Here is a 72,089-nt window from a genome sequence, read left to right as displayed (position 1 = left end):
TAGAGGCCACGGATCTTCCGTGATCATCTCTTGAAGTTCCGGGTACCAAGTCCTTCTTGGCCAATCCGGAACCACTAGTATCGTTCTTACGCCTCTTTGCCGTATAATTCTCAATACTTTTGGTATGAGAGGCAGAGGAGGAAACACATACACCGACTGGTACACCCAAGGCGTTACCAGCGCGTCCACAGCTATTGCCTGCGGATCTCTTGACCTGGCGCAATACCTGTCCAGTTTTTTGTTGAGGCGAGACGCCATCATGTCCACCATTGGTCTTTCCCAACGGGTTACCAGCATGTGGAAGACTTCCGGATGAAGTCCCCACTCTCCCGGGTGAAGATCGTGTCTGCTGAGGAAGTCTGCTTCCCAGTTGTCCACTCCCGGGATGAACACTGCTGACAGTGCTATCACATGATTCTCTGCCCAGCGAAGAATCCTTGCAGCTTCTGCCATTGCACTCCTGCTTCTTGTGCCGCCCTGTCTGTTCACATGGGCGACTGCCGTGATGTTGTCCGACTGGATCAACACCGGTTTTCCCTGAAGCAGAGGTTCTGCCTGGCTTAGAGCATTGTATATTGCTCTTAGTTCCAGAATGTTTATGTGAAGAGACGTTTCCAGGCTCGTCCATACTCCCTGGAAGTTTCTTCCTTGTGTGACTGCTCCCCAGCCTCTCAGGCTGGCGTCCGTGGTCACCAGGATCCAATCCTGTATGCCGAATCTGCGGCCCTCCAATAGATGAGGACTCTGCAACCACCACAGAAGAGACACCCTTGTCCTTGGAGACAGGGTTATCCGTAGGTGCATCTGAAGATGCGACCCTGACCATTTGTTCAACAGATCCCTTTGGAAAATTCTTGCGTGGAATCTGCCGAATGGAATTGCTTCGTAAGAAGCCACCATTTTTCCCAGGACTCTTGTGCATTGATGTACAGACACCTTTCCTGGTTTTAGGAGGTTCCTGACAAGGTCGGATAACTCCTTGGCTTTTTCCTCCGGGAGAAAAACCTTTTTCTGAACCGTGTCCAGAATCATCCCTAGGAACAGCAGACGAGTTGTCGGCATTAACTGGGATTTTGGAATATTCAGAATCCACCCGTGCTGTTTTAGCACTTCTTGAGACAGTGCTAATCCCATCTCTAGCTGTTCTCTGGACCTCGCCCTTATTAGGAGATCGTCCAAGTATGGGATAATTAATATGCCTTTTCTTCGAAGAAGAATCATCATCTCGGCCATTACCTTTGTAAAGATCCGAGGTGCCGTGGACAATCCGAACGGCAGCGTCTGAAACTGATAGTGACAGTTTTGTACAACGAACCTGAGGTACCCCTGGTGTGAGGGGTAAATTGGAACGTGGAGATACGCATCCTTGATGTCCAAGGATACCATAAAGTCCCCCTCTTCCAGGTTCGCTATCACTGCTCTGAGTGACTCCATCTTGAACTTGAACTTCTTTATGTACAGGTTCAAGGACTTCAGATTTAGAATAGGCCTTACCGAGCCATCCGGCTTCGGTACCACAAAAAGAGTGGAATAATACCCCTTCCCTTGTTGTAGAAGAGGTACCTTGACTATCACCTGCTGAGAGTACAGCTTGTGAATGGCTTCCAAAACCGTCTCCCTTTCGGAGGGGGACGTTGGTAAAGCAGACTTCAGGAAACGGCGAGGTGGATCTGTCTCTAATTCCAACCTGTACCCTTGAGATATTATCTGCAGGATCCAGGGATCTACCTGCGAGTGAGCCCACTGCGCGCTGTAATTTTTGAGACGACCGCCCACCGTCCCCGAGTCCGCTTGAGAAGCCCCAGCGTCATGCTGAGGCTTTTGTAGAAGCCGGGGAGGGCTTCTGTTCCTGGGAAGGAGCTGCGTGTTGCTGTCTCTTCCCTCGACCTCTGCCTCGTGGCAGATATGAATAGCCCTTTGCTCTCTTATTTTTAAAGGAACGAAAGGGCTGCGGTTGAAAAGTCGGTGCCTTTTTCTGTTGGGGAGTGACTTGAGGTAGAAAGGTGGATTTCCCGGCTGTAGCCGTGGCCACCAAATCTGATAGACCGACTCCAAATAACTCCTCCCCTTTATACGGCAAAACTTCCATATGCCGTTTTGAATCCGCATCGCCTGTCCACTGTCGCGTCCATAAAGCTCTTCTGGCCGAAATGGACATAGCACTTACCCGTGATGCCAGTGTGCAGATATCCCTCTGTGCATCACGCATATAAAGAAATGCATCCTTTATTTGTTCTAACGACAGTAAAATATTGTCCCTGTCCAGGGTATCAATATTTTCAATCAGGGACTCTGACCAAACTACCCCAGCACTGCCCATCCAGGCAGTCGCTACAGCTGGTCGTAGTATAACACCTGCATGTGTGTATATACTTTTTTGGATATTTTCCATCCTCCTATCTGATGGATCTTTAAGTGCGGCCGTCTCAGGAGAGGGTAACGCCACTTGTTTAGATAAGCGTGTTAGCGCCTTGTCCACCCTAGGAGGTGTTTCCCAGCGCTCCCTAACCTCTGGCGGGAAAGGGTATAATGCCAATAATTTCTTTGAAATTATCAGCTTTTTATCAGGGGCAACCCACGCTTCATTACACACGTCATTTAATTCTTCTGATTCAGGAAAAACTATAGGTAGTTTTTTCATACCCCACATAATACCCTGTTTAGTGGTACCTGTAGTATCAGCTAAATGTAACGCCTCCTTCATTGCCAAAATCATATAACGTGTGGCCCTACTGGAAAATACGGTTGAATCGTCACCGTCACCACTGGAGTCAGTGCCTGCGTCTGGGTCTGTGTCGACCGACTGAGGCAAAGGGCGTTTCACAGCCCCTGACGGTGTTTGAGTCGCCTGGACAGGCACTAATTGATTGTCCGGCCGCCTCATGTCGTCAAACGACTGCTTTAGCGTGTTGACACTATCCCGTAGTTTCATAAATAAAGGCATCCATTCTGGTGTCGACTCCCTAGGGGGTGACATCCTCATATTTGGCAATTGCTCCGCCTCCACACCAATATCGTCCTCATACATGTCGACACACACGTACCGACACACAGCAGACACACAGGGAATGCTCCTAACGAAGACAGGACCCACTAGCCCTTTGGGGAGACAGAGGGAGAGTTTGCCAGCACACACCAAAAGCGCTATATATATATCAGGGATAGCCTTATAATAAGTGCTCCCTTATAGCTGCTTTGTTATATCAAAATATCGCCATAAATTTGCCCCCCCCTCTCTGTTTTACCCTGTTTCTGTAGTGCAGTGCAGGGGAGAGACTTGGGAGCCGTCCTGACCAGCGGAGCTGTGAGAGGAAATGGCGCCGTGTGCTGAGGAGATAGGCCCCGCCCCTTTTCTGGCGGGCTCGTCTCCCGCTATTTAGAAAAATCAGGCAGGGGTTAAATATCTCCATATAGCCTCTAGGGGCTATATGTGAGGTATTTTTAGCCTTTATAGGTATTCATTTGCCTCCCAGGGCGCCCCCCTCCCAGCGCCCTGCACCCTCAGTGACTGCCGTGTGAAGTGTGCTGAGAGGAAAATGGCGCACAGCTGCAGTGCTGTGCGCTACCTTTAGAAGACTGCAGGAGTCTTCAGCCGCCGATTCTGGACCTCTTCTGACTTCAGCATCTGCAAGGGGGCCGGCGGCGCGGCTCCGGTGACCATCCAGGCTGTACCTGTGATCGTCCCTCTGGAGCTTGATGTCCAGTAGCCAAGAAGCCAATCCATCCTGCACGCAGGTGAGTTGACTCCTTCTCCCCTCAGTCCCTCGCTGCAGTGATCCTGTTGCCAGCAGGAATCACTGTAAAATAAAAAACCTAGCTAAACTTTTTCTAAGCAGCTCTTTAGGAGAGCCACCTAGATTGCACCCTTCTCGGCCGGGCACAAAAATCTAACTGGAGTCTGGAGGAGGGTCATAGGGGGAGGAGCCAGTGCACACCACCTGATCTGAAAAAGCTTTACTTTTTGTGCCCTGTCTCCTGCGGAGCCGCTATTCCCCATGGTCCTTTCAGGAACCCCAGCATCCACTAGGACGATAGAGAAATGGGCTATACATGGCAATGTTCCTCACAGGGGTGACCCCTGTTGTGTCAGTTTTCCCATTTGGAACAGCTATTACCCTAACAGGATTAACTCTAACAACATCACTCTGTGTGGGTTCTACAGCCTGTGGTGAAATGGCTTCAGCATAGTGTATGGTGCCGTACTTACCTGTAGACACGACCTCACCTATCCCTCCGCTAGGGGCCTTTGTTACTAATCTCGTGGGTGGAGCTGTGCCTACTGTGGTCTCTGCTATGGTGGCTGCTAGAGAGAGCGCTGAAATTGTTGCCGATTCGTCTTCTTGATCACACTCCTGAGGAAAGTTCAAAACAGGGTACAACTTGCACGGGTTAATACTTGCGTTGGTTAATTGGTTAACATTATCTTTAACATTTATACAGTTGCTAAGTGTTTGTGTGTTACACCTTAGTGCGTCATTCTCCGCAACCAATTTCTCTCCTGATATGTATGGTGGCGGTGGGGCCGTGGCTATCAGTTTTCTGATTGAGCCAGATCCCGCCGCCTGAGCCAATCCTCTCTGTATGTCACCTTCCTGCTGCCACAACTGCAAATAATCGTAATGTTTGATTCGTCTCTTTGTTGATTTAATGAGACATATCCTTCTCCTTAAATTCGTTAACACTTCTGTACTGAAGCTACCTACTCTTGGGAATTTCTCCCCGTCATGTACTGTCATTCTCTCCCATTCATCACATAAAGCTTCTGTGTGACTTCCGTATTTCTCACACATTACATACCTTGCCGACCCAATTGGTCGGTTCACTGAATCAACCCGAACCGAGGTTGATCGCCCCCTACCTGAACAAGTGGCCCCCATAGTTCGAAGGTGTTGCTTTATTTAACCAACCCTTACGCAAACCAAATGTCCAAAATAGGCTGACGGTGGCGGTTTACCGAGTACCCCACTCACTCGCCCACGCCGACCAATACGACCTGATCACACCGATATGGTGCTGGCGTACTCGACCTAGGGCCCCTGCGACCTGAACCTCTATTTACTGGAACCTGTGAGGGTGCTCCGAAGAACACTTACTCTTTCCAGTAACTATTGGTTGCTGGATAGTTCCTGAGTGAGCAGCGAACTTCCCTTACAATAAAAAAAAATTACACAAATCACGTTAGAATGTACAAATAGCGTTTATGACCTTCGTACACAAATAGTACCGGTCAGGTTTACTAATGCACACAATTACGTGCGGTACAATCGTTTAGTACACAAGCAACTAATCTTATGTACTGAGCGACCAGTGGAATCGAAAATTTCGGCTGCGAATTCCTTCAGCCAGAGCTTATATGGCCTATATGGGTGTTGCACCAACCCTTTCTTGGTGTTGTGCCTGTGGACTGTATAGCGGACTTCCTTGTCTGCTGTACCTGAACCTGTTGGTCTGCTATGACCTCCTGGTCTGTTACAGTATGACCTCCTGGTCTGCTACACTCTAATGCTCAAATTGTATATTTAACCAGGGATGCCTCCCTAGCCACCATGTACGTCACTTACACGCATGTACCTCACGAGTACTCGACTTTTCTTGTGGTTCAACCTTAAAAATTGTAAAAACAAACACTCACTCACCGCATATACACTTTTGTTTCTATTTCTATTTCTGCGCAGAAATTTCTCTTTAGACCAGATGTGTTACATATTAGGAGAAGGATCTATTAATTTAAATTTGGAATTAAAAAAATTTTTTTTTGCGCGATTTATCGCCTGGCGTTATTTACCGTGTGGCGCTACTTATCGCGTTGAGAGGAGAGAAAAAAAACTTGTGATTTGAGTTATGTGGGCGTACCCGTACGCTCCGTTGCGTAATATACGCTGCGTGCGTCGGCCCTTGGATTGCGTACGCAAGTCTCAGTCTTTTGTTAGAGACACGTGTACGCAAAGCAAAGATCCACCGTAACACAATTTATACGTTTATCAACTATAGAACTGGCAAACAGGAGAGTGACATACGAAAATACACCAATGAAAAGGAAATGCAGATATATATGTGTGCGTGCGTGTGTACGCAAGACAGAAAAATAAACAGTTTTAAAAAGACACTATTGTTTTGTTCTTACCTCCGGTTCCCGGATTCCTTCAGCACCCTTTACTAAGAGAAGCAGACGCTTATCCAAACAGCACTACGAGGAATATGATCTCCCGCCCTTTGCTGCTGGATAATGTCTACTGAAATTACCTAGTGCAGATATGTGAAGGACAGGGCGAGCCGCCAATTGATAAAGCTAAATATTTATCTTATATAATACCCTTTATGAGGTCCAAGAACACTGTACGCTATTTATGTATGAAGCACCGTAAGGGTACGCTAGTTGCGTAACAATCGCTTTGCCGTGATCGAGACGCTCAAGCGTCACGTTCACTCACGGCCAAGAGATCACAGGCAGGCACGTTATTGGCTGTTAACTAAAGTAATGATTCGCTATAGCGTAGCGAACGCTCGGGACCACGAGGAGATCACCAGCGGAGCTGACGCTCACTATATTAAACCTTTGTATCTAAACCATAAACAGTGTATTGTGCAGTAAAACCTTAGTGTAATGTTAGAGAGTAAATGCAACACAGTATAACCTTATTACCTTAAAAGCTGTTTGAGCGTCACCGACGCTCTGAGAATACTTAATACTATAAGAAACACACAGATGCCTGGGCTTAGGGTCCAACGCCTAATATATATATATTTTAGATGATATACTTGCAAAAGAATTAATACAAATCATACACTACAATATAACATAGACTAACTAACCAGGTAACTACACAGTAAATACAATACTATTAAGTTTTTAAGAGAAAAATGAGAGAAAGAGAAGAGAGAGAGAGATATGGCCCATAATAACAAGAGAGAAACAGTATGATTACGGAGAAAAACTTACGCACAAAGGAAACGATCGCATGCGCCTCTGGACATCCAGCTCCCGATTTTCAGCAATGATAACCGTTGAAGAGTAAGAGCTGGATGTGATCGGCCTTTCTATTTATGCCCCACACACAATGCAATTCAATGGTCCCTACAATCTCATTGTTCATTGGACACAGGAATTCGGCTTCGCATTATAACAAAAGGTCATAGGTTGATTCATACAGGTGGGCTGTGACTATTTCCAACAGCTCAGGTGGGAGGGAAACTGGGTTTCCCGCCGCATGGGTAATAAAGTGCAAATAAAGTAAATGTTCATAAACTTCTTATGTCCATAACTATTCGCACGAGCGATTGATCTGCTTCAAACCAACACCGGAATATTTCTAATTAAATATTCTTCCGATGGATACTAAACACCACTGTATTACTCCTGTCTGACCCTTCGTATCAAACAAAGAGGGATTTCTCTGTTCATGAACATTCTATATTAACCAAACTTGCAGAATCTATCAAAGGGACCATGATCTACAAAATACATATAGTGAAAATATGTAATGATTGAGTCGCACGCTACGATCACATAAACTCTACCGTAAATACGCATACCATGCGCCTGCGGGTGCCCGCGACTGTGAGTATGCGCACGTACGGGAGAGCGTACGCATGCGCAGCACGGACCTGTGTGAGGTGCAAATATGGTAGTGTGCATAGAGATATTTTTCTGACTTTGACAATTCTAACTGAAGTCTGGAGGAGGGTCATGGTGGGAGGAGCCAGTGCACACCAGGTAGTCCTAAATCTTTCTTAGCTGTGCCCAGTCTCCTGCGGAGCCGCTATTCCCCATGGTCCTTACGGAGTCCCCAGCATCCACTAGGACGTCAGAGAAACGCTGGGGCGGTTGTTCCTGAAAATCGAGCTTGTAACCGCAAGTGATTAGATCCCGGACCCAAGCGTCTGGGCAGGACTGTATCCAGATCTCCTTGAAATCCCACAGACGAGCTCCCACCCTGTGATCTCCCAGGTGGGAGGGAAGCCCGTCATGCGGTGGTAGAGGACTTAACCTCTGACTGGGCTGAGGCACCTCTACCCCTGCCGCCGCCTCTACCTCTATGGCCACGGAAGGCAGAAGCTCCACCCCTGGCCTGGCCTCGAAACCTGGAAGGGGCACGAAAGGATCGAAAAGAGGGACCCCCTATATGGCCTGCGAGTGGCTGGAGCAGCAGAAGGAAGATAAGTCGACTTACCTCCGGTGGCCTGAGAGATCCAGGCATCCAGATCCTTACCAAACAGAAACTCACCCGTAAAGGGCAACGCTTCTGCCGCCCTTTTGGATTCCGTATCCGCCTGCCACTGCCGGAGCCAGAGAGCTCTGCGGGCCGCAATTGCTAAAGCGGAAATTCTAGCTCCGAGAATACCTATGTCCTTGGACGCTTCGCAAAGATAAAGGGCTGATTCACGGATATGTTCCGCCAACTCTATCAATTGATCCGCCGGCAATTCGTCACGAATTCCAGAGGACAAATGCTCCGCCCAAGCTTCGATCGCCTTGTTGACCCAACAACCTACCTGCGCCGGGCGATGTAATACCCCTGCCGCAGAGTAAATATTCTTTAAGGTAGATTCCAACTTCCTATTTCCTTAAGCGAAGTTGCACCCGGAACCGGTAGGACCGTCTTTTTGGACAGATGAGATACCGAAGGATCCACAATCGGAGAGGTCTCATAACGTGTCCTGTAATCTGTGGGAAAAGGATAGGAAGACAACAGTTTTCTTGATACCTGAAATTTTGCGTCTGGATGTTTCCAGGCTGCCGTTATGAGCGCATCCAGCTCCTTCGAAACTGGAAAGGTCACCGGTTAGCATTGGTTGGTGCCAAACCTTGAAGGGCGTAAGGCGTCCTGCCCCGTCTCCTCCACCTGTAATACTGAGCGAATAGCAGTAGTAAGAGCCTCTATACCCTGAGCTACTGGTTCAGAGTCCCCGTATACCTGATCCTCATCAGTATCCTGTATATCAACATCCTGTATATCCTGTACATCTAACCCCGCCTCATCTAATTGAGGCATATCATCGTCAAAGTCCTGCAACACAGAGGCTAGCAATCTCTTTTTAGAAGCCTGTTGAGGGGGGCTAAAGGACGGGGCTTGGGAAGGGATCACAGCCCTAGAAAGCCCTTCCACTGACTTTGCCAATGAGACAGCCCATGCAGGTTCTGGCTCCGGTACCAGGACAAGCTGTCGGAACCGGGCCGCCTCCCTATCTTCCCGAGAGGCTTTAAGTTCCCCAGTCAGCAGGGACATCACCTCTGTGAGTTGTGTCGTCCATGTCGGGGCGCTCTGGGGTTCTGAGGAGGGCTGAGCCGATGGCTGTGACTCCTCACATAAAATCTGACCCTGCTTTTGTGTTGCCTTGGAGCCTTTACTGGCCATGGCAGCACCAAACACTGTGACCCTCCCCCACAGGAAAACAGCACTAGGCAGAAAGGGAGGGAGGGGGGAGAGTAGGGAAAAATGCAGCCACAGCAGCCTGATCTATCCTGCACGATACTGTGCAGTGACAGGCTATAATTAAGATATAGGTGCCCCCCTTCCCCACTGTAACTGTCTCACTGTGCTCCGTGGCGCTCCTCCGTCCCGCGCTGCATCAAAGGGAATGGCCGCCAGCGCGCGCTACTTCCGGCGGTGAAGAGCGGGACTAAGCTCCACCCCCTCCGCAAAGGCGCAAGATTCAAAGTTGCTTTGCGCCTTTTGCCGGATCCCCGTAGCGGCTCTGTGAGCCGCGCTGGCGGGGATCCGAGCAGAGCTGCCAGTCTGTGAGTGTAAGTAAGAAAAGAAAAAAAATAATTCTTCAGCTAAAACCCAAGTGAACCAGCTCCCTCGGGCACTAACTAAGACTGGCTTGGAGGGGAGATAGTAGGGGAGGAGCTAGCCACAGTATTAGAATTTTAAAGTGCCAGCTCCCAATTACTGCCACCTATTTCCCCATTGTAACTACGCTCCAGTGGCCCCTAGTGGATGAAGGAGAAAATCTCTAAAAAGAGGATTTTGATACTTACCGATAAATCCATTTCTCTGAAACCACTCAGGGACACTGGAACAGCTTATACAACAGTGTGAAGCTTGCAACCGGAGGTGTGGCACAATCTAAAATTAAACACTCTCTGCACAGCCGGCTCCTCCCCCTTCACGCCCCTCATCCCTCAGTTTGGAAAATTTGACCGAGAGAATAGGACATGAGACTACAAAACAATGGCGAGGAGCCTACCGTACAACAAATCAAACAGCATCCAAGAACTCTGTTAACAGAAAACCAACGCTGTTTGCATGAACTGTTCAACAAGAAACTAAACACAGCAGGTTGACAGCACCGAGGCGGGCGTCCAGTGTCCCCGAGTGGATTCAGAGAAATGGATTTATCGGTAAGTACCAAAATCCTCTTTTCTCTTTCATCCACTAGGGGACACTGGAACAGCTTATACAGTAGGGGACGTCCCAAAGTTACTCCCAAGGGTGGGAGTGCTGTCAATGGCCTGCAAAACAAAACGTCCAAACTTGGACTCCCTGGCCACAAACGTAAGGAACTTGTAGAAACTCGTGAACGTGTGTGCTGATGACCACGTTGCCGCCAGCACTTACCCCCACATTGGTCCAGAAGTCTGTCGGGGTCCGCGGAACTGCAAAGGTGAGTAGTAGATGCACCTCTGGCTTGCGCCCATGAGGCACCTTAGGAAGAAACTCTGCGCTCGTATAGCGTTCTGCCCTATCTTCATGGAAAATTAGAAAAGGACTCTTACACGATAAGGCTCCCAACTCAGAGACCCATCTGGCCGAAGCTAAGGCAAGTAACAGCGTGACCTTCCAGTAGAGATATTTCAATTGTGCTCTCTCCAAAGGATGTTGATGTTAAATATGCCAACACCAAGTTCCAGTCCCATGGCGCTGTGGGAGGGCGAAAAGGAGGTTGTATCCTCAGAACTCCCTGTAAGAAAGTCTGAACCTCCTGTAAAGATGCTAAGCGCTGTTGAAAGAGGATGGAGAGAGCCGAAATCTGAACCTTCAAGGAACCTCAACGTAGGTCTCCATCTAAACCGGCCAGGAGAAAACGTAAAAGCTTAGACAGATGGAATTCTATGGAATCAAACTCCCGTTCCTGACACCATTACACGTATCTCTTCCATATTCTGTAGTAGCCGTGACCTGCTTCCTAGCTGCTATCATTGTAGGAATAGCCGCCTTTACTATCCCTCTACTTCCCAAGATCCTGGTCTCAATAGCCACGCCGTTAAACGCAACCTGGTCAGGTCTGGGTGGAGGAATGCCCCCTGTGACAGCAGGTCTTCTCTCTGAGGTAGTCTCCAGTAGCCCCCTCAAGTCCGAGTACCAACTCCTGCGGGGCCAGTCTGGTGCAATGAGAATTGCCCACACTCTTTGCCTTCTTTAGTACCCTGGGTATTAGAGGAATTGGTGGAAAAATGTAAACTCTTCAGTAAAACCAAGGAAGTGCTAATGCGTCCACTCCTTCTGCTGCTGGATCTCTCGTTCTGGCCACATACCTGGGCAGTTGATGGTTGTTTTGAGAGGCCATTAGGTCTACTTGAGGTAGGCCTCATCTCATCACCACCATCTCGAAGACTTGTGGGTGTAGACACCACTCTGGATGCATGTCACGGCGACTGAGAATCTGCTTCCCAGTTTTCCACTCCTGGAATGAACACCGCCGAAAGGACGATGTTGCGCCTTTCTGCCCACAACAAGATCTTTGTGGCTTCCTTTAAAGCCATCCAGCTCTTTGTTCCTCCTTGACGGTTTATGTATGCCGTCGTTTTGACATTGTCAGACTGTATCTTCAAGTATTGCCCAGTCACTAGGTCCTCGGCTAAGAGAAGAGCATTGTAAACTGCTCTCAGTTTGAGAATGTTCATGGGTAGACTGCTCTCCTGTGACGTCCATCTGCCCTGAAACTGAGGCTCCTCCAGGACGGCACCCCAACCTTTGAGACTGGCATCCGTTGTGAGGATCCTCCAATCCCAAATGCTGAATATCTTGCCTGCTGCAAGACTCCTGTGCAATGACCACCAAATTAGCGAGGGTTGGACTTGTGCCGACAGTCGGATTCTGCGATGTAGAAGCCAGTGCGAACCTGCTCCTTGAGCAATGAGGTTCACCTGGAATGTTCGGGAGTGAAGTCTGCAGTACTGTAGAGCCTCGAAAGACGCCATCATCTTCCCGAGAAACTGTACGCATAGATGTAGGGAAACAGTCTTAATACCTGACCCACCAGCCTCTGTATGTCCTGGATCTTGCTCTCCGGCAGAAACACCCTCAATTGTACTGTGTCCAATATTAGACCTAGGAATTGAATCCTTTGTGTTAGATGAGAAATTGATGAGATGTGTGAGCATCTTTGATCAGTTGTTCCTGAGAGGGGGCCTTGATCAGCAGATCGTCTGGATCAGGCATGTCCAAACTGCGGCCCTCCAGCTGTTGTGAAACTACATATCCCAGCATGCCCTGACACAGTTTTGCTGTCAGAGAATCCTAAAGCTGTGTCAGGGCATGCTGGGATGTGTAGTTTCTCAACAGCTGGAGGGCCGCAGTTTGGACATGCCTGGTCTAGATAATGTAGGAACGTGACCCCTAACGTTCTCAATCTTGCGACCATGATCGCCATGACATTTGAAAAAACTCTCGAGGCTGATGATAGACCGAACGGCAAGGCCCTGAACTAGTAGTGATCCTTCTCCAGTGCGAATCGTAAGTATGCCTGGTGAGGGGTCCAAATCGGGATATGAAGGTATGCATCCTTTATCTCCATGGACACCATGAACTCTCCTTGTTCTAAGCCTGTAATGACCGACTGAATTGATTCCATCTTGAATCTGTAGACCGTTAGAAACTGGTTTAAAACCTTAATATTGAGTATGGGTCTGACTGTTCCATCTGGCTTTGGTACGATAAAAAGATTCGAATAGAACCCCGTTCCTCTTTGAGGAACCGGGACTGGAATAAGTACCTCTGTGCGTAGCAATTTCTGAATTGACGTCAGTAATTCTTTCGCTTTCTGAGGACACCGAGACAATCCTGTTGTAAAAAAACTGACTGAGGGCACTGTTTAAAATCTATCCGGTAACCCTGAGAGATAAATGTTTATCCAAACGGCTGGTGAGGTGTTGGCCCAGGTGTCCCGAAAGTCTTTCAGCTGTGTGCCCACCAAGGGGGACCCCAGGTGAGCTGGGAGACCGTCATGCCACGGTCTTTTCAACTGGCTTATCCTATTTTCTGGCTGTCGCCTGCGAACGACCTCTGCCTCTGTTTCCACGTGTTTGTGCGCCAAAACCTCTTCCTTAGGCCCGAAAGGAATTGCCATCTAAAAGAATGAAACACTGGACCCGAATAACATCTCCTAATCTGTGGAGCGGTTCTCGCATAGGAAGTAGGAAGAAAAGTGGATTTCTCCTTCATCCACTAGGGGACACTGGAGCACAGTTACAATAGGGAAATAGTAGGCAGTAACTGGGAGCTGGCACTTTAAAACTCAAACACTGTGGCTAGCTCCCTCCCCTACTATGTCCCCCCTCCAAGCCAGTCTTTATTTTGTGCCCAAGGGAGCTGGTCACTCTTGGGTTTTCTCTTTGAAATTTTTTTTTTCCTTTCTTCTTTCTTCACAGACTGGCAGCTCTGCCTCTGCCAGTCTGCACCGCGGGAGCTGCCGGCGGGGTCCCATCGCAGCTGCGTGCGGCTTGGGATGGTCCCTGGCTGAAGGAGACACTGAGCTCTCCAGAGCTGGCCGGACACCGCTGCGTGCATCGCGTGTCGGGCCGCTCCATCAGCAGAAGATCCCGGCAGTGGTAAGTATGGTGGCCGGACACCGTTGCGTGCGGCGCGTGTCGGGGCCACTCCCTCAAGCTGCAGCGGTGAGTAGAGAGAACTTGTACTTTAGTGTGGCAGAGCTAGAGCTCTAGTAATTAGGCTCATTGTCTGCTGAGAGGCTGCAATTATATTGAAGGTACACAGCCACGGCTTCTCCCCGCTCCAACCTCCGGCGGCTCATCTCCCCGCTCTGGTCTCCAGCCCCGGCTCACTTTCCCCTCGCTCAGCGCGGCTCACAGAGCCGGCACAGGGATACTGCTAGAGACGCCTTGCAAGTTTGAATCTGGCGCCATTACGGGGGGCGGAGCTTAATCCCGCTCTGCACCGCCGAGCGGTGGAGCAGGGAAGATTCAGAGGCTTCATTCCAGTCAGTGAGCAGTTTCAGTGGAAACTGGGGGCACTAAGGGATCGGTGAGGCACCTGCAACTTTACTCTTAGTGCCGACTCTGCACAATAACATGCAGGAGTCATAGGGCTGCTGTGGATGCACTTCTCCCTGCTCCCCCCCCTCCTATTGCTGTTTGTTTAGGAGTGTGATAGGTGCTGCTATGGCTTGAAAGGGCTCCAAGGCAGCACAGAAAATTTTCCAATGTCAGAAATATTCTGCAAAATTTACCCAGGGACAGTCTGAAAATTCCATTTTATGTGAGGATTGTGGATCAGAGCCTTCTGCTCTGCCCTCATTAGAGCCCTAGAGCACCCCTGTTTGGACAACTCAGCTCACAGAGGTTATGTCACTGTTGACTAGGGAACTGAAGGCTTCTCGGGAAGAAAGAGAGGCGGCCCGGTTCCGACAGCTTGTCCCGATACCGGAGCCTGAACCAGCATGGACTCGTTCCCTGGCGAAATCAGTTGAAGGGCTCTCTAGGGTGGTACTCCCTTCCCAGGACCCGTCCTTTAGTCCCCCCGCCACAGGCATCAAAAAAAGATTGCTTGCCTCTGTGTTACAGGAATCTGACGATGATCTGCCTCTATTAGATGAGGCGGTGGTAGATACACAGGATACGGATGACGATCAGGTATACGAGGACTCTGAACCTGTAGCTCAGGGTATAGAGGCTCTTATTACTGCTATTCGCTCAGTATTACAGGTGGAGGAGACGGAGCAGGACACCTTACGCCAGGGGTGGGGAACCTTTTTTCTACCGAGGGCCATTTGGATATTTATAAAATCCTTGGGGGGCCATACAAAAATTCTCAACTTAAAAAATGACCCTGCCCCCCAGTAGGTCTGCCCCCTAGAGGTACTGTGTGTGCGCGCGCCGGAGGCGCGCACTCGCCAAAAAAATGGGTGCGGCCAGTTAAAATGGGACGTGATACACATATGCCCCCAATAGTGCGGTGCCAGGTCCACAATTGCCCCCACAGTGCCAGGTATACAGATGCCCCCACAGTGCCAGGTATACAGATGCCCTCCCCCCTCCCCTCCGTGCTGCTTACCGTGCTCCTTTCGGCGGGACACGGAGGAGAGCGCGGCTGTCGGGTGGGAGCGGCGGCGTGTAGTACTTCAAACCAGCCACCGGTTCGAAAGCCAATCAGAGCTCGCGGACCGGCAGCCGCGGCTCCTGATTGGCTGCCGGTCCGCGAGCTCTGATTGGCTCACGGACCGGAGGCTGGTTTGAAGTACTACACGCCGCCGCTCCCACCCGACAGCCGCACTCTCCTCCCTATTCTGACAGCTGAGACACGCAGCCGCCGGACTGAGCGGCAGCGTGTCTCACTGACACAAGCTGGTGGGCCGGACCAACCAATGCCTGCCTGTGACCTTTCCAGTTTCGGAGGAGCTAGATGCGCTCATAACGGCAGCCTGGAAACATCCAGATGCAAAATTTCAGGTATCAAGGAAAATTGTGTCTTCCTATCCTTTTCCCGCAGATAGCAGGAAGCGTTATGATACCTCTCCGATTGGGGATCCTTCGGTGTCTCCTCTGTCCAAGACCCCGGTTCTGCCGGTTCCTGGAGCGACTTCGCTGAAGGAAGCGTCGGATAGGAAATTTGAATACACCTTGAAGACTATTTACTCGGCGGCGGGGATATTACATCGCCTGGCGCAGGTAGGTTGTTGTGTCAACAAGGCGATGGAAGCTTGGGCAGAACAATTGTCCTCTGGACTTCGTGATGATTTGCCGGCGGATCAACTGATACAGATGGTGGAACACATCCGCAAATCATCCCTTTATCTCTGCGAGGCTTCCAAGGACATCTGTATTCTCAGAGCTAGGATTTCCGCTTTAGCAATTACGGCCTGCAGAGTTCTCTGGCTGCGGCAGTGGTAGGCGGATACAGGGTCCAAAAGGGCAGCAGAAGCGTTGCCCTTTACGGGAGAGGTCCTGTTCGGTAAGGATCGGGATGCCTGGATTTTTCAGGCCACTGGAGGTAAGTCGACTTATCTTCCATCTGCTGCTCCAGTCTCTCACAGGCATTATAGGGTTCCCTCCTTTTGTGCCCCTTCCAGGTTTCGAGGCCAGGCCAGGGGAGGAGCTTCAGTCTCCCATGGCCATAGAGGTAGAGGTTCCACAGCCTCAACCCAGTCAGAGGTTAAGTCCTCCACCGCATGACGGGCTTCCCTCCCACCTGGGAGACCACAGGGTGGGAGCACGTCTGTGGGATTTCAGGGAAGCTTGGGGACAATCCTGTCCAGATGCTTGGGTCAGGAATCTCATCATTTGCGGTTACAAGCTCGATTTTCACCAGAAGCTTCTATCCGCAAATGTACGGATCCCTGTTCCCTCTCATCATCGTAAACAGGGCTATTACTCAAGCCCGTTTCTCGTACCGAAGGCGGACGGCTCGGTCAGGCCAATCCTGAACTTGAATACCCTCAAAACCGGATTGAGATCCTTCAAGTTCAAGATGGAGTCCCTTCAGTCTGTTATTGCGGGGTTGGAGCAAAATGAGTTTCTGGCGTCCTTAGACATCAAGGATGCACACTTACATGTTCCCATTTGGCCTCCTCCTCAGGCTTTTCTCCGGTTCGGGATACAGGGTGCTCATTTCCAGTTCCAGGCCCTTCCGTTTGGTCTCTCTTCTGCTCCAAGAGTGTTCACAAAGGTCATGGCGGTCATGATGGCCCTACTTCGGAAGCAGGGTGTGACGATTGTCCCCTATCTGGACGATCTGCTAATAAATGCGCACTCTGCAGACCTGTTACTTCAGAATATCCGGATAACACAGGACCTTCTGATTCGGCACGGGTGGATCCTGAACTTCCCGAAGTCTCACTTATGCCTCTCACAACGGTTGCTGTTTTTGGGGATGATTCTCAACACGGTCGGTCAGAAAGTTTTTCTTCCTCGGGACAAGATCCTCTCTTCAGACGCTGTGAGGTCGGTACTTCGACACCGTTGAGTATTAGTGTATCTGTGCATTCGCCTTCCGGGGAAGATGGTAGCGACGTTCGAAGCTCTTCCATACGGTCGCTTCCACTCTAGACCGTTCCAGCTGTGTCTTCTACATCAGTGGTCAGGATCTCATCTATTCCTTCATCAGTGGGTGATGCTGTCTCCAAAAGCACATCGTCGCTTCTCTGGTGGCTCCAGTCGACATCTGTTGGAAGGAAGACGGTTCGGATTGGACCCTCACCACGGACGCAAGTCTGCGAGGTTGGGGGGCAGTGACCTTCGAACATCGGTTTCAGGGGTGCTGGTCGATTCACGAATCCGCTCTCCCCATAAACATTCTCGAACTACGGGCAGTGTGCAACGCCCTACTTCACGCACATCACCTGCTGCGCGGTCGAGAAGTCAGAGTTCAGTCCGACAACGTCACGACGGTAGCGTACATCAATCAGGGCGGCACTCGCAGCCGTGTGGCGATGAGGTAGGTCACCAACATCCTCCTCTGGGCGGAGGAGTATGCTCTGTCCTTGTCGGCAAAATTCATTCCAGGAGTGGACAATTGGGAAAATGATTATCTCAGCCGACAGGACATGCACCCGGGAGAGTGGTCACTCCACCCCCAGGTGTTTTGTCAGCTGGTCCGCCGGTGGGGAAAACCACAGATCGACCTCATGGTGTCCCGCCTGAACCATCAACTGCCTATGTCTTACTCTCGGACGAGGGACTCGGCGGCGGCGGGCGTGGGTGCCCTCACGGCTCCTTGGAATTTCCGGTTCATTTACCTCTTTCCTCCTATCCCGTTGTTGCCTCAGGTTCTGCAACGCATCAGTAGAGAAGACGCGCCGGTCCTCCTGGTGGCTCCAGATTGGCCGCGCAGGGATTGATACTCCGCCCCTACACCTGTTATCAGTAGCGGAGCCTTGGCCCCTGCCACTACGGGACGATCTGCTAAAACAGGGTCCTTTTCGTTATCCAGACTTACGCAGGCTATGTTTGACGGCGTGGCTGTTGAGAAGACCATCTTGCAAAGGAAAGGGATTCCTCGTACGGTTATACCTACTATGCTCCAGGCTAGAAAGTCTGTCACATCGTCTACCGCATTTGGAAGGCTTATGTAGCCTGGTGTGAACGTCGGGAGTTTTCTCCTTCAGTTTTTCGCTTGGCCCGCCTTCTCCGTTTTTTGCAGGAGGGTTTCTTGACAGAACTACGACTGGGTTCACTAAAGGTGCAGGTCTCTGCTCTTTCGGTTTTCTTCCAGAAGAAATTAGCCTTGCTGCCGGAAGTTCAGACTTTCTTTGAGGAGGTTCTACGAATACAGCCTCCCTTTCACCCGCCAACAGCACCATGGGACCTCAATCTGGTCCTCTCTTTTCTGCAGTCTTCGTTGTTTGAGCTTCTGGAGTCGGTGGAGATAAAATCTCTCACCTGGAAGGTGGTCCTTCTTCTGGCTCTGGCCAGACGGGTGTCGGAACTTGGGGCTCTCGTCGACCTCCTTACCTGGTGTTTCATGCGGATAGGGCAGAGCATGTCTTTTCTACCCAAGGTGGTGTCCGATTTTCAGCCACTTGTGGTTCCGGCCCTCTCGGTGGACTCTCCGTATCTGAGATCGTTGGACGTTGTCAGGGCGCTCAAGATCTATGTGGATAGGACTTCGGCTATTCGGAAGTCGGACTCCTTATTTGTTCTATACGATGCTGCCAGCCGTGGTTAGCCGGCTTCTAAGTAGACTTTGTCCCGATGGATTCGGCTGACCATCAGACAGGCTTATTTGGCAGCTTCTCGGGAACCTCCGTCTTCAATTTCGGCACACTCTACGCGCTCTGTGGGGCCCTCTTGGGTGGCTGCCCGCGGGGTCTCCATGACTTCTTTATGCCGTGCGGCTACTTGGTCGGGCCGACATAAGTTTGTCAAATTTGACACGTTTGCGGCCTCTGCATCGCAGTTTGGCCAAGCGGTTTTACAGGACTCTCAGCACTCTCCCTGCCGTCTTGGGAACTCTGGGACGTCCCCATTGTAACTGCGCTCCAGTGTCCCCTAGTGGATGAAGGAGAAATCAGGATTTTGGTACTTACCGATAAATCCCTTTCTCCGATTCCACAGGGGACACTGAATGCCCACCCAGCGCTGTTTCCTCCTTTTTCGCTTAACGGTTTGCAGGTCACTTTGTGACTACTTGTTTGGTTCAGGTTAACCTTTTTTTCTGATAGGTCTCCAGGTTTGCTTCGTGTTATCCTGGTTTACATGGCTTTGTTAACCTCCTCTACTTTAACGTTTGTCTATTCCAGCTCTCCTCGGGCACAGTTTTACATAGACTGGCTTGGAGGGGTGAAATAGTAGGGGAGGAGCTAGCCACAGTGTTAAGAGTTTTAAAGTGCCAGCTCCCAGTTAAGGCCTACTATTTCCCCATTGTAACTGAGCTCCAGTGTCCCCTGTGGAATCGGAGAAAGGGATTTAATTGGGAAGTACCAAAATCCTGATTTCCCTGCCGTTGCTTGCGAAATCCACTTGTAACTCAGGACGGAATAACATCTCTCCAACCAAGGGAATGGTTTCTACAGCCTTCTTAGAGTCTGAGACTCCTTGCCATTCTCTGAGCCATAAAATCTTTCTAGCCAATATGGCCGATGCAGAGATGCGTAACGCTATCTTGCTAGTATCCCTTGAGATCAGGCACATAATATGAAGCCGATTCACGAATATGCTCCGCCAGTTAAGTAATTTCTTCCAGGCTATTTTCCTCTTCAATAGCTTGTACGATGCGCCCAGCCCATGCTACTATGGCTTTGTTCACCCAAGCACTGATAATCGTAAGTCTGTGCGCTACACCTGCTGCAACAAAGATTGATTTTAAAGCTGCGTCAACCTTACGATCTGACACATCTTTTAAAGTCGTCACATGTGGTATTGGTAAGATCGTCTTTTTAGACAACCTACCTAAGGAAGCATCCACCACTGGTGGAGCCTCCCACTTCGCCATGACACCTTTTGGCAAAGGGTAATTTACTTGAAGCCTCTTTGGAAATTGAAATCGTTTATCAGGCTGCTTCCATGCTTCCTCCATCTGGAGAGATTTAGGAATGGGAAACACTGCTGAAAGCAGCTTTTGGGATTCAAATAACTCAAAATCCTCTGGCTCCTTAACTTCTTCCTCTCTAAAGTTAGGACCTCCTTTACCGCTTCAATAAGGGAATATAGACCCGTGACTGCCGTATCTCTCTTCCAGAGAACCAGCATCCAGGATAGCTTCAATAAACTCACCTTCCTCTGACCCTTCTGGTAAGATAGGGAGGGCTCTCTTAACTGCCTTGTGCACATTGGTTACTGCTTGTGCAGGTGACGTTATTCTGTGCAAACATGTGTCTTAGAGGCTTTGCTTTAGACATGTTGACTAAACCCCGTCTCATACCAGTACGCAGTACTTTCACCCTTTAAACTAGGAAGAGAAAGACCGAGACGGATGATGGAAGCAACGGTCAACTGGAATCACCTGGCTGGATTATTGTTATACAAAAAGAAAGAAAAAATAAGAATTTACTTACCGATAATTCTATTTCTCGTAGTCCGTAGTGGATGCTGGGGACTCCGTCAGGACCATGGGGATTAGCGGCTCCACAGGAGACAGGGCACAAAAGTAAAAGCTTTAGGACTAGGTGGTGTGCACTGGCTCCTCCCCCTATGACCCTCCTCCAAGCCTCAGTTAGGATACTGTGCCCGGACGAGCGTACACAATAAGGAAAGATTTTGAATCCCGGGTAAGACTCATACCAGCCACACCAATCACACTGTACAACTTGTGATCTGAACCCAGTTAACAGCATGATAACAGAGGAGCCTCTGAAAAGATGGCTCACAACAATAATAACCCGATTTTTGTAACAATAACTATGTACAAGTATTGCAGACAATCCGCACTTGGGATGGGCGCCCAGCATCCACTACGGACTACGAGAAATAGAATTATCGGTAAGTAAATTCTTATTTTCTCTGACGTCCTAAGTGGATGCTGGGGACTCCGTCAGGACCATGGGGATTATACCAAAGCTCCCAAACGGGCGGGAGAGTGCGGATGACTCTGCAGCACCGAATGAGAGAACTCCAGGTCCTCCTCAGCCAGGGTATCAAATTTGTAGAATTTTGCAAACGTGTTTGCCCCTGACCAAGTAGCAGCTCGGCAAAGTTGTAAAGCCGAGACCCCTCGGGCAGCCGCCCAAGATGAGCCCACCTTCCTTGTGGAATGGGCATTTACAGATTTTGGCTGTGGCAGGCCTGCCACAGAATGTGCAAGCTGAATTGTACTACAAATCCAACGAGCAATCGTCTGCTTAGAAGCAGGAGCACCCAGCTTGTTGGGTGCATACAGGATAAACAGCGAGTCAGTTTTCCTGACTCCAGCCGTCCTGGAAATATATATTTTTAGGGCCCTGACAACGTCTAGCAACTTGGAGTCCTCCAAGTCCCTAGTAGCCGCAGGCACCACAATAGGTTGGGTTCAGGTGAAACGCTGACACCACCTTAGGGAGAAACTGGGGACGAGTCCGCAGTTCTGCCCTGTCCGAATGGAAAATCAGATATGGGCTTTTGTGAGACAAAGCCGCCAATTCTGACACTCGCCTGGCCGAGGCCAGGGCCAACAGCATGGTCACTTTCCATGTGAGATATTTCAATCCACAGATTTGAGCGGTTCAAACCAATGTGATTTGAGGAATCCCAGAACTATGTTGAGATCCCACGGTGCCACTGGAGGCACAAAAGGGGGTTGTATATGCAGTACTCCCTTGACGAATGTCTGGACTTCAGGAACTGAAGCCAATTCTTTCTGGAAGAAAATCGACAGGGCCGAAATTTGAACCTTAATGGACCCCAATTTGAGGCCCATAGACACTCCTGTTTGCAGGAAATGCAGGAATCGACCGAGTTGAAATTCCTCCGTGGGGGCCTTCCTGGCCTCACACCACGCAACATATTCTCGCCAAATGCGGTGATAATGTTGTGCGGTCACCTCCTTCCTGGCTTTGACCAGGGTAGGTATGACCTCTTCCGGAATGCCTTTTTCCCTTAGGATCCGGCGTTCAACCGCCATGCCGTCAAACGCAGCCGCGGTAAGTCTTGGAACAGACAGGGTCCTTGCTGAAGCAAGTCCCTTCTTAACGGCAGAGGCCATGGGTCCTCTGTGAGCATCTCTTGAAGTTCCGGGTACCAAGTCCTCCTTGGCCAATCCGGAGCCACGAGTATAGTTCTTACTCCTCTCCGTCTTATAATTCTCAGTACCTTGGGTATGAGAGGAAGAGGAGGGAACACATACACTGACTGGTACACCCACGGTGTTACCAGAGCGTCCACAGCTATTGCCTGAGGGTCCCTTGACCTGGCGCAATACCTGTCCAGTTTTTTGTTGAGGCGGGACGCCATCATGTCCACCTTTGGTTTTTCCCAATGGTTCACAATCATGTGGAAGACTTCCGTGTGAAGTCCCCACTCTCCCGGGAGGAGGTCGTGCCTGCTGAGGAAGTCTGCTTCCCAGTTGTCCACTCCCGGAATGAACACTGCCGACAGTGCTATCACATGATTTTCCGCCCAGCGAAGAATCCTTGCAGCTTCTCCCATTGCCCTCCTGCTTCTTGTGCCGCCCTGTCTGTTTACGTGGGCGACTGCCGTGATGTTGTCCGACTGGATCAGCACCGGCTGACCTTGAAGCAGAGGTCTTGCTAGGCATAGAGCATTGTAAATTGCCCTTAGCTCCAGTATATTTATGTGGAGAGAAGTCTCTAGACTTGACCACGTTCCCTGGAAATTTCTTCCCTGTGTGACTGCTCCCCAGCCTCTCAGGCTGGCATCCGTGGTCACCAGGATCCAATCCTGAATGCCGAATCTGCGGCCCTCTAGTAGATGAGCACTCTGCAGCCACCACAGAAGAGACACCCTTGTCCTCGGAGACAGGGTTATCCGCTGATGCATCTGAAGATGCGATCCGGACCATTTTTCCAGCAGATCCCACTGAAAAGTTCTTGCGTGAAATCTGCCGAATGGAATCGCTTCGTAAGAAGCCACCATTTTTCCCAGGACCCTTGTGCAATGATGCACTGACACTTTTCCTGGTTTTAGGAGGTTCCTGACTAGCTCGGATAACTCCCTGGCTTTCTCCTCCGGGAGAAACACCTTTTTCTGGACTGTGTCCAGAATCATCCCTAGGAACAGCAGACGTGTCGTCGGGATCAGCTGCGATTTTGGAATATTTAGAATCCACCCGTGCTGTTGTAGCAGTACCCGAGATAGTGCTACTCCGACCTCCAACTGTTCCCTGGACTTTGCCCTTATCAGGAGATCGTCCAAGTAAGGGATAATTAAGACGCCTTTTCTTCGAAGAAGAATCATCATTTCGGCCATTACCTTGGTAAAGACCCGGGGTGCCGTGGACAATCCAAACGGCAGCGTCTGAAACGGATAATGACAGTTCTGTACTACGAACCTGAGGTACCCTTGGTGAGAAGGGCAAATTGGAACATGAAGGTAAGCATCCTTGATGTCCAGGGACACCATATATTCCCCTTCTTCCAGGTTCGCTATCACTGCTCTGAGTGACTCCATCTTGAATTTGAACCTTTGTATGTAAGTGTTCAAAGATTTCAGATTTAGAATAGGTCTCACCGAGCCGTCTGGCTTCGGTACCACAAATAGTGTGGAATAATACCCCTTTCCCTGTTGTAGGAGGGGTACTTTGATTATCACCTGCTGGGAATACAGCTTGTGAATTGCTTCCAATACTGCCTCCCTGTCGGAGGGAGACGTTGGTAAAGCAGACTTCAGGAACCTGCGAGGGGGAGAAGTCTCGAATTCCAATCTGTACCCCTGGGATACTACCTGTAGGATCCAGGGGTCCACTTGCGAGTGAGCCCACTGCGCGCTGAAACTCTTGAGACGACCCCCCCACCGCACCTGAGTCCGCTTGTAAGGCCCCAGCGTCATGCTGAGGACTTGGCAGAAGCGGTGGAGGGCTTCTGTTCCTGGGAAGAGGCTGTCTGCTGCAGTCTTTTTCCCTTTCCTCTACCCCGGGGCAGATATGACTGGCCTTTTGCCCGCTTGCCCTTATGGGGACGAAAGGACTGAGGCTGAAAAGACGGTGTCTTTTTCTGCTGAGAGGTGAGTTGGGGTAAAAAATAAGATTTTACTTACCGATAAATCTATTTCTCGTAGTCCGTAGTGGATGCTGGGGACTCCGTCAGGACCATGGGGAATAGCGGCTCCGCAGGAGACAGGGCACAAAACTAAAGCTTTAGGATCAGGTGGTGTGTACTGGCTCCTCCCCCTATGACCCTCCTCCAAGCCTCAGTTAGGATACTGTGCCCGGACGAGCGTACACAATAAGGAAGGATATTGAATCCCGGGTAAGACTCATACCAGCCACACCAATCACACCGTATAACTTGTGATCTAAACCCAGTTAACAGTATGACAAACGTAGGAGCCTCTGAACAGACGGCTCACAACAATAACAACCCGATTTTTTTGTAACAATAACTATGTACAAGTATTGCAGACAATCCGCACTTGGGATGGGCGCCCAGCATCCACTACGGACTACGAGAAATAGATTTATCGGTAAGTAAAATCTTATTTTCTCTGACGTCCTAAGTGGATGCTGGGGACTCCGTCAGGACCATGGGGATTATACCAAAGCTCCCAAACGGGCGGGAGAGTGCGGATGACTCTGCAGCACCGAGTGAGAGAACTCCAGGTCCTCCTCAGCCAGGGTGTGCCCCTGACCAAGTAGCAGCTCGGCAAAGTTGTAAAGCCGAGACCCCTCGGGCAGTCGCCCAAGATGAGCCCACCTTCCTTGTGGAATGGGCATTTATATATTTTGGCTGTGGCAGTCCTGCCACAGAATGTGCAAGCTGAATTGTACTACACATTCAACTAGCAATCGTCTGCTTAGAAGCAAGAGCACCCAGTTTTTTGGGTGCATACAGGATAACAGCAAGTCAGTTTTCCTGACTCCAGCCGTCCTGGAAATCTATATTTTCAGGGCCCTGACAACATCTAGCAACTTGGAGTCCTCCAAGTCCCTAGTAGCCGCAGGTACCACAATAAGCTGGTTCAGGTGAAACGCTGACACCACCTTAGGCAGAAACTGGGGACGAGTCCGCAGCTCTGCCCTGTCCGAATGGACAATCAGATATGGGCTTTTGTGAGACAAAGCCGCCAATTCTGACACTCGCCTGGCCGAGGCCAGGGCCAACATCATGGTCACTTTCCATGTGAGATATTTCAAATCCACAGATTTGAGCGGTTTAAACCAACGTGATTTGAGGAATCCCAGGACTACGTTGAGATCCCACAGTGCCACTGGAGGCACAAAAGGGGGTTGTATATGCAGTACTCCCTTGTCAAATTTCTGGACTTCAGGAACTGAAGCCAATTCTTTCTGGAAGAAAATCGACAGGGCCGAAATTTGAACCTTAATGGACCCCAATTTGAGGCCCATAGACACTCCTGTTTGCAGGAAATGCAGGAATCGACCGAGTTGAAATTTCTTCGTGGGGCCTTCCTGGCCTCACACCACGCAACATATTTTCGCCACATGTGGTGATAATGTTGTGCGGTCACCTCCTTCCTGGCTTTGACCAGGGTAGAAATGACCTCTTCCGGAATGCCTTTTTCCCTTAGGATCCGGCGTTCAACCGCCATGCCGTCAAACGCAGCCGCGGAAAGTCTTGGAACAGACATGGTACTTGCTGAAACAAGTCCCTTCTTATCGGCAGAGGCCCTGAGTCCTCTGTGAGCATCTCTTGAAGTTCCGGGTACCAAGTCCTTCTTGGCCCATCCGGAGCCACGAGTATAGTTCTTACTCCTCTACGTCTTATAATTCTCAGTACCTTTGGTATGAGAAGCAGAGGAGGGAACACATACACCGACTGGTACACCCCTGGTGTTACCAGAACGTCCACAGCTATTGCCTGAGGGTCTCTTGACCTGGCGCAATACCTGTCCAGTTTTTTGTTCAGGCGGGACGCCATCATGTCCACCTTTGGTCTTTCCCAACGGTGCACAATCATGTGGAAAAAACTTCTCGATGAAGTCCCCACTCTCCCGGGTGGAGGTCGTGCTGAGGAAGTCTGCTTCCCAGTTGTCCACTCCCGGAATGAAAACTGCTGACAGTGCTATCACATGATTTTCCGCCCAGCGAAGAATCCTTGCAGTTTCTGCCATTGTCCTCCTGCTTCTTGTGCCGCCCTGTCTGTTTACGTGGGCGACTGCCGTGATGTTGTCCCACTGGATCAATACCGGCTGACCTTGAAGCAGAGGTCTTGCTAAGCTTAGAGCATTGTAAATTGCTCTTAGCTCCAGTATATTTATGCGGAGAGAAGTCCCCAGACTTGATCACACTCCCTGGAAATTTTTTCCCTGTGTGACTGCTCCCCAGCCTTTCAAGCTGGAATCCGTGGTCACCAGGACCCAGTCCTGAATGCATAACTGTGGCCCTTTAGTAGATGAGCACTCTGCAGCCACCACAGAAGAGACACCCTTGTCCTTGGAGACAGGGTTATCCGCTGATGCATCTGAAGATGCGATCCGGACCATTTGTCCAGCAGATCCCACTGAAAAGTTCTTGCGTGAAATCTGCCGAATGGAATCGCTTCCTAGGAAGCCACCATTTTTCCCAGGACCCTTGTGCAATGATGCACTGACACTTTTCCTGGTTTTTGGAGGTTCCTAACTAGCTCGGATAACTCCCTGGCTTTCTCCTCCGGGAGAAACACCTTTTTCTGGACTGTGTCCAGAATCATCCCTAGGGACAGCAGACGTGTCGTCGGAGACAGCTGCGATTTTGGAATATTTAGAATCCACCCGTGCTGTCGTAGAACTACTTGAGATAGTGCTACTCAGACCTCCAACTGTTCTCTGGACCTTGCCCTTATCAGGAGATCGTCCAAGTAAGGGATAATTAAGACGCCTTTTCTTTGAAGAAGAATCATCATTTCGGCCATTACCTTGGTAAAGACCCGGGGTGCCGTGGACAATCCAAACGGCAGCGTCTGAAACTGATAGTGACAGTTTTGTACCACGAACCTGAGGTACCCTTTGTGAGAAGGGCAAATTTGGACATGGAGGTAAGCATCCTTGATGTCCAGGGACACCATATAGTCCCCTTCTTCCTGGTTCGCTATCACTGCTCTGAGTGACTCCATTTAGAATAGGTCTCACCGAGCCGTCTGGCTTCAGTACCACAATATAGTGTGGAATAATACCCCTTTACTTGTTGTAGGAGGGGTACTTTGATTATCACCTGCTGGGAATACAGCTTGTGAATTGTTTCCAATACTGCCTCCCTGTCGGAGGTAGACGTTGGTAAAGCAAACTTCAGGAACTTGCGAGGGGGAGACGTCTCGAATTTCCAATCTGTACCCCTGGGATACTACATGTAGGATCCAGGGGTCCACTTGCGAGTGAGCCCACTGCGTGCTGAAACTCTTGAGACGACCCCCCACCGCACCTGTTTGTACGGCCCCAGCGTCATGCTGAGGACTTGGCAGAAGCGGTGGAAGGCTTCTGTTCCTGGGAATGGGCTGCCTGCTGCAGTCTTCTTCCCTTACCTCTATCCCTGGGCAGATATTATGGGGACGAAAGGACTGAGGCTGAAAAGACTATGTCTTTTTCTGCTGAGATGTGACTTGGGGTAAAAAAGGTGGATTTTCTAGCTGTTGCCGTGGCCACCAGGTCCGATGGACCGACCCCAAATAACTCCTCCCCTTTATACGGCAATACTTCCATGTGCCGTTTGGAATCTGCATCACCTGACCACTGTCGTGTCCATAAACATCGTCTGGCAGATATGGACATCGCACTTACTCTTGATGCCAGTTTCGCATATATAGAAATGCATCTTTCAAATGCTCTATAGTCAATAAAATACTGTCCCTGTCAAGGGTATCAATATTTCCAGTCAGGGAATCCGACCACGCCACCCCAGCGCTGCCAATCCAGGCTGAGGCGATCGCTGGTCGCAGTATAACACCAGTATGTGTGTATATACTTTTTAGGATATTTTCCAACCTCCTATCAGTTGGCTCCTTGAGGGCGTCCGTATCTGGAGACGGTAACGCCACTTGTTTTTATAAGCGTGTGAGCGCCTTATCCACCCTAAGGTGTGTTTCCCAACGCGCCATAACTTCTGGCGGGAAAGGGTATACCGCCAATAATTTTCTATCGGGGGAAACCCACGCATCATCACACACTTCATTTAATTTATCGGATTCAGGAAAAACCACATGTAGTTTTTTCACACTCCACATAATACCCTTTTTTGTGGTACTTGTAGTATCAGAAATATGTAACATCTCCTTCATTGCCCTTAACAAGTAACGTGTGGCCCTAAAGGAAAATACGTTTGTTTCTTCACCGTCGACACTGGAGTCAGTGTCCGTGTCTGTGTCGACCGACTGAGGTAAAAAGGACGTTTTAACGCCCCTGACGGTGTTTTAGACGCCTGGACAGGTACTAATTGGTTTGCCGGCCGTCTCATGTCGTCAACCGACCTTGCAGCGTGTTGACATTATCACGTAATTCCTTAAATAAGCCATCCATTCCGGTGTCGACTCCCTAGAGAGTGACATCACCATTACCGGCAATTGCTCCGCCTCCTCACCAACATCGTCCTCATACATGTCGACACACAAGTACCGACACACAGCACACACACAGGGAATGCTCTGATAGAGGACAGGACCCCACTAGCCCTTTGGGGAGACAGAGGGAGAGTTTGCCAGCACACACCAAAAACGCTATATTATACAGGGACAACCTTTATATAAGTGTTTTTCCCTTATAGCATTTTAATATATATATACATATCGCCAAATAAGTGCCCCCCCTCTCTGTTTTAACCCTGTTTCTGTAGTGCAGTGCAGGGGAGAGCCTGGGAGCCTTCCCACCAGCATTTCTGTGAGGGAAAATGGCGCTGTGTGCTGAGGAGAATAGGCCCCGCCCCCTTTTCGGCGGGCTTCTTCTCCCGTTTTTCTGAGACCTGGCAGGGGTTAAATACATCCATATAGCCTCCAGGGGCTATATGTGATGTATTTTTAGCCAGAATAAGGTATTATACATTGCTGCCCAGGGCGCCCCCAGCAACGCCCTGCACCCTCCGTGACCGTTGGTGTGAAGTGTGTGACAACAATGGCGCACAGCTGCAGTGCTGTGCGCTACCTTCATGAAGACTGAAAAGCCTTCTGCCGCCGGTTTCTGGACCTTCAATCTTCAGCATCTGCAAGGGGGGTCGGCGGCGCGGCTCCGGGACGAACCCCAGGGTGAGACCTGTGTTCCGACTCCCTCTGGAGCTAATGGTGTTCAGTAGCCTAAGAAGCCAATCCATCCTGCACGCAGGTGAGTTGAACTTCTCTCCCCTAAGTCCCTCGATGCAGTGAGCCTGTTGCCAGCAGGACTCACTGAAAATAAGAAACCTAAAAACTTTTTCTAAGCAGCTCCTTAAGAGAGCCACCTAGATTGCACCCTGCTCGGACGGGCACAAAAACCTAACTGAGGCTTGGAGGAGGGTCATAGGGGGAGGAGCCAGTACACACCACCTGATCCTAAAGCTTTAGTTTTGTGCCCTGTCTCCTGCGGAGCCGCTATTCCCCATGGTCCTGACGGAGTCCCCAGCATCCACTTAGGACGTCAGAGAAAGGTGGATTTTCCAGCTGTTGCCGTGGCCACCAGGTCCGAAAGACCGACCCCAAATAACTCCTCCCCTTTATACGGCAATACTTCCATGTGCCGTTTGGAATCCGCATCACCTGACCACTGTCGTGTCCATAAACATCTTCTGGCAGAAATGGACATCGCACTTACTCTTGATGCCAGGGTGCAAATATCCCTCTGTGCATCACGCATATATAGAAACGCATCTTTTAAACGCTCTATAGTCAATAAAATACTGTCCCTGTCAAGGGTATCAATATTTTCAGTCAGGGACTCCGACCACGCCACCCCAGCGCTGCACATCCAGGCTGAGGCAATCGCTGGTCGCAGTATAACACCAGTATGTGTGTATATACTTTTTAGGACATTTTCCAGCTTCCTATCAACTGGCTCCTTGAGGGCGGCCGTATCAGGAGACGGTAACGCCACTTGTTTTGATAAGCGTGTGAGTGCCTTATCCACCCTAGGGGGTGTTTCCCAACGCGCCCTAACTTCTGGCGGGAAAGGGTATAATGCCAATAATTTCTTAGATATCAGCAATTTTTTATCGGGGGAGACCCACGCATCATCACACACTTCATTTAATTCTTCTGATTCAGGAAAAACTACGGGTAGTTTTTTCACACCCCACATAATACCCTTTTTTGTGGTACTTGTAGTATCAGAAATATGCAAAGCCTCCTTCATTGCCGTGATCATGTAACGTGTGGCCCTACTGGAAAATACGTTTGTTTCTTCACCGTCGACACTGGAGTCAGTGTCCGTGTCTGTGTCGACCGACTGAGGTAATGGGCGCTTTAGAGCCCCTGACGGTGTTTGAGACGCCTGGACAGGCACTAACTGACTTGCCGGCTGTCTCATGTCGTCAACAGTTTTTTGTAAAGTGCTGACACTATCACGTAATTCCTTAAATAAGACCATCCAGTCAGGCGTCGACTCCCTAGGGGGTGACATCACTAATACAGGCAATTGCTCCGCCTCCACACCATTTTCCTCCTCATACATGTCGACACACGCGTACCGACACAGCACACACACAGGGAATGCTCTGATAGAGGACAGGACCCCACTAGCCCTTTGGGGAGACAGAGGGAGAGTTTGCCAGCACACACCAGAGCGCTATATATGTATAGGGACAACCTTATAAATAAGTGTTTCACCCTTATAGCGGCTATATATGTTTTTATATGCCAAATTAGTGCCCCCCCTCTCTTTTTTGTCCTGTTTCTGTAGTGCAGGACTGCAGGGGAGAGTCAGGGAGACGTCCTTCCAGCAGAGCTGTGAGGGAAAATGGCGCTTGTGTGCTGAGGAGATAGGCTCCGCCCCCTTCACGGCGGCCTTTCTCCCGCTTTTTATGAGGTAAAATGGCAGGGGTTAAATACATCCATATAGCCCAGGAGCTATATGTGATGTATTTTTTACCATAAATAGTGTTTTCATTGCGTCTCAGGGCGCCCCCCCCCAGCGCCCTGCACCCTCAGTGACCGGAGTGTGAAGTGTGCTGAGAGCAATGGCGCACAGCTGCAGTGCTGTGCGCTACCTTTCTTGAAGACAAGATGCCTTCTGCCGCCGATTTCTGGACCTCTTCACTCTTCTGGCTCTGTAAGGGGGCCGGCGGCGCGGCTCCGGGACCCATCCATGGCTGGGCCTGTGATCGTCCCTCTGGAGCTAATGTCCAGTAGCCAAGAAGCCCAATCCACTCTGCACGCAGGTGAGTTCGCTTCTTCTCCCCTTAGTCCCTCGATGCAGTGAGCCTGTTGCCAGCAGGACTCACTGAAAATAAAAAAAACCTAAGTCTATACTTTTATTCTAAGCAGCTCAGGAGAGCTACCTAGATTGCACCCTTCTCGGCCGGGCACAAAAACCTAACTGAGGCTTGGAGGAGGGTCATAGGGGGAGGAGCCAGTGCACACCACCTAGTCCTAAAGCTTTTACTTTTGTGCCCTGTCTCCTGCGGAGCCGCTAATCCCCATGGTCCTGACGGAGTCCCCAGCATCCACTTAGGACGTCAGAGAAATATATATATATTTTTTTAAACACCATCCATATTGCAACCCCCGCACACCCAACTATGATTCAGCTGTTGTTGGGGTTGACGTTCAATCGCTTCCTCTTATTTTCCTCAGGATCTCTGCCATAGAAATCCCTTGAAAATATAAAATTGAATGATGAAAGTACAGGAGATCCATTTCAGCAGACTATATAATGTACAACAGCAGAGGGAGCGTCAATCTAATGTAAGGAACACTCCTCCTGAGCTAAATTGGCTGTCTCACTGAGGGACTGGGGGGGGGGGGGGGGGGGGGGGGAGGAGAAGGAGTACTCCCCTCCCCCCCATGTACCTCAGTTTGGCGCCTGAAATCAATTCTAAGATGGCCGCAACTGAAAATCTTTAGTGACATCTATGTATATAACCAGCCCCTGGAGTCACTGCTGCCCCTGACACATCTGGAGGACCGGGAGCTGACCTTATTTATACAGACTCGCTTGGGGGCCCTGCCTGCCGCGCATCTCAGAGAAGGTGCCCGGCCCCTGCCGCCACTCTGCTATATACTAGAGATGAGCGGATTCGGTTTTACTCGGTTCTCAAAACCGAATCTTATTGGCTATCCAAAACACGTGACATCCGTGAGCCAATTAGATGCCGTTTTGAGAACCGAGTAAAACCGAATCCGCTCATCTCTACTATATACCCCACTGGCTCCACTTCCTCAGTAGCACAGCGAGTCTCAGTGAAGGCACCCGCCGCCACTCGGCTATATACCCCGCTGGCTCCTCTTCCTCAGTAGCACAGCGAGTCTCAGTGAAGGCACCCGCCGCCACTCGGCTATATACCCCGCTGGCTCCTCTTCCTCAGTAGCACAGCGAGTCTCAGTGAAGACACCCACCGCCACTCGGCTATATACCCCGCTGGCTCCACTTCCTCAGTAGCACAGCGAGTCTCAGTGAAGGCACCCACCGCCACTCGGCTATATACCCCGCTGGCTCCTCTTCCTCAGTAGCACAGCGAGTCTCAGTGAAGGCACCCGCCGCCACTCAGCTATATACCCCGCTGGCTCCTCTTCCTCAGTAGCACAGACTCTCAGTGAAGGCACCCGCCGCCACTCTGCTATATACCCCGCTGGCTCCACTTCCTCAGTAGCACAGCGAGTCTCAGTGAAGGCACCCGCCGCCACTCAGCTATATACCCCGCTGGCTCCACTTCCTCAGTAGCACAGCGAGTCTCAGTGAAGGCACCCGCCGCCACTCAGCTATATACCCCGCTGGCTCCACTTCCTCAGTAGCACAGCGAGTCTCAGTGAAGGCACCCGCCGCCACTCAGCTATATACCCCGCTGGCTCCTCTTCCTCAGTAGCACAGACTCTCAGTGAAGGCACCCGCCGCCACTCGGCTATATACCCCGCTGGCTCCACTTTCTCAGAAGCACAGCGAGTCTCAGTGAAGGCACCCGCCGCCACTCAGCTATATACCCCGCTGGCTCCACTTTCTCAGAAGCACAGCGAGTCTCAGTGAAGGCACCCGCCGCCACTCAGCTATATACCCCGCTGGCTCCACTTTCTCAGAAGCACAGCGAGTCTCAGTGAAGGCACCCGCCGCCACTCAGCTATATACCCCGCTGGCTCCTCTTCCTCAGTAGCACAGCGAGTATCAGTGAAGACACCCGCCGCCACTCGGCTATATACCCCGCTGGCTCCTCTTCCTCAGTAGCACAGCGAGTCTCAGTGAAGGCACCCACCACCACTCGGCTATATACCCCGCTGGCTCCTCTTCCTCAGTAGCACAGCGAGTCTCAGTGAAGGCACCCGCCGCCACTCAGCTATATACCCCGCTGGCTCCACTTTCTCAGAAGCACAGCGAGTCTCAGTGAAGGCACCCGCCGCCACTCAGCTATATACCCCGCTGGCTCCTCTTCCTCAGTAGCACAGACTCTCAGTGAAGGCACCCGCCGCCACTCGGCTATATACCCCGCTGGCTCCACTTTCTCAGAAGCACAGCGAGTCTCAGTGAAGGCACCCGCCGCCACTCAGCTATATACCCCGCTGGCTCCACTTTCTCAGAAGCACAGCGAGTCTCAGTGAAGGCACCCGCCGCCACTCAGCTATATACCCCGCTGGCTCCACTTTCTCAGAAGCACAGCGAGTCTCAGTGAAGGCACCCGCCGCCACTCAGCTATATACCCCGCTGGCTCCACTTTCTCAGAAGCGCAGCGCGTCTCTATTGTCGAGCTATGTGCTCGGTTTGGCCGGCACACGCTAAGGCTCAGTTTCTCTAAGCCCCGTAGTGGCTCTTCCGGGCAGCGCACACGTTCCACTGGAGAGTGCTTCCCCCATGCTGCGGCGCTTCTGATCTCCTCGCCGCCGTTTAACATGAGAGATCTGTCAGACTAAGTACATAATGAAAATAACTCACTGAAGAGGGGCCCTTTTGTACGACCAGTACTCACAGGCAGTTATTCAGGCTCCTGCTCTCCTCACCACCTTTTATCAGGCGGTGTCTGTGTGGATCTCCTATAGAGAGATGCAGGTCCCTTCAGAAGGGATCTATGTCTCTCAAATACCTTTTAGCTTTGTCCCCCTTTTTTAGGTTGACGCACTATAGAAATATCTTTCAGTATTCTGTGTCTAGGAGCAGTAGCTCCCACGTGCTATTCCTCCAGCACAATTTTTTAAACTGGGGGATGAGGGGCGTTAAGGGGGAGGAGCCGGCTGTGCAGACAATGTTTAATCATAGATTGTGCCACATCTCCGGTTGCAAGCTTCACACCCCCTACTGCATAAGCTGTTCGTGTCCCCTAGTGGATGAAAGAGAAAACCTTTACTAGAAAAGCTCTGTAGAGCTCCCCTAGCTGTGATTGGCTCCTTCGGGCACATTTTCTAAACTGAGTCTGGTAGGAGGGGCATAGAGGGAGAAGCCAGCCCACACTCTCAAACTCTAAAAGTGCTATACACCATGGTACTTATGTGGACACCAGCATCCTCTAGGACATAAAAAAAAAAATCTTAAAAAACACGCTTGGTAAACCCATATCATGCATCCCCAGAACTTCTGCACTAAATGGCTAATTCAGTAACCCAACTGATTGCCACCTGGAAATGACTTTCCTGTAGTCTGGAACACACAGAGGAAGGCAACACCTTTAGCTGGGAATGGCAGAGACCAAGTAGGTGGTAACATGCTGCCACCCACTGGCCACACTGTGCAGAGCCCTCCAGCAAGGGTCCTGTATTCTCATCACCACCAGCTCCAGTGTCTTCTGCTTTATGTTAACAAAACGTTTGGATTTTGCTTTGAAATTTATTTCGTTGGGGAAAAAGGGAGAAACAAAACTGTACAAAGTTCATCAAGTAGAAGAGTGACGTAATCTCTCCCGCTACTGAGTGGAGGAAACTCACAACCTTAACATAGAAACAGAAACATATTTACACTGTACAGAGTCTTATTATACATATTTACAGGGGCCTCCGTTCCTTCCCCTCAGGGGCCACAATGGTACTGGACTGCAAATTGCAGTTCTGTTGCTGCCCTCTAGAGGGCGAAAGTTCAAGCATTTCCTCTTCATCGTTTTCTCATTCCATCTCTGTGAACCGCGCAAACATGGCTTTCCTTACTGCATCCTTGTAAGAATCCGACGTGTTGGCGCCATATGAGCTTCCTTTAGCGCCAAGCCCTGCACCACGCATCCTGACCTGGGCCTGCAAACAAAGATGGAAGTTCAGTACTGGGAAATATGACAAACTGTAAGCACCTCTCCAGACAGTGTACAGCGGAGGAGGCGTATTCCTCCAATAAGAATCAAAGCCACATCATACAAGAGACCTGCATAGCCGCTTACAAGGCCTACACTGTATCCACGTTATGGCCACCTCACGGTCAGTTCTCCGGTGACTAGTGTCCTGGAGAGCTTGGCGTGCATACAGCAAGCGGGAGCAGGTATGAAGGAAACAGCCCTGGTACCACAAGGCTAGGCAGATAGATACGCACACACAGGAAAGACTTGGGAGAACAGTTCCGGTACTTACACCAAGGTGAGACAACAATATAAATACATAGCTATTATTAGAACACATAGTATAGACATACAGAACCCGGGAACAGCAAGTCCTCACCTGAATAGGGGCAGTGATTCCCTGACTCTTTCGCCCAAGGCCGGAGCCCTCTTTCCAGCCCATGGCTTGCAGCATTTTGTTGCCAATATTGCTAGTGTCGATGCCATCCTTGGTGGGCTGCTCATAGTTCCTGTAATACGAGAGGGGGTGTGGTTAGATCAGTGCACCAGCTGCAGGCTAAAGCCCCTCTATGCCCTGCGGGGAGACACTTACACCACAGTGGGATCAAACTGTTTCTTCCGCTTGGGCTCTGGTGGCTCCGGAATGCCGTACTTCTCCCGTCTCTCTGCCGCCCGGTCCCTGTACTTAGACTACAGAGGAAGGAGTATCACAGTCACTGTCAGCAAGTTACAGCCTAGAGCAGTTCCGCTGCTCTCATCTAAGATCACTACCCCCCCCCAGCCGCTGTACCATGAGCAGGAATCACAAGATTCTGACAGTGGTTCATGTCTTTACTCTACAGCTTCTGCTCTCCATCCTGGACACGCTCCAGCTGGACCATGGTGACCTGGCCGTACCTTTCCAGATACCCCCACACTACTGCCCTAACCCTTAATCCTAATCCCTTTACCCCCAATACACTCAATTTAAGTCCTATTGGACAACATGCACTATATAATAAAATATTCCTAACCACAAACCTACCACTAATACCCAAAACCCTCTCAATTAATCCTACTACTCCAACTAGTCCATAATACGCTAACCAAACCCCTAATCTAACTAACCACTAACCCTAATAACCGCACTCTAAATGGGCAGACTAGATGGGGCAAATGGTTCTTATCTGCCGTCAAATTCTACGTCAGTGGTGTATGGAGAAGAGACAGGAAGCACCCTGCAGGCAGAGTACAGGCCTAGGATAAGCATTATATTGGTACTGCATAGTATACAGAACAGGACTTGTTCTCACCTCTCGTTCATGCTGCTCCAGGGCATCCAGATCCTGCTCAGACAGCTTCGATCGCCTGTACACATCGAGGTTTTGCTGTAAAAGGCAGCAAGAGAATTTATGTACCATAATGCTGCATGCAGCAGAGACGGCAGATCCAGAGTCTGTTCCATCAGACACACCTTGTGTAAGTCAGACAGCTGCTGGTGTCTCGTTAGAGCGTCCTTGTTAGGGAACTGCCTACGGCACAACAGACAGGCCATTTTCTTCCAGTCTGTTAGTTTCTCCTCATCGACCATTCCCTGCAGCCGCTCTGGTTCCTCTTCATTATCACTGTCACCACTGTAAGCTGCCACCAGTGCCCGCTACATTTACAGGGGAAAGAAACCGATTAGAAAGGGCTACAGAACTGCAGAAACTAATACATTCCATGGGCTCACTCTCACCTTGGGAGGCTTTTCCTCCTCAGCGGCCATCATCATCATCATCTCCGGAAACAGCTGCCTCTCCAGCAACGCTCCTTGCTGTGGAGGAGAGAATACATTGCGAGTGAGCACAACCTCCATGTTGTCACAGGAGACACAGATCTGCATGGGGACAACGCACCTTCTTCTCGAACAAGGCAAAGCCGGCATCTGCTGCTGCAGACTCCTTCCGCTCTTCATCACGGGCACTCAGGGGCTGGAAGCTGTTCTTGAAGTTCTCTTTTTGTTTGTTCAAGCTCTTTGCCCAGCGCTCCATATCTTTTGCAATCTGGAAGAGACCAGGCGTTAGGGCCCCAGGAGATTGGGAGGGAGACATGAGGCGGCGGGTGCCAATCCTCCTTACCTGCTGGGCTGTCTTGCTTTTTGGCTTCTCTTTCTTCTCCTTTCCCTCCTTAGTGCCGCTGGTGGTAGCACCATTTGCCTGAGTTCCGCTCTGTGTTGCCCCTTCCGCAGCTGGCAGGTAGGTTTGCTTCTCCCCATCCCAGTACAGGTATTGCTGCGTTAGGGAGTTGTAGTAATACTATGGAAACAGACAATGTGCTGTGAGGAACCTTCTATAACAACAGTCACACCAGCAGGAGCACCCCCTAATGCTTACCTGGGAATTAGGATCGTAGTAAAGACCAGTTTGTGGATCATAGTAGTATCCAGAAGACTCATCGTATTGATATGTGGACGTGTCTGGAACAGCTGAGGGGACATAACATCATTATAGAATTGTGTTCTGATCTAGGAGGGGGCCAGATAGACTGCATCAGAATGCTGTACTTACAATATTTTGCCCCCGGTATAATGGCATTTGGAGGAGCAGCCTCTTCGGTGCTTGTACTGGTGCTGGGTGCGGAGCTGGACGTGGCACTGGTGCTGGGCTGTGTCTGGAGAGACAGAATAGGCAGAATTCAGTTACATAATAAGAACCTCAGAAAGGTCAGGAGATAACATTTTATAGCTCTTGCTGTAAACATGTAGAGGAGGCATGTCAAACTCAGGCAAGCAATGGAACAAAGCAATGGAGGCAAGTCAGACGCTTGGTTACATAGGGAGAGGAATCGGTAGCAGAAAGTAAGTTATAGTAGACCTTTGTTAACTCTTTCCTCGAAGTCTACCATGAGGTGTAGGTTGTTGGAGTGGACCAAGCACCAAACAGTTAAAGCTTTAGCTCCCAGGATGCCTTGGTCCCTCCTCCCCTATATCCCCACCCAGTTTAGTGAACAAGCCCAAGGCAGGAGCAGGACAGAAGGAAGAAACACAAAGTAGGGGAACTAGTGACCATGAAGAAACACCCATAGGAGCCAGGTGCGTCAAGGTGGGTGCCCTGTGGACCCCATTGACTTTGAAGAAGGAAAAATAAAAAAAGCGTTAACAAAAGGTAAGTCTACCACAACTCGTATATTCTTTGTCAGGGTCCATAGGGATCCACAGGGATACCAATGGTATGTTTGCCAAAAGCAGTTTCTCCTAGGGGAGGAGACGGCCCTGAGCTGTATGGAGAACCAGTTGCTTAAAGGCAGCATCCTGGCAGGGAAAGGTATCAAAGGAGTAGAAACAAAGGAAAGCGGCGACAGAAGACCACGCAGCCGCTCTGCACAACTGTTCAGCAGACGCTCCACAACTAGCCGTCCAAGAGGGCCCTGTGGAATGAGCTGTGACCACATTCTGCTCGTTTGTAAGCCATCGCGGTTTGTGAAAGATTTGGTTAAAATCTACACAAATCTGAAGCACACGTACCACATCAATGAAAGGGTCTACTATTGAGAAGCTGGAACTACAATCTCTTCATTAATATGAAGGCTGGAGACAATTTTAGGAAGGTAGTCAGGCCTAGTTCAGAGGATGGCTCTGTCCAGATGGAAAATCAAAAAGGAGGAGTGATGGCGTCTCTAAATCAGACACACTGCAAACAGACAATAGCAAGGAGAAAGTGTGTTTTCCACGTCAGCCACTTAAGAGTACACAGAGACCAAAGGTTCAAATGGAGATGCTTGTAAAGCCTGGAGAACTAAAGACAAACCCCAAGGAGCCACCGGAGGGACAAATGGATGTTGAATGCGGAGAGTGCCCTGAAAAGTTCCTGCTATCAGGTAGTAAAGCGATCTTTCACTGGAACCAAACTGACAGAGCAGATACTGTACTTTTACTTTGAGGGAGGCCTAAGTCCAACCCTGACTGGAGAAAGGTAAGAACTCTCGCAGCTCTTAACGCAGTAGGATTAGAGCCCCTGGGGGAACACTACTGAACATAAGCGTGCCAAAACCTGTAGTAACTCTGGGCTGAGGCAGGCTTACAAGCTTTCAGCATGTCTGAACAACAGAGCATGAGAAGCACTTAGATCTGAAGAGGGATGTTTCAATAGCCATGCCGTCAAAGAGGAGCCAGGTATGGGTGTAGACAGACCCTGAGTCAGCAGATCTGGCCCTAAAAAAAGCCGAAAGGGAGTGTATATTGAGAGACCATGCATGTTTGCAAACCAATGACGCCTCGGTCAGTCTGGAGCTATGAGAAACATGATGCCTCCTTCCCTATTGAATTTGCAAAGAACTCTCAGAAGGAGCGAAACTGGAGGGAAAATATATGCCAGATAGAAGATCCACTGCGTCCACGAAGGCAGCTGCGGTATCCCTGGTCCAGTATACTGCTTCTCAGTTTAGGGACTCCTGGGATAAACACCACGAGATAGCCGGAAGAGGACGACATTCTGCCCAAGCAAGAATTCACGCCACTTCCCTCATGACGCACAGACTGTATGAACTTCCCTGATGGTTGAGGTAGGCTACCATAGTCACATTGTCGGAGTGGACTTAAACAGGTCGGCCGTGGAGAAAGGTTTGCGACAGACTGAGGGCCCAGCACACTGCCCAGAGCTCCAGTATGTTGATGGGCAGGTGACTTGTGGACAGTCCAACGTCCCTGAAAGGACCGCTGACTGGTCACTGCTCAGAAACTCGTGGAGGTTGGTACGTAATCCAGAATCAAAAAGGGACGACCCTCGTCCAAGTGGGAGAGCCAGACCTCCGGGGATAGTACAATTGTTTGAGTTCTGATAAGATGATGCTGCCCAGTCCAACATGTCAGGACCAGGTGTTGAAGATGTCTGGAGTAAAAATGGGTGTACTCCACCATGTTGAAGGGGACGACCATGGACCTAAGGACCTGCATGGCTGAGTGGATGGACACCTGCCGATGTCGAAGAAACATGCGAAGGAGAGTGTGAAGTGCAGTTATCTTGGCCGCTGGCATGAAAATCCTCTGGACCTGAGAATCTAGTAGGGCTCCTATATGTAACATCCTCTGAGAAGAGAGGGAGGACTTTTTCCACTTGATAATCCAGCCATGCACTTGCAGAAAGACAACAGTCAGATGGAGATGTCGCAGGACCTCCTGAGATTGGGCTAAAATCAATAGGTCGTGCAGGTAAGGAAGGATTCATATCCCCTTGACTCCCAAGATGTGCAGCCATGACTGCCACAACTTTGATAAAGACCTGAGGCACTTGTGAAGGGTAGAAATTCAGGTGCTTTTTGGAAGTGGAGCCAGAGAACTCCACAAGCTACCATGGAAGCCACTTCCCTAATATGGGAGATGCAGGACAGTTGTTCCCTGGTGGCAATCGATGAGAGGCTGTCTTTTTGCTGTATGGAACCGCTTGTTTACGAGCAATTCAGGCATCATGCACAAGTTCGGTAAGCTGATCCAAATAATGTAATTCTGCTTTAATGGCCTTCTGTTGTTTAAACACTGGGGCTTTAGGCTTCAGAGCCGACTCCACCTCTTCTATGTCCACAATAATTTCGACTGCCCGCACTAAAGCGGGAACATCCACATTACAGCCCTGTTCCTCACGGACGGAAGAAGACTCATGATGAGACATTTGTATCATCTGCCTTCTGATCAGATGATACCTCAGAATCTGAAGCCAGTGTAGATTGATGGAGTCTATGTGGTTTGGCGGCTAACGGTCTCTCGCCTTGTAGCATCTGCTGAAAACGTCTGGGCCAAACTCTGAAGAGTGTGAAAAGTATCCATCCAGGAAGGGTGTATAGCGGGGGTAGTCAAAGCAGGTGGTAAATGCTGAGGGAACCCCAGTCAAGGAGGCAGAGTAGGAGCTGACAGGCGATCAACTAGCTACATCATGACCTGAGATAAGGAAGATGCCCAAGGTGGTTCCTGGACAGGTGCTGGTGGGATAGAACATTTTAAGCACAGACCATCCTGTACAGCAGGGATGGGGAACCTTTGGCCACAAGCTGTTGCTGAACTACACATACCAGCATATCCTGCAACAGTTTTGCATTTTGGCCATGCTAAAACGGTTAAAGGGCATGCTGGGATGTATAGTTCTGAGGGGATAAGCTAGCTGAACAGGATCTGCATGTAACCAGTAGAGGAGCCCCAGCCTCCTGACCTTTGCAGGACATAGTGATATAGGTACTATAAGCACACAGTGCGAGTATAGCCAGACAATGCACAGTACACGTCAATGTGAGGTACTGACCCCTATACACCCAGTAATGGGTTAATGAGAGAGTAACAGGGACAGATATAACTGACAGTTATAGGAGAAACTGTATATCACCACAGCAGTCACATACAATGTATATACAGGTTGAGTATCCCTTATCCAAAGTGCTTGGGACCAGAGGAATTTTGGGTATGGGGTTTTTCCGTATTTTGGAATAATTGCATACCATAATGAGATATCATGGTGATGGGACCTAAGTGTAAGCACAGAATGTATTTATGTTACATATACACAGCCTGAAGGTCATTTTAGCCAATATTTTTAATAAATGTGTATTAAACAAAGTGTGTGTACATTCACACAATTCAGTTATGTTTCATTTACACCTTATACACACAGCCCGACGGTAATTTAATACAATAGTTTTAATAACTGTGTACATTGAGCCATCAAAAAACAAAGGTTTCACTATCTCGGTCTCACTCAAAAAAGTCCGTATTTTGGAATATTTGGATATGGAATACTCAACCTGTATAATATAAATGGCCTGGTAGGATAAGCGCTGCATAACCTGGCCCTGGGGAGGGGTATACAGGGAGACTTGCTGCAGCAGACATATGAATAAAATGGCCACCGAGCGTCTCACTCAGGGAGAGGAGGTCGAGAAGGAGCAGCTCAGATGCGGGAAGCCACTGTGAGGCTCCAGGAAGGAGAGCCTACCTCCCCTGTGCTGACATTAACCCCCAGGGCTGAATGACATCTATAAAGGGTCCCCAATGCCAAATTAAATGCCCTGGTGGTCTAGAGGGGGCGAGGAAGAACCCCGTCTAAAGGTGCATATGGCTCTTGCCGGCACCAAACCAAAAAAAAAACCTGTCTGGCCTGGGGTATAGGGGAGGAGGGACCAAGGACTCTGTATCCCCTTCCCCGCCACTACATTGTCTCCATTTTCCAGTGACTTCAGCTGCGTCCGTTCCGGATATTTGTTTCTGTGTAACATGCACTGTGGCTTTTAACCACTTTGCTACGAACGTACATTTGTTTTGCAATGTTTCTCCTGCTCCATTTTTCAGAGCTCCCCCTTTTTCTATATCCATTCCATTGTTCATAAACCTAAAAATCTTCAATAAACAAGGACACGTACCGGAGAGCCAGGTTGCTGGTAGAGCTGCGGACTCTGACACACTACTGCAGCGCTGGTACTTGCGGTGGCAGGGGTGGCACCCTCTGTAGAAGAAGTGATAGGTTATGACACCACTGTGTAATATAGGCCGACCATTATATTGTACATACTCTCCTCTCCCCCACTCACCTGCTGCAGCTGTGCCCTGTTCAGCGCCCCCACTCTGAGGCGTATAAAACTGCTGGTTGTCCTGGAAGAGGCAGGAGAGAGAGGTTAGTCATTGCTGTAACAAATCCACAACAAAGGAGAGTCCTAAGCTGAGTAACACTCACTTGTGTGTATCCTTCTTGTCCTTGCTGTGCATATCCATATTCTGCTCCCTCCCCGCTCTGCTGAGCCTACACAGGAGAGAGATGCACTTACTACAAGTAATGGATGCTATAGACGTAGTGTTCAAGCCTTAGGAATCACAAGCAGCAAACACGGGGGGTGAGTAGAGACTTACCTGTGTAGAAGACCACTGAGCCGCTGCAATGGCTGTGCTTGCTACAGAAAATGCGCTGACTCTGTTTCCATCCGGCAACACAAGATCCCTACCGCAAAGAAACACAAACAATACTAGAGCCACACCGCAATGTACTGTGCCTGTGCTGTCTGCCTGCTAGGGCCACATATCGCACTGCGGTGTACTGTGCCTGTGATGTCTGCTAGAGCCATATATTGCACTGCGGTGTACTGTGCTGTCTGCTAGGGCCACATATCGCACTGCGGTGTACTGTGCCTGTGATGTCTGCTAGAGCCATATATTGCACTGCGGTGTACTGTGCCTGTGATGTCTGCTAGAGCCATATATTGCACTGCGGTGTACTGTGCTGTCTGCTAGAGCCACATATCGCACTCCGGTGTACTGTGCCTGTGATGTCTGCTAGAGCCATATATTGCACTGCGGTGTACTGTGCTGTCTGCTAGAGCCACATATCGCACTGCGGTGTACTGTGCCTGTGATGTCTGCTAGAGCCATATATTGCACTGCGGTGTACTGTGCCTGTGATGTCTGTCTACATTTGTGGCTGCTGGCGATGTGATTTTCATACATACCAATGTTCGTTGTAAAAATAGGATTTTGGTACTTACCAGGTAAATCCTTTTCTTTGAATCCATAGGGGGCACTGGAGTACTCTTGGGATATGGACGGGGCTTACCCGGGAATGGCACACATTTAAATTAATAACTGGCCATCCCCTCCATACTCCCATAGACCCTTCAGTATTTTTACTGGGCCGAACAGGAGCGATAGAGAGGATGAACCATAGAGAATTACATATAACATATGACCTATAGAGAATTACATATAACATTATAATATAATGGTCAACACTAAAGTTAACACATAACGTAACTGACAACTAAGCAGTTGACACCATAATATATATCACCATAACATCGTATCCATTGGTGATAATGTGTTCCCATAAGATCCACTGAGCTTACCACAAGACAGGTAAAACTGCTCTGGGTGGGCGTCCAGTGCCCCCTATGGATTCAAAGAAAAGGATTTACCTGGTAAGTACCAAAATCCTATTTTCTTTTTCATCCACTAGGGGTCACTGGAGTACTCTTGGGACGTACCAAAGTTTCCCCCTTGGGCGGGAGAGCTGTTTGGCACCTGCAACACTAGACGGCCAAAGCTAGACACTGATGCCGTAAACGTAGCAAACTTGTAAAAGCGCACAAACGTGTGCACTGATGGTCATGCACCGATGACCCTGTAGCAGCTCGTCTAAGTTGTTTCTTAGAAGGTCCACGACCTGCTGCCTATGACGTTCACAAGGAACGTGTGGAATAGTCTGACACTGATGTAGGCGGTTGTCGCCTGCCCATGACGTTCTCAAGAATGTGTGGAATGGCCTGACACTGATGGCGCTTGTAGGCTATGATGAAGCTAAGGCTGACGTATGACATAAGGTCTGCTTGGAAGCTGGCCAAGCTATCTTAACTACATTATAGAGAACAAACAAACAAAGTGTCCGTTTTACTTACAATTAATGTTTGGGCTACATAAACGCGTAGTGCGCGTACCACATCTTAAGTAACTGTAGTTCCTGAACATACTGATAACACAGGAACTACGATTTGTTAAGTGATGCGTAACATCTTTTGGTGAGAAAAAGGAATTTGTGCGAAGTTCCGCTCTACGAGCACAAGATACGGTGGCTTGCATGACAAGGCACCCAAGTCTAAAACACGCCTTGCTAAGGCTAAGAGAAACTGTTTTCCAAGTGAGAAACTTAAGATCCACTTGATGTAAGGGTTCAAAATATAAAGACTGTAAAAAAAAACGAAACCCATGGCGCTGGCTGTAGGTGGTATAAATGGAGGTTGTAGTCTGAGGACACCTTGCAGGAAGGTGTGTACAATCGGTAAAAGAGCCAAATGCCTTTGAAGGTAACTTGACAAGGCAAAAACCTGCACTTTCAGTGTAGAAACGTAGTCCTCCACCTAACCCAGTCTGTAAAAAATATTAAAAGACGGAATAGATGATGTCGGAAACGTCCGAGCTTCCCAGCAACCTATATAGCTAAATCCTGTGATAATTAGCTGCCGTAACTGGCTTCCTAGCACGTAACATGGTTGGTAGAACAGATTCTGGAACACCCTCTCTTCGTAAGGGCGGTTACAACAGGCACCCCCCCCGTCAAACGCAGCCGCTCTAAATCGGGGTAAAGGAATGGAACCTGTTGTAACAGGTCCGTACGTGGCGGAAGTGGTCAAGGATCGGCTGCGAGTAGTTTGCGGAAATCAGAGTACCATGCTCTCCGAAGCCAATAAGGAACCACTAGTATGACCGTCGTGTACTCTCGTTTAGTCCGCTTTAGCAACCGAGAAAGCAGCGGAAACAGATGCACAAAGCTGTACGGCTACGCGATCGTGAGAGCATCCACTGCCACTGCCTTTGGAGCTCTTGCTCAGGACACATACTGGAATGTTTGATGTGCGAGATGCCATTAGATCCCCCTGTGGGTAATTTCCCTGCTGTACTAACATCTGGGACGCTTCTGAATTCAATGCCCACTTTCCTGGATGAAAATCCTGACAGCTGCCTTGCAGCTGTCCACTCAGAATGAACACTGCTGACTATATCATTTGGTGACACACGACCCAATTGAAGATTCGAGCAACTCGCGCATTGTCATGAGACTTCGAGTTGCTCCTTGATCGGTGATGTATGCGATCGCCGTCGTGTTGTCTGATCGCACCTGGACAGTCTGAGACCGGAGCATCTGCACTGCTTGCCGCAGCGCGTTGTAAATTGCCTTGAGTTCCAGGACATGTACTCGACCGCAATCTTCCGCGATTTGTGAAGTTGATCATTTGGGACCCTAGGTCCCCCACCTTCGAGACTCGCGTCCGTATTTAGAATTATCCAAATTCAGACGCAGAACAGTCGCCCTGCGGTGAGATTGTGCACTTGGAGCCACCAGAGTAGTGATACTCTGGCCCTTGGAGACAAACGCACTATCTGATGAATTTGTAGATGCGTGCAATAACATCCAGGTGAAAATGACCTGAGTGAACTCTTGCGAACTGGAGTGCGTTGAAAGACGCCACCTTCCTTCCCAATAGTTGAATGCCAAAACGTACCGAGACTGTACGTGGATTGCGTACTAACTGTACGTGATGACGAACACTGTGTTGTGGTCAGGCAGGTAAATCCGGTTATCCACGGAATCATTCCTATGAATCCTTTGTGACGGAATGAAGCTGGATTTCTTGAGGTTAACAATCCAATCGTGCTGAACGACGCCATTGTACGTTAGTAAGGCCCGTTGCAGTGTCGAGACGGAGCTTTGATGAGCAGACCTGCAAAGCAGGGAACTGTTATCGCTCTCAGGACTCTGAGATGAACTATCCTGACTATTGTGACTACCCGAGGCGCCGATAGGAACGCAAGCGGTAGCGCTTGAAAGTAAGCATGGTTTTTACAGCAACCCATAAGTAGGCCTGATTCGTCTAAGTACGAGATCCATCGTAATCCAGAATTACTGTGGCTTCCAACATGCCAACTGCAAGTAGTCCATGTTGGATCTGTAGTAAGCGACGTACTGTCTGTAGGGTCAGTACCGGACTGACAGAATAATCCAGTTTTGGAACTATCCCAACTGGAATAACTGACTCGGGTGTTAACTGCGGTATCAAACTGCTGAGACTACTAGAGCCTGTGTCACGGTCTGCAGAACAGCCGTCTTGTTGTATGACATAGGTAGACCTGTCTTGTAAATGGCAACGATGGAACTGTATTTTGTACGCTGTGAACCCTAAATTTGCGGACCCACCCACCTGTGGATGCCCACAACTGACGTTCGAAGATGGGCTGGAACCCCATTATGTCAGTGGCTTAGTTGTAAAGGCCACTGACACTTGATTAGAGATGTCTCGAGTTAGGTGGCAGTACCTTACCCGTATTCTACCACATGGTCTGGGTATGGCTGCTGCTGTAGCAAGGCCTTGAAATGACTGAAGCGTAAAGCCTATATCCTGAGTATTTCTAGTCAGGAATTTGTATGGACAAAAGGTAAGAAATCTGATTTCCTCCCCCCTCGTGGCCAGCGTAAGGTAAAGCTTCTATTCTCGTGTATAATCTGACTCCGCCTGTTAAAAATGTAGCGAAAGTGGCCGTCGTGCCTTAACTAGTGAAGCTGAAAGGCGAGATGAGCAGAATTACAAATGTGATCAGCGAGAAGTGTAAGGTGTTCTTATTGTAGGGCAAACGTGACCTGTATTGCCATGCCACTATAGCCTTGGTAACCTGGAACCCCCACCAAAGCAGGGCAAAGCAACACCCATACTGCTGTATACTGTAGGGTAAGCTCTGACGGGTATTTAAACTGGCAAGATATAACACCAATAATAAGAATTTACTTACCGATAATTCTATTTCTCGGAGTCCGTAGTGGATGCTGGGGTTCCTGAAAGGACCATGGGGAATAGCGGCTCCGCAGGAGACAGGGCACAAAAAGTAAAGCTTTCCGATCAGGTGGTGTGCACTGGCTCCTCCCCCTATGACCCTCCTCCAGACTCCAGTTAGGTACTGTGCCCGGACGAGCGTACACAATAAGGGAGGAATTTTGAATCCCGGGTAAGACTCATACCAGCCACACCAATCACACTGTACAACCTGTGATCTGAACCCAGTTAACAGTATGATAACAGCGGAGCCTCTGAAAAGATGGCTCACAACAACAATAACCCGATTTAGTTAGCAATAACTATGTACAAGTATTGCAGATAATCCGCACTTGGGATGGGCGCCCAGCATCCACTACGGACTCCGAGAAATAGAATTATCGGTAAGTAAATTCTTATTTTCTCTATCGTCCTTGTGGATGCTGGGGTTCCTGAAAGGACCATGGGGATTATACCAAAGCTCCCAAACGGGCGGGAGAGTGCGGATGACTCTGCAGCACCGAATGAGAGAACTCCAGGTCCTCTTTTGCCAGGGTATCAAATTTGTAGAATTTTACAAACGTGTTCTCCCCCGACCACGTAGCTGCTCGGCAAAGTTGTAATGCCGAGACCCCTCGGGCAGCCGCCCAAGATGAGCCCACCTTCCTTGTGGAATGGGCCTTAACAGATTTAGACTGTGGCAGGCCTGCCACAGAATGTGCAAGTTGAATTGTGCTACCAATCCCACGAGCAATCGACTGCTTAGAAGCAGAAGCACCCAGCATTGTTGGGTGCATACAGGATAAACAGCAAGTCAGATTTCCTGACTCCAGCCAACCTGGAAACTATATTTTCAGGGCCCTGATAACATCCAGCAACTTGGAGTCCTCCAAGTCCCTAGTAGCCGCAGGTACCACAATAAGCTGGTTCAGGTGAAACGCTGACACCACCTTAAGGAGAAACTGGGGACGAGTCCGCAGCTTTGCTCTGTCCGAATGGACAATCAGATATGGCTTTGTGAGATAAAGCCGCCAATTCTGACACTCGCCTGGCCGAGGCCAGGACCAACAGCATGGTCATTTTCCATGTGAGATATATCAAATCCACAGATTTGAGTTGTTTAAACCAATGTGATTTTTTAGGAATCCCAAAACTACGTTGAGATCGCCCAGTGCCACTGGAGACATCAAAGGGGCTGTATATGCAGTACTCCCTTAACAACTTCTGGACTTCAGGAACTGAAGCCAATTTCTTTCTGGAAGAAAATCAACAGGCCGAAATTTGAACCTTAATGGACCCAATTTGAGACCCATAGACACTCCTGTTTGCAGGAAATGTAGAAATTAACCTAGTTGAAATTCTTCCGTGGAGCCTTCCTGGACTCACACCCTGGCACATATTTTCACCTAAGTGGTGATAATGTTGTGCGGTCACCTCCTTCCTGGCTCTGACCAGGGTAGGGATGACCTCTTCCGGAATGCCTCTTTCCCTTAGGATCCGGCGTTCACCCGCCTTGGCGTCAACGCAGCTGCGGTAAGTCCCGGAACAGACACGGTTCTTGCCGAATCAAGACCCTTCTTAGTATCTCTTGAAGTTCCGGGAACCAAGTCCTTCTTGGCCAAACCGGAGCCACGAGTATAGTTCTTACTCCTCTCCTTCCTATCATTTTCAATACATTGGGTATGAAAAGCAGAGGATGGAACACATACACCGACTGGTACACCGACGGTGTTACCAGAGCGTCCCAGCTATTGCCTGAGTGTCTCTTGACCTGGCGCTTCAGGTGGGACGCCATCATAACCACCTTTGGTCTTTCCCAACGGTTTACAATCATGTGGAAACTTCCAGATTAAGTTTCCACTTTTCCGGGTGGAATTCATTTATGCTGAGGAAATCTTCCCAGTTGCCCACTCCCGGAATGAACACTGCTGACAGTGTTATCACATGATTTTCCGCCCAGCGAAGAATCCTTGCTGTCATTGCCCTCCTGCTTCTTGTGTCGCCCCGTCTGATAACGTGGGCGACCGCCATGATGATGTCCTACTGGATCAGCACCGGTTGACTTTGAAGCAGGAGTCTTCCTAGGCTCAGAGCATTGTAAATTGCCCTTAGCTCCAGTATATTCATGTGGAGAGAAGTCTCCAGACTTGACCACACTTCCTTGGAAATTTTTTCCCTGTGTGACTACTCCCCAGCCTCTCAGGCTGGTATCCGTGGTCCCCAGAACACAGTCCTGAATGCTGAGTGTGCTGCCCTCTAAAAGAGGAGCACTCTGCAGCCCCCACAGAAGAGACACCCTTGTCCTTGGAGACAGGATTATCCGCTGATGCATCTGAAAATGCGATCCGGACCATTCGTCCAGCAAATCCCCTGAGATCTGCCGAATGGAATCGCTTCGTAAGAAGCCACCATTTTTCCCAGGACTCCTGTGCATTGATGCACTGATACTTGGCCTGGTTTTAGGAGGTTTCTGACTAGGTCGAATAACTCCTTGGCTTTTTCCTCCCGGAGGAACACCTTTTTCTGGACTATGCCCAGAATCATTCCTAGGAACAGCAGACGTATCGTCGGAAAACAGCTGCGATTCTTGGAATATTTAGAATCCAGTCGTGCTGTCGTAGAACTACTTTAGATAGTGCTCTTCCGACCTCCAACTGTTCTCTGGAACTTGCCCTTTTCAGGATATCGTCCAAGTAAGGGATAATTTAGATGCCTTTTTTCTTTGAAGAAACATCTTTTCGGCCATTACCTTGGTAAAAGGCCCGGGGTGCCGTGGATAATTCAAACGGCATCGTCTGAAACTGATATTGACAGTTCTGTACCACGAACCAGAGGTACCCTTGTTGAGAAGGGCAAATTTGGACATGGAGGTAATCCTTGATGTCCAGGGACACCATATAGTCCCCTTTTTTCCGGTTCGCTATCACTGCTCTGAGTGACTCCATCTCGATTTGAACCTTTTATGTAAGTGTTCAAAGATTTCAGTTTAGACTATGTCTCACCAAGCCGTCTGGCGTCAGTACCACAATATAGTGTGGAAAAATAATACCCTTTTCCTTGTTGTAGGAGGGGTACTTTGATTTATCACCTGCTGGATATACAGCTTGTGAATTGTTTCCAATGCTGCCTCCCTGTCGGAGGGAGCCGTTGGTAAAGCAGACTTCAGAAACCTGCGAGGAGAAGATGTCTCGACTCTCCCATCTGTACCCCTGGGATAATACTTGTACTATCTAGGGGTCAACCTGCGAGTGATCCCACTGCGCGCTGAGACTCTTGAGACTACCCCCCCACCTTGAGTCCGCTTGCATGGCCCCAGCGTCATGCTGAGGACTTGGCAGACGCGGTGGAGGGCTTCTTTTCCTGGGAAGGGGCTGCCTGCTGCAGTCTACTTCCCTTACCTCTATGTCTGGGCAGATATGACTGGCCTTTTGCCTGCATGCCCTCATGGGAAAGGAAGGATTGAGGCTGAAAAGACGGTGTCTTTTTCAGCTGAGATGTAACTTGGGGTAAAAAGGTTGGATTTCCCAGCTGTTGCCGTCCGATGGACCGACCCCAACTAACTCCTTCCCTTTATACGGCAATACTTCCATGTGCCGTATGGGATCTGTATCACCTGACCACTGTCGTGTCCATGACATCTTCTGGGTGATATGGACAACGTACTTATCTTGATGCCAGAGAGCAAATATCCCTCTGTGCATCTCACGTACATATATATAGAATGCATCCTATTAAATGCTCTATATGAATAAAATATTTTCAGTCAGGGAATCCGACCAAGCCAACCCAGCACTGCATCTCCAGGCTGATGGCGATCGCTGGTCGCAGTATAACCACCGTATGTGTGTATATACTTTTTAGGATATCTTTCCAGCTTCCTATCAGCTGGCTCCTTGAGGGCGGCCGTATCTGGAGACGGTAACGCCACTTGATAAGCGTGTGAGCGCCTTATCACCCTAAGGGGTGTTTCCCAACGCGCCCTAATTTCTGGCGGGAAAGGGTATAACGCCAATATTTGCTATCGGGGTAACCCCACGCATCATCACACACTTCATTTTATTTTATCTGATTCAGGAAAAACTACAGGTAGTTTTTTCACTCCCACATAATACCCTTTTTTGTGGTACTTGTAGTATCAGAAATATGCAACACCTCCTTCATTGCCCTTAACGTGTGGCCCTAATGAGAAATACGTTTGTTTATTCACCGTCGACACTGGATTCAGTGTCCGTGTCTGTGTCGACCGACTGAGGTAAATGGGCGTTTTTAACGCCCCTGACGGTGTTTCTGAGACGCCTGGACCGGTACTAATAGTTTGTCGGCCGTCTCACGTCGTCAACCGACCTTGCAGCGTGTTGACATTCTCACGTAATTCCCTAAATAAGCCATCCATTCCGGTGTCGACTCCCTAGAGAGTGACATCACCATTACAGGCAATTTCTCCGCCTCCTCACCAACATCGTCCTCATACATGTCGACACACACGTACCGACACACAGCACACACACCGGGAATGCTCTGACAGAGGACAGGACCCACACTAGCCCTTTGGGGAGACAGAGGGAGAGTTTGCCAGCACACACCAAAACGCTATAATTATATAGGGACAACCTTATATAAGTGTTTTCCCTTATAGCATCTTTATATATATCTCAATATCGCCAAAATCAGTGCCCCCCCTCTCTGTTTTAACCCTGTTTCTGTAGTGCAGTGCAGGGGAGAGCCTGGGAGCCTTCTCTCCAGGCTTTCTGTGAGAGAAAATGGCGCTGTGTGCTGAGGAGATAGGCCCCGCCCCTTTTTCGGCGGGCTCGTCTCCCGCTATTTAGTGAATCTTGGCAGGGGTTAAATATCTCCATATAGCCTCTGGGGGCTATATGTGAGGTATTTTTCGCCAAAAAAGGTTTTCATTTGCCTCCCAGGGCGCCCCCCTCCCAGCGCCCTGCACCCTCAGTGACTGCCGTGTGAAGTGTGCTGAGAGGAAAATGGCGCACAGCTGCAGTGCTGTGCGCTACCTTTAGAAGACTGCAGGAGTCTTCAGCCGCCGATTCTGGACCTCTTCTTACTTCAGCATCTGCAAGGGGGCCGGCGGCGCGGCTCCGGTGACCATCCAGGCTGTACCTGTGATCGTCCCTCTGGAGCTGATGTCCAGTAGCCAAGAAGCCAATCCATCCTGCACGCAGGTGAGTTCACTCCTTCTCCCCTAAGTCCCTCGTTGCAGTGATCCTGTTGCCAGCAGGACTCACTGTAAAATAAAAAACCTAAGCTAAACTTTCTCTAAGCAGCTCTTTAGGAGAGCCACCTAGATTGCACCCTTCTCGGCCGGGCACAAAAATCTAACTGGAGTCTGGAGGAGGGTCATAGGGGGAGGAGCCAGTGCACACCACCTGATCGGAAAGCTTTACTTTTTGTGCCCTGTCTCCTGCGGAGCCGCTATTCCCCATGGTCCTTTCAGGAACCCCAGCATCCACAAGGACGATAGAGAAAATAACAATTGTCTCTCATTGGAAAAATGTTGTTCAGTCTTCGTTGAGAACCTGACGTACTGCCCTGTTGCCTGCTATGTGATATGAGGGCTGGCGTCGATTCGGCAGCAAGCAACGTAGCGGAAACTCCCAAATTATAAAACAAATAACAATTTTCCCCAGGCAGTACATGCGCCAGCATTACCCCCAAAGAGGATTGGCAAAGGTGCAGTCGTATGCACCAGACATACTGTCTGACAGACTCTGCAGTGAAGCGGCTTGCTTTGCATTAGACTGATTATGTACACCTACAAGCCAGTACAGAAGGACAGACCAGTACCATGACTTAGTACCACGTAAGTAAAGTGTGTATAGATCTGCATTACAGTGCACGTGTTTAACTGCAATAGTGACATTTGCACTACAAAGAAATATATATTTATATATTGTGTGTGTATATTTATATATGGGGATTGGTGCATCAACTAACATTGAAGTCTTATCTTGCAATAATAAGCACATGGCGGACACCATTTTAACACTACTTCCTCGGTCTTCCCAGTAAGTTGCTGCCATACAACACTCAGCCTCTGGAGGAGCCGGGGTAGTGTTAGGAATTATATATATATATATATATATATATATATATATATATATACATACATATACACACACATATATACATACATATACACACATATATATATACATACATATACACACACTGCTCAAAAAAATAAAGGGAACACTAAAATAACACATCCTAGATCTGAATGAATGAAATATTCTTATTAAATACTTTGTTCTTTACATAGTTGAATGTGCAGACAACAAAATCACACAAAACTGATCAATGGAAATCAAATTTATTAACCCATGGAGGTCTGGATTTGGAGTCACACTCAAAATTAAAGTGGAAAAAATAGGATTTTGGTACTTACCAGGTAAATCCTTTTCTTTGAATCCATAGGGGGCACTGGAGTACTCTTGGGATATGGACGGGCGTAGCCGAACAAAGGCACTGAATATTCAAATTTAGGACTCTCCCCCCCCTCCATATCCCCGAGTACCTCAGTGTACGACCTCAGTGTTTTTTACTGAGCGAACAGGAACGATATAGAGAGGTTGACAATGGAGAATACCTATAACATAACGGACAACAACAATGTTGACCCATAACCTTACTGTCAACTAAACCGTTGACACTATAACCGATAGAACTTTATAATTTGAACCAATCGGTGAAAATGTGTTACCATAAGCTCCTCTGAGCTTAATATCAATCAAGTAAAACTTGTTACCCTAAGCTCCCTTGAGCTTAAAATAACCCAGGTAAAACTGCTCTGGGTGGGCGTCCAGTGCCCCCTATGGATTCAAAGAAAAGGATTTACCTGGTAAGTACCAAAATCCTATTTTCTTTATCATCCACTAGGGGTCACTGGAGTACTCTTGGGACGTACCAAAGCTTCCCTCGTGGGCGGGAGAGCTGTTTGATACTTGTAACAGTAGGCAGGCCAAAGCTAGATGCTGATGGCGCCACCATTTATAACGTGTAAACGTGCACAAACATGGTGCACATGAAGGCTATATAGCCGCGTTTTAGACACTCCACGACCCACTGGGTCTGACATTCCCACAGAACCTGTGGGATGAGCTATTACTGACGTAGGCGATTGTAACTTAGCCTTAAGGTAAACCTGACTTGTAGTCATTATTATTACCCAACTGGATAATGTCTGCTGAGAAACTGGTTAACCCCAGTTGGCAGTATCCTAGAGAACAAACAACGTATTCATATCACGTACTGTTGACGTTCGGCATATAAACGCGTAATGCGTGTACCACATTCAGAATTCTAAAATGTGCTGTCCACACAGGAACCCCTATTGGTATATTGATGTGAAGAATACGAAAGCGTGATTCGTCCGAAGATCTGCTTTGTCATGAGAAAACTCAAATACGGTGGCTTGGAATACAAGGCACCCAAATATGAAAACAAAACCCTTGCCGAAGCCAAGACTATAAGAAAATTGTTTTCCAAAGTGAGAAACTTAATTCCCATTTGTTGAAAGGGTTCAAAATATGAAAACTGTAAGAAAACTGAACCCAACCTCAAGTCGCCTGGCGCTGTAGGTGGGATAAATAGAGTCTGAACTTTGATGACACCTTGTAGAAAGATGTGTACAGACGCAAATAGAGGCAAACGTCTTTGAAAATAAGTTTACCACACAGATACCTGCACTCTTAGTGTAGATCAACGCAGTTTTCCATGCCACCCCGTTTAACAGAATACGGGTAACTTGAAGGATGATGTTGGAAACTTCCAAGGTTTACAACCTATGTAAGCACACGAAATTTTGTAATAATGAGCTGCCTTAAGCGGCTTACTAGCTCGTAACATGGTTGGTATAACCGATACTGTAATGCTCTATTTCGTAATAATGAGCTGCCTTAAGCGACTTACTAGCTCGTAACATGGTTAGTATAACCGATACTGTAATGCTCTATTTCTTAAGAGGGCGGTCTGAACCCTCACCCTGTCAGCCGCAGCTGCGGTACATAGATAATAGGTACCTAGGTAACTATGGGTAAACGAACGTTCCCTGATGTAACAGGTTGGACGTATTATGAGCGGGCCAAGATCGTGTGCCAGTATTCCTTTAAAATTCGAGAAGCAAACTTCTCCGAAACCCATGAGATACCACCAGTATGTTGTGACGAACTGTCTTATGATCCGTTTTGGCAACGGAGAGAGAGAGCAGTGGAAAATGGTAGAGCCAGATACCCGATGCTGAATGACCACACGAATGTGAGAGACTCCACCGCCACTGCCCTTGTGATCTGTTTTGTACACATACTGATCTTTTCTAATTGTGGCGAGATGCCATCCTGTATACTTGAGGGTAACCCCCTTCTGTGGACTCACATATGACACACCTGTGGATTTAATGTCCAGTTTTCAAGATCCAAATCCTGACGGGTGAGATCCTCTGTCTAACAGATGTCCACTCACGGAATGATCTCTTGACATTTTCACATAATGGTGTTCTGAGCCATTGAGGATTTGAGTCACATGCCGCATTGCCATGCGGCTTCTTGGTTCTCATGCCGCATTGCCATGCGGCTTCTTGGTTCTCACTTGTATGCAACTGCCGTTGCCTTGTTTGACTGCTAAAGGCCAGCGTGAGGCAGGCATCAAAAATTTACATGAAACTCACGGTTGTTCCCCTCCACGGAAATCTTTAGTAAAAGGCGAAAGATTTATTCGTTCTGAAGAGAAACCAGAGTATATCCCTGGTCAGACTGAAAGCGAATCATGTATTGCATTGTAAAATGCACAGAGTTCTAGGACATTTATCGACCGCAAACTGTCGTGTTTTAGAACCTTTGTCGCTAATTTTAACTACAAATCCTGACCCTCTGCGACTGTAGTCCAGAGTATATGCACCCTTGTTCCTCTGTGGGAAACGCGAGTGAAGGGTGGCGAACTAAATTGAAAACACATCTTTAGTCTTAATAGGTGAATACACCAATGTACCGCTAGTGTGCGTGTTTTGCACTAATTACTAGATGTACATTTGTTCTTGCTGGTGTAGTAGGTAAAAGTCTTTGATTTACCGTATTTATAATCTTACCTAGGAATTGACATCGTTTAGACGGAATTAGATGCGATTGTTTTCGAACTTGATCTGCTACCGCAGTATACCTTAGTAGCGCAAGTTAGAGGAACTTTGTTGAGACAGAGTTCTTATGTGAGATGAGCTATCATCCGAACATCACTTTGGTAAATACCCAAAGCGATAAGCAACGGTAGACATGAAATGGTTAATGGTTGTGGCGATTTGCAAACGCTAGAACCTGTGATGAACAAACCGGACTGGGTAAATACGCATTGTGAAGATCCAATGCAATTATGCAAATTTTGTGGCTCCAATAAGCAAATACTAACCGCAGAAAATCCATTTTCTAACTGTAGTAAATTACTTGCTGACTGATATTGCGACAGAGCTGTTTGGTTTTGCTCAAACAGAAGGGAATAAGTAACTTTGACTCTGTTGGCGTACTACTGCCTGGTTTATAAACCAGCAAAGACTAAATGACAACCTGCCAACCGTTCGACAGAGGCCGTTTTGTACTTTAAGCTGTAAATAGCTGAGACATGTATGAGTTGAAGTCCTGAAACCTCGCAACTGTAACATGTAAAGACACGCTTCCCCAATGTAAAAGAGGTCATCAAACCACTGGCTTGCTGACTGTAACGTCATGTCGTCAACGTCAGCGTGACTGTTTCTTATAAAGGGATAAAACGCCGTTACAAGTATGCGCTAATGGCTGAATAGCCTAAAGGGATAAAATGCCGTTACAAGTAGATCAAATGTATGAGCAAACAAGCTCTGGCATTGTCGCGCTTAACTAGCGACCATGAAAATAACCGGCGTTAGCAGAAGCTTTACAGATATGCTCTGCAGCTTATTTTAACAGTGATCGGCATGGTTTCATACATAGATTCTAGTGACCCACATGTATCTGTGGTTTTTATAATGTTTGACAGAAACACATACCAATGGCGGATCGCGTCCTTTTGGAAACGATTATGTATGGTTGTCCAAAACCCCGCACTATCTGCGTGCTGGACTAATGTACCCTTCTCACTTGTAGTTATCGGTGTGAGATTTGACATAGAATCGTGCATTAAATTATAAGACCAGTGAAATAAACACTCTGGTACCCAAAGGAAAATTGGCCCTTTGGAAAGACTGTCTTTTGTTAGCGCTGGCGGAGTCATTCCGAGACTCCGATTACCGCTGTTTTAATTTGAATTGCCAATGTTAACAATTTTAGTCTGCACTAGAGCCTTATTCGCTATGTAGACAGACATCATAATAGGCAACAAACAGACACTTGCACGACTTAATAAAGTTATTATATGGCATATATATCAATATATATATATGTTATTGCTGAACAGCATATTCTAAAGTGTTCTTTATGTGAAAAGCAGTTCACATGGGCATGAAACCCGAACCAAATTCCTACTAACACCCCTGCGCCTTCTGGTGGCTTAAAGATGTAGGGCAGGAATGTTCTAGAATCATCCTGAACTAAAAATTCCCACTAACACCCCTGCGCCTCCTTGTGGAGTAAAGGTGTATGGCCGGAATGTTCAGGAATTATAAGCTGGAAAAACAGCAATGATTAAAAATGGCTTATGCTTTCACTGAAAATCACAGTACAGGCAGTGTTAATATAGGCTTAATAGCCTTTTATACAGGTAATATATGCTTAATAGCGTATATGTTATTACAGGTCTATTATACAGTAAACCCATACACTTAGTTAACTTCCAGTTACTCTAAAACCAGCCTGCAGTGTATATATTATATTGCAGTCTTAACAAACTGAACAGCCTTTTTGTTAACCCATGCAGCCTCTGCTGCTATGGGCATTTACTCCCCCCTCACCCCCCCTGCAGCTGCGCTGCTTGTGAGGTAACTTCTATCCTATGTTACCTGCAGCGGATTGGAGCGGGTGCAGGGAGAGCGTATCAGCCCCTTGTGTCCCGCGATCTCCCCCTGTTCAGCCGTAGTGCTGTCCCCTCTTACACCGCAATAGCTAGCAGAGGGGTGCCGGGGAGCCGGATAGCGGCGGGGGACGGATGTAGGAGGCCAGCGGCAGCAGCCTGTCTCCGCAGCTGGCTGTATAGCGGACAGCGGGAGCCGGCCGGAAGTCGTGCGGCGCCGGATATGAGCGGCGTCGCTGGCTCTCTGCAGAGTAGCTGGCTCGGGCGGCGCTTTGTACAGCAGTGGCCGGGTACCAGCGTTGGGAGAGCGGCCGGCGTCTGATTGACGTGCGGCCGCTCGGAGCTGTGTAATCTCAGTTACCACCCCCTAGCTATACTGCAGTGTCCAGCTTAGCGATGGGAGAGCGGCCGCCGTCTGTGATTGACGTGCGGCCGCTCGGAGCTGTGTCCTCTCTGGGAGAGCGGCCGGCGTCTGTGATTGACGTGCGGCCGCTCGGAGCTGTTGACGTGCGGCCGCTCTGCTTCTTGGAACGGGTGCAGGGAGATAATTCAGCGGGGCATGAGCGGCGGCTGTAATCAGCTGTGGGCAACAGAAAAAATAAACACTTTCCCCACACTGCAGGGCGGCAGCGTGAGCTGACCGCCCTGACCCCACCATACCTTGTGCTGCAAGCTCCGTCCAGCTTGAGACGGGCTTCTGATGCTGGCTGTGACGGACTTCTAAGCTCTGTCCAGCTTTCAGATCATCATCTTGGCTGTGCTATCCTGGCTGTGACGGAGCTTCTTCTGTAAGCTCCGTGCAGCCTGCAGGAGACAGCTGCCTGTGGCTGTGAGGGTGCTCTTTGTGAGGACCGACACGCCATGCGCTGCCTTGCAGCGCCTGTGAGGGTGCTCTTTGTGAGGACCGACACGCCATACGCTGCCTTGCAGCGCCTGTGGCTGTGAGGGTGCTCTTTGTGAGGACCGACACGCCATACGCTGCCTTGCAGCGGCACCATCCCGGACCCCTGTTTTTCAAGAAACTGGGGAAGGGAAGTGTAAAATAAAAAGAAAAATAAAATCTCAAATGTGGGCTCTTCCCACAAGCCTTGATGTTCGTGCTGTGAGCACCGAAAAAACACTGAGGTCGTACACTGAGGTACTCGGGGATATGGAGGGGGGGGGAGAGTCCTAAATTTGAATATTCAGTGCCTTTGTTCGGCTACGCCCGTCCATATCCCAAGAGTACTCCAGTGACCCCTAGTGGATGATAAAGAAACACACTACAGACTGATCCAACTTTGATGTAATGTCCTTAAAACAAGTCAAAATGAGGCTCAGTAGTGTGTGCCGGGGCTCGCTCGCCCTTACAAGTGTCCCGTTACAGTTAAGGGGTTTGACGAGCAGCAGGGGAACGTTGTTTCTGATAAATATATAAATACACAGTCCCCACATAATGGGCGGCAGCGTGAGCTGACCGTCCTCAATATACAAAAGTAAGTAAGTGAGTGAGCGGCGGCAGTGAGAACTGCCTAACCGCTCATTACCTGCACCACCCGTGGAGGCCATGACGGGGCTTCTCTGCTAAGCGCCGTACTGCGTCCTTGTGCAGCCGGAGGCTGCAATCAGCTCTGCTGATTTTGGTCAATGGCGGGGCCCTTCTTATGAGCACCAGCAGACCATCTGCTGCATTTCTGCAGCACCACTGATTCCGGACCCAAGCTTCTCTATAAGCTGGGAAGGAATCAGGTAGAAATTTTTTCAATAAATAAATAATCTTGTTTGAAGAATCGAAGGACATTCAGTCCATAGTACCTTCCGACTAGAGGCACAGAAAAATACTAAAGGTTCTATGGGAGTATGGAGGTGATAGCCAGTTACTAATTTAAATATGTGCCATTCCCGGCTACGCCCCGTCCATATCCCAAGAGTACTCCAGTGACCCCTAGTGGATGAAAAAGATAGCGCATTTAGCAGTTTCTGCCTCGTTTGGCATACCTCCCCCACTTCCCCATATCTACACATATGCCATTACTACTACTACACACTTTTAGGTCATTGGCCCTTTAACAAGTACAAAACCCCCACATCACTACACGGTATTCCACTCACTTTCTAGCACTTTTGGCAAAATCGACCCCGATTGTCTTCCCATCAATTTTGAGAGGTGGATGTAGAGTCTGGAGAATCTGCAGGAGCTGCGAGGCTTCCTGTAAGAGGGACATTACACATGAGTTCTGGGTCTAGGCAGTGTTCCGTGACGCAGCCCCCACGCCCCGCCAGTGCTCCGCACCGCCACCCCCCGCCAGTGCTCCGCGACGCCGCCCCCCCGCCAGTGCTCCGTGACGCCGCCCCCCGCCAGTGCTCCGTGACGCCCCCCCCGCCAGTGCTCCGCGACGCTGCCCCCCCGCCCTGCCAGTGCTCAGCGACGCCGCCCCCCGCCAGTGCTCAGCGACGCCGCCCCCCGCCAGTGCTCAGCGACGCCGCCCCCCCCGCCAGTGCTCAGCGACGCCGCCCCCCCGCCAGTGCTCAGCGACGCCGCCCCCCCGCCAGTGCTCAGCGACGCCGCCCCCCCCGCCAGTGCTCAGCGACGCCGCCCCCCGCCAGTGCTCAGCGACGCTGCCCCCCCGCCCTGCCAGTGCTCTGTGACGCCGCCCCCCCCGCCAGTGCTCAGCGACGCCGCCCCCCCGCCAGTGCTCCGTGACGCCGCCCCCCGCCAGTGCTCCGTGACGCCCCCCCCCCCCCCCGCCAGTGCTCCGTGACGCTGCCCCCCCGCCCTGCCAGTGCTCCGCGACGCTGCCCCCCCGCCCTGCCAGTGCTCTGTGACACCGCCCCCCCGCCCCGACAGTGTACATGTATTCCCCTTGCACAGCACTCACCAGTGCAGAAGGCAGCTGGACGAAGGCGAACCCTCTGTTCTGCTGGGTCTGCTTGTCTTTGATGAGCCGGATGTTGCTGATCACAAGTGAAACATATGGAGCCAGGGCAGCCAGGATGGAATGCACCACAGTGTGTGGCCCGATGTTCCGGAGGATTATGGCTGAGGATACATAGCCACCTAATAAGGTTACACCCAGCTGTCTGTAAAAAGGGGTCCTCTTCCACAGCAAGCGCAGCACCTAAACCACCCTAGTCCCACCACAACAAAGTCACTTAATCCCGACCCTCAAACGTTTTCATGCTATGCGCGAGTGTGGACGTAACATACTCTATACAATACAGCTTGCTCCCTTTCCCCCATTACACCAGATGTAGGTGGTATACATAGCAGCTCCCTCATTTACCAAGGTATACACATTGCCATCACTAATTCTCTCCAAAAGCACCGCTACCCAGGGTGTAGGTAGTACAGTGACCCCTCCTCCTCCCTCTGGGTGTAAATAAGACGCAGTGACCCCCATCTCCTCCCAATGACCCGTCTCCCCGCCAGTTACTAACACTGGCCCAGATTTATCAAGCCTGGAAGAGTGATAAATTGGCAGTCAGCTCCTGTCATTCTCCAAACACAGCCTGTAACATGACAGCTGATTGGTTGGTAATTTACCACTCTCCAAGGATTGATAAATCTGGGTCATAATGCCCCCCTCCCCAGATGTAAGGAGTATATATAGTACCCCCCTCCCCAAACGTAGGATACATAGCGGCTGCGCAGAAAATCATCAGCCTGCGAAGCCTTAGAAACACTTACTGTCACTGTAGTAGTCAGCAGACTGCAGCGACTCTGAGGCTCCTGAAAGTGCTTCCATATCAGAATCTGAAGGGACACAATGAGAACACTTTAGTATGACGGAACCTGGAAAGAGCAGCAAGTCTCTTCTAGTCGCCTCTACAGGAACACAGTAACGTTACTGCACACTGCGGCTATTGCTTCCAGACCCAGCTCCTGAGCAGAGATTGTACAGAGATGTAGCAATCATATCAAGGTCTCATCTCAGGATTCACATGTGCACAGAACACAGAGGGGCCCGGACGTGAATTACCTTCACAGAAGAACCTGAACAGACAAGGTGTCACTCACCTGTCTTGGCTGCCCCGCAGCGGAAGCATTTTAGTCTTCGGCGAAAGTTGTAGAGGCCACACTATAAAAGCAGAGAGCTTTGCACTTAGTTGTCACTGTTCAGCTGTCCTGGCATCCCACCCCACCCCCTCTTTCCTACCACGGAGCGCTCACCTTGTTACACAGCCAGTCCTCGAATTTGGGGCGGGGATTGCTGTAATGCATAGCGATGGTTTTCCCCTGGATCACCAGCTTCTTCTGCAAGAAGAGACAAAGAGGACCAGTTATTCCCGGCATCCCGGAACATAGACATCTATCCCCTGGCGGAGGGGAGTGAACTCCCGACTTTAAAACGGACGGCAATGTGGGGAAGGACCACCCACTGCCAGCTAAATGCTTTGCCTGGCCAACCCCCACCACAGGGGTGGATAGAGGAGAGGGAATCAGAGATCAGAGGCGCACAGAGCTTCCGAGGGAAGAAACAGAAAGAGTGGGGGGTAGGTATAGTCAAGGGCATGGGGCTCCAGAAAGAGATGCAAGTCTTAATACTGCACGCAGTATCTCCAATCTCTGAATGTGGCTTCAGTATATTAAGTCTGCAAACACATGTGCGATTATCAGCGGCAGACCCCCCCCCCCCCCCCCCATGGCCTAACCACTTCACAAAGCCATAGGGGCCACCGTGCAACCTCCTCTGGCATCAGAAGGGTCAAGATGGGGGAACTACAAATGAGGATCTTCGGGTGCACAAATATCCCAGCTGAATCAGAGGCGTCACCCACCACCCCACAATCTATATACTGTGTATGCTATCTAGAGCACGTCTTCCGAGTGTCGCTGTGAAGTCACAACCAACAGGGTAAGGTGACTAAAAATACTCAACGCAGCATCTCACATCCTTTTTATAAGAGGCCATTAATAGCAGTAATACTATTCTCTACAAATAACAATACTTTCCCTCGTAGTTACTAATGGAAACTGCAGCACATGAATGCAGTGTACAACCCGGGGAGATTTGTAGAGACTACAGACACCTGCGCTATATAACACCCCCGCCATCTATGCTGCAATCACAGGCTCTGGAACATGTGTCTGTTAGATGTACTCAGCAGTAACCCGGGAGAGGGAGGGGACGTAACCTGCACCTCACACAGACTAAATACTGGCACTCTGTGTACATTAAAGCACCCCCATAATCAGCTAGAAAGCAGGACAGGTCACCAGGCTGGCATCTCATTCCGGGACTGTAATAAATCATTAATGTTCCGGGTTTTAGTGATAGTACAGGACTGACACAGCGTTAACGTACACAGAGCTTGTCCCCGGGAACCTGAAAGCCTCTCCCCCTTTACCCCCTCCCCCCCATCCTCGTTCTGCTTTTCGATCTCGGTTACAGACATATGTAATGTGCCATTTTTCAGGAATATTCTAGACTTGGCGAGTGAAGCAACCTGATTGGCTTCCATCCAGCTGGTAGCATCTTGCAAGTGATAAAACTCCACGAAGGCGAAACCGCGGCTTAAACCTAGAGACAGCATTCAGATATAGACGGGATACTAGTGTTAGTCAGTTCCTTTTACAGAAAACACAGCTGCATCTCTCCAACTGACAAAGCCCATGGATCTAGCAGTGCTTTATGGCATGGCATCCATGGGTGCAGTCCTCTGGCCTGCCTTAAGAGGGTTGCCATGAAAAGGAACCTCCAGACTAAGTAGCTCCACCAACTACCCATTCCACCACCCAAGCCCAGAGGAGACCACAACGTGGCAGCCAACACGTGGAGCACAATGTGAGGGGTACACGGGGAATAAGGCTGGTGGAGCAGACCACAGACCATGCAGCAGACATTACATCCAAACATGATTACTTACCAGGAACACACAGAGGAAATACGCAGCATATAAATCACAGCTCAATACTACAGAGGTTCCTTAGCCATGGCAAGCCCAATCAGTACCTGATGGTGTATGGGGATGGAGAGAGGGGGGGGGCTAATCCCCAGGGGACAGCAATCTGAAGGGGTGGGAACTTAGAACGAGTGAGATTGTACGACACCACGCCGGATAGAACCTCACCTGTTTTACGTTTCATCAGCCTCACGTCCGCAGGCTGTGGCCCTTCAAAGGACTCCACCAATTCCCGAATCTGCAGAGAGCACAACATTAGCCACAAATCGCTGTTCAACCGCAATCAGAACACAACATTTACTACATTCTGCGCGGCAGCAATCACCAGAGAGCACGACACACTGTGCGGCAGCAATCACCAGAGAGCACGACACACTGTGCGGCAGCAATCACCAGAGAGCACGACACACCGCGCGGCAGCAATCACCAGAGAGCACGACACACCGCGCGGCAGCAATCACCAGAGAGCACGACACACCGCGCGGCAGCAATCACCAGAGAGCACGACACACTGCTCGGCAGCAATCACCAGAGAGCACGACACACTGCGCGGCAGAAATCACCAGAGAGCACGACACCATGTGCAGCAGCAATCACCAGAGAGCACGACACCATGTGCAGCAGAAATCACCAGAGAGCACGACACCATGTGCAGCAGAAATCACCAGAGAGCACGACACCATGTGCAGCAGAAATCACCAGAGAGCACGACACCATGTGCAGCAGAAATCACCAGAGAGCACGACACCATGTGCAGCAGAAATCACCAGAGAGCACGACACACTGTGCAGCAGCAATCACCAGAGAGCACAACACACTGTGCAGCAGCAATCACCAGAGAGCACAACACACTGTGCAGCAGCAATCAGAGAGCACAACACACAGTGCAGTAGCAATCACCAGAGAGCACGACACTGTGCAGCAGAAATCACCAGAGAGCACGACACAATGGGCAGCAGCAATCACCAGAGAGCACGACACTGTGCAGCAGAAATCAGAGAGCACGACACTGTGCAGCAGAAATCACCAGAGAGCACGACACTGTGCAGCAGAAATCAGAGAGCAACCCGTTCTCTGCAAAGTCATACTACACAAGGTGACCCAGGGGCATAGACTGGGAACCACCATAGAGCGTCCAGACTCCATACACTAATGTACTCACATCACTTTCACTAATGTTTATAGGGAGACCTCTCAGCATAATGGTCTTGCTCTCCTTTTCATCCATGTAATAGTCATTGCGATAGTCGTGGTCCATATAATCACTGTCAGAATGGTAGCCATCTTCTGAGCGGTCGCTGTTTCTCCTTTCACGATCTCTGTCTCGCTGAAAAACATAAGCAAAGCTCCAGGAACCTTCCAGCATACATCCTACCATGATCAGCAAAGTATCTGGGGACATCTGACACTAGTGCTTGTGGAAAGGGAGCAGTAACCCATAGCAACCAAAGGGTTTCATTTCACCAACTACACAAAAACCTGAGTATGAACTATGTTTCATTTAGAAGCGATTCTGACCCCCACCCATCAGCCTGACAGGAGTCCGAAATCCCATCACTATATAACTATCCTGTAGCCTCCACCCCACCCCCAGCCTTGTCCTCACTGACACATCACTCATCTCCTGATATACTCTGTGCTGCTGGGGACCCTGCTCCTCCCACTATATAACTCTCAGTCTGTGGCTTCCTGCTGCCTCCATTCCCTTCCTCACATCATGTCACTGCCCCTGTCACATGCAGCCCTGTCCTCACTGACACATCACTCATCTCCTGATATACTCTGTGCTGCTGGGGACCCTGCTCCTCCCACTATATAACTCAGTCTGTGGTTTCCTGCTGCCTCCATTCCCCTCCTCACATCATGTCACTCTCCCTGTCACATGCAGCCCTGTCCTCACTGACATCACTCATCTCCTGATATACTAGTGTTCACTCTAGGCTGCTTTAGCAGGGCGCCGCGCCCTGCACATTTTTTACCAGGCAAAACCCGCCCTGCCCCTTTTGCGGCGCCCTGCTAGAACAGCCGCCCGCTTCCTGCCCTCACAGCGTGTATAGATGCCGTGCGCATCCGCGCGGCATCCATTCACGCATTGGGAGAAGGCTGGGGGAAGCCCAGCACCGACGGAGGTGCTGGGCACGCCCCCAACAGTGACGTCGACGGCCACAGACGCTCTCTATAATAGCGTCTGTGGGCCGCACCGCCCCCTAAAATTACGTAGGCGCCCCTAATTAACGTGGCCGCGCGCGCACATGTGCCCCCGGAGTCCGGCGCCCTGCCCCTTTTCACTCCTAGAGTGAACACTATATATTCTGTGCTGCTGGGGACCCTGCTCCTCCCACTATATAACTCTCAGTTTGTGGCTTCCTGCTACCTCCATTCCCCTCCTCACATCATGTCACTGCCCCTGTCACATGTAGCCCTGTCCTCACTGACACATCACTCATCTCCTGATATACTCTGTGCTGCTGGGGACCCTGCTCCTCCCACTATATAACTCTCAGTCTGTGGCTTCCTGCTGCCTCCATTCCTCTCATCATGTCACTGCCCCTGTCACATGCAGCCCTGTCCTCACTTACATAAAATCCTGATATACTCTGTGCTTCTGGGGCTACTGCTCCCATTATATCATTCAGTCCTGCCCTCACTGAAATGACTGCAGGAGTTGACAGGTCCCTCCCACAGTAGTGGTGCACATGTGATACATTTCACTGATCTGATTGGCTGAAGAACGAGGTGCATATAGATGAGGAGAGGGAGCATGTCCATATAATTAGCTCCTGTATTACTTACATCAGGGCTGTCATAATCCCTGTAATCATCGTATCGATCATCGCGGTCGTCACGGTATCTCTTGTACTCATTAGATTCTCTACGTCTGTTTCTGGAGACTCTGTCATCACGTTCGTCTCTATCAAACGCTGACCCATATCTTCCACTGCGCTCACTGCGACTTACACTGCAGGACAATGCGCAAAATACAAGTCAGCTTTCATGTTTAGTATAAGGCCCTCATACCGTATGTTACGCTATGACACGTTACATATACGCCACCTGACCTCATCGGAGGGACACCTTCCCCTAGTGTCTTCATTAGCAGATTATACAAGACCACTCAATAAGCACTCCCCCAAATTAGCAGCAACAGTGACCACGACCCCAGTAATAAGCGTCTAGAGCCCTCATTACATTAGCTGCACCAGAAAACATGATCCGACCCTAGCTGCTTCACAACGAATGACGGCAGTGGGGGGGCGTTCATAAGACTACCATAAGTCGTTCCATAGTGGAGCTATGTCGGCATTACTGTAAATGGCCAACACGTGCAGCTGGGCATCGCAGCAAATTGCTCTGAATCGAATCAGCCCCTTGGAAAGGAGGCGTTCAGACAGAATAGATGCCTCATTTATTTGGAGCCTCACGTGTAATGTAACATGCCTGAGGTGAACTTACCGCTTATCCGAGCCCATGCTTCCCCACGTGTACAGTCTGGATCCTCTTAAGGTTGGTATGGCTGAGCAGTCTGAACAAGAAAAACAATAATCAATTCATGCTGTTGCCGCAACAGCCGCCGTGGGAGCAGGGCAACAGCCGCCGTGGGAGCAGGGCAACAGCCGCCGTGGGAGCAGGGCAACAGCCGCCTATGTATAGTACAGAGATTATCGGGCAATGGGGACACACACATCTGTGAGCTCACCTCCCCCTCATTACATTACACATACAGTACGTCACTGATCCCATACCTTCAGCTTAGGCCTAAAAGAAAAGCTGCATGAAAAGCAACCTGACCGCTGTACTCCATACAGATGCTACAGAAACTCCCTTCCCGATATAATAAGAGGCTTTAGCTCTGTAACGCACGTTTCAGACAGTGTAATTTTACATCGAGCATTTCTAGGCCTCATACGCAGGTTTAAGGATTAATAATCTGTCTTAACCCTTCGAAGCCAGACACAAAGCCTATTAAACACACGTAACGCTTATTAGCACAATGACGTAATGTAAGCAAGACTGTACACGCACTCTCTGACACGCGGTCACAGCACAGAAGTAACATATGGGAGCGCTCACTAACCAGACCGCATACCACACTCACTGCAGCCTAAATATCAGTAACTGACAGGACCATGACACTATTCCACATATACAGTATATCCTAGCAGAGGAAAGGACAATACAGCGCAGGGAGTATCATTACCCCGTTTCACCCCGGGTAGGTCGTTTTCCACCTATTTTTCAAGATTTTTTGAGGGATTGCCAATTTTGCCCAAATTAAGAAAAATCTGATGGAATCCCCCCCCCCCTCACATCCCAGAGGACTCTTCTTCAACCCGAAGGGGAACATCCCGGCAGCCTCATCAGAAACCCAAAATGGGATTACCCACCAGTCTACTTCTCTCCTCAGTGAGGGATCAGCCCGGAGCAAAGAGTTAACCCCCCCCCCCCCCACAGGGATCAACCCAGCATCCACCGTTCATCAGTCACCTCCACAAAACCACTACAGTCTACACGGGGATCAGCCCTGCAACCATCCTCAGAGCGAGGTTTACCCCCCCCCCCCCCCCCCTTCCCCCCAAGAGCATCCTGATAATAAAGGTCATCACCCCTGCACCAATCCTCATTCTGCAGAGTGAGGCTCACCCCCACCCTCCAGAAGGAACCCCTCCACCCACCTTCTGCAGGGGGAGGAACACCCCCACCACCACCCATCCTCACCCTGCAGGGGGGGTCACCCCCACACCCCCTTCCTCCAGAAGGAACCCTCGCACCCATCCTCACCCTGCAGGAAGGGGGGTCACCCCCACCCTCCAGAAAGAACCCTCCCACCCATCCTCATCCTGCAAGGGGGGGGGGGGGGTCACCCGCACCCTCCAGAAGGAACCCCTGCACCCATCCTCACCCTGCAGGAAGGGGGGTCACCCCCACACTCCCTCCCTCCAGAAGGAACCCCTGCACCCATCCTCACCCTGCAGGAAGGGGGTCACCCCCACACCCCCTCCCTCCAGAAGGAACCCCTGCACCCATCCTCACCCTGCAGGAAGGGGGGGGGTCACCCCACACCCTCCAGAAGGAACCCCTGCACCCATCCTCACCCTGCAGGAAGGGGGGTCACCCCCCTCACTCCAGAAGGAACCCCTGCACCCATCCTCACCCTGCAGGAAGGGGGGGTCACCCCCCTCACTCCAGAAGGAACCCCTGCACCCATCCTCACCCTGCAGGAAGGGGGGTCACCCCCCACACCCCCTCCCTCCAGAAGGAACCCTTGCACCCATCCTCACCCTGCAGGAAGGGGGGTCACCCCCACACCCCCTCCCTCCAGAAGGAACCCCTGCACCAACCCCTACAATCTGGCGATGACTCGTACATCCACCCCCTCCCTCCAGAAGGAGATCACCCGTACATCCACCCTCCCCGCTGCAAGCACCGTCATCCCGCACCTGCTGCGGTGTCGGTGAATGCGGGAGCCCCGGTAATAAGAATGGTAGGGGTAGGGCGCAGCGGGGACGCGTCTGCTCAGGCAGGGACTGCCCCCCGGGGCACAGGCCCCTCCACCAGCACAGCAGGCCGGGAACTCACCGTCAGGCCGCACCTCAGGCGCAGCGTCCTTCTCACTCACTGTCTGCACGAAATGGCGGCTGCGGCTCCGCCCGTCTCCTCCCCAGAGTGCACCGCGCGGGAGATGGCGCCTGGAAGCTTCCACTGCCCAGCGCGCATGCGCGGCCGCCCGGGCAGCCAATGGGAGCGCAGCGCGGCAGGGGAGCGGGGCATGACGGGAGCTGTAGTCCCGGCCGAAGGCGGCTGCGTCGTCGTGTCCTGAGGTAAAACTGCCACAATGGAATGCGGAGGAGGGCGTGTGGCACTACAAGTCTCAGCATTTCCCACAGCAATGTCACGTTCTGCTGGTCACAATCCCATGTGCTATAATGTAATGTCAGATGATGGCGGCCGTCACTGCGGCGTATAGTGCGCCTGATTTTGCGTCAAACTGGCCACACGTACTGGCCGCCACAGCGCTCTTCCACCCGCACCATTACCGTCAGTGGGGTGTGTGACAGGTGTGCCAGAGGGGGCGAGGCAGCCACTCGCGTGTGTATACTGCGTGGCGAGCGCCGCCGCGTCCGGGTCAGTCCCAATTTTATCCAGCCATGAGGGTGGCTTCCGGGAGTCCCAGGCGTAAGCAGCAAACTGGGATATGCTGAGCTACGCACACCGGGACGCCAGGACGCGGTCATCCACGCCTCCGCGTTACACCAGGATGCGCTGCGCTGAGCCATACTCGCCATCACATTACACCAGGATACACTGCACTGAGCAACACGTCATCATACAATGCGTTCAGCCATGCACACCGCCACATCACGCCAGGATGCGCTGAGAAACGCACGCCACTATACACTGCACTGAGCCACGCATGCCACCACGTCACACAGCACACTGGGATACAGTGCACTGACCCATGCACACCAGGATACGCTGCGCTGAGCCACACTCGCCTACATGTTACACCAAGATACGCTGCGATGAGCCACGCAGTAAACCAGGATACACTGCGCAGAGCCATGCACGCCTCCACGTTACACTAGGATACGCTGCACTGATATACGCACGCCTCCATGTTACACCAGGATGGGCTGAGTCATGCACGCCTCCACATTACACTCGGATGCGCCGAGCCACACACGCCTCCACGTTACACCAGTAGGGGCAGAAGCTACTACTCGACCCTGGTTCCAAAACCCAACGGGTCACACCGGCCTATTCTCAACCTCAAATCTTTGAACAAGTTTGTGAGAGTCTCCAAATTCTGCATGGAAACTTTACGTTCAATAGTTCCGGCCATGAAACCTAGGGACTACATGGTTTCCCTGGATATTCAGGATGCGTATCTACATATTCATAATGCCACTTCACATCAGCAGTTCCTGCGCTTTGCTATAGGCAACCTACATTAACAAGTCCAGGCTCTGCCGTTCGGCAGTTCCTCGGTCTATGGGTGTCGCCATTACACCCAGCGTCCACGTGGGTGCGGTGGGCTGATGACGTAATCACTGTTCCCCCCACCAATGAGAGGAGATCGGGAAGTTTAAAAGGAGACGCGGGGGCAAAGCCCCGACGCTTGAGTATCATCGCTGCACAAGCTAGCCCCAGGCTCACACGCTGCAGTTCTCTGAGTTCCAGTGCTTCATGCATCACAGTGTGTCTCCTAGCTCTCCATGTACCAGTGCTTCCAGCATCACAGTGTGTCTCCTAGCTCTCCATGTACCAGTGCTTCCAGCATCACAGTGTGTCTCCTAGCTCTCCATGTACCAGTGCTTCCAGCATCACAGTGTGTCTCCTAGCTCTCCATGTACCGGTGCTTCCACAATCACATTGTGTCTCCTAGCTCCC

At 50.0% G+C, this 72,089-nt stretch overlaps 1 protein-coding gene and 1 non-coding gene across 5 annotated transcripts; both read right to left on the bottom strand.

Annotated features, from left to right (window-relative positions):
- Positions 1–35,099: 35,099 nt before the first annotated feature.
- On the bottom strand, positions 35,100–70,385 carry RBM5 (RNA binding motif protein 5). 4 transcript variants are annotated; one of them, XM_063941416.1, is made up of 25 exons: positions 70,278–70,385; positions 68,154–68,223; positions 67,494–67,659; positions 65,863–66,027; positions 64,869–64,938; positions 64,245–64,318; positions 62,968–63,051; positions 62,815–62,875; positions 62,485–62,550; positions 61,676–61,854; positions 60,909–61,006; positions 43,396–43,483; positions 43,223–43,288; positions 43,080–43,140; positions 42,912–42,994; positions 38,081–38,183; positions 37,907–37,998; positions 37,652–37,828; positions 37,430–37,576; positions 37,270–37,347; positions 37,006–37,188; positions 36,845–36,919; positions 36,145–36,242; positions 35,932–36,061; positions 35,100–35,517 (listed from the first exon to the last, which is right to left on the bottom strand). In XM_063941416.1, exons 2-25 carry the CDS (start codon positions 68,168–68,170, stop codon positions 35,392–35,394), a joined length of 2,487 nt encoding a protein of 828 aa, XP_063797486.1. In that variant the 5' UTR covers positions 68,171–68,223; positions 70,278–70,385; the 3' UTR covers positions 35,100–35,391. The 4 variants fall into 4 exon arrangements, with proteins under 4 accessions (XP_063797486.1, XP_063797488.1, XP_063797487.1 ...); XM_063941418.1 differs by having other exon boundaries at positions 61,676–61,836; XM_063941417.1 differs by lacking the exon at positions 70,278–70,385 and adding an exon at positions 70,139–70,252.
- On the bottom strand, positions 56,473–56,586 carry LOC134959489 (U5 spliceosomal RNA). Its single transcript, XR_010187521.1, has one exon. It is a non-coding gene; the product is annotated as a U5 spliceosomal RNA (small nuclear RNA).
- Positions 70,386–72,089: the final 1,704 nt, after the last annotated feature.

This window comes from Pseudophryne corroboree, chromosome 9, assembly GCF_028390025.1.
Source record: "Pseudophryne corroboree isolate aPseCor3 chromosome 9, aPseCor3.hap2, whole genome shotgun sequence".
NCBI classification, from domain to species: domain Eukaryota; kingdom Metazoa; phylum Chordata; class Amphibia; order Anura; family Myobatrachidae; genus Pseudophryne; species Pseudophryne corroboree.
This window is presented reverse-complemented; position numbering and strand designations above follow the sequence as displayed.

What these genes read in the sequence shown, in the direction of transcription:
- RBM5 (XM_063941416.1), bottom strand. An exon ending in TTTGCCAAAAGTGCTAGAAA is followed by an intron (nt 43,484 to 60,908) that starts GTGAGTGGAATA and finishes TCTTTGCGGTAG; the next exon opens with GGATCTTGTGTTGCCGGATG. An exon ending in TATACCGGGGGCAAAATATT is followed by an intron (nt 37,999 to 38,080) that starts GTAAGTACAGCA and finishes ATGTCCCCTCAG; the next exon opens with CTGTTCCAGACACGTCCACA.